The sequence below is a fragment of the Pinus tabuliformis genome, chromosome 2_1 (assembly GCF_031772625.1).
Source record: "Pinus tabuliformis cultivar Carrire ecotype Pingquan chromosome 2_1, CPIR1, whole genome shotgun sequence".
NCBI classification, from domain to species: Eukaryota; Viridiplantae; Streptophyta; class Pinopsida; order Pinales; family Pinaceae; genus Pinus; species Pinus tabuliformis.
This window is the reverse complement of record NC_142299.1, coordinates 89,958,766-90,030,854: the sequence shown is the minus strand read 5'-3', so window position 1 is coordinate 90,030,854 and position 72,089 is coordinate 89,958,766. Positions and strand designations below refer to the sequence as shown.

General features: G+C 40.3%; 1 pseudogene; it reads right to left on the bottom strand.

The window, feature by feature from the left end:
• Window positions 1-18,533: 18,533 nt before the first annotated feature.
• LOC149198915 (signal peptide peptidase-like 3 pseudogene) lies at window positions 18,534-61,141 on the bottom strand (annotated as a pseudogene).
• Between the last annotated feature and the right edge of the window lie 10,948 nt (window positions 61,142-72,089).

Sequence of the window (72,089 nt, the reverse complement as noted above, 5' to 3'; positions counted from 1 at the left end):
ATCACCATAAGTTATATACCATAGCCAAGGATAATTCAAATTTCTCCACCATCAAAGGAAGCATCATAGGAAAATCCTTCATGGAAGCTTTGGATTTCGACTTGCTTATCAAACAACAGATAAATTATTTATTCATTGTCAAACCTACTTTTCAAAAGTACACCGAGGTGGATGAAACCTATAGGAAGCTAGTTAAATTCTCCACTCTAAATGAAGTCATATAGGACAAATTGTGACAATTACTTGGGTAAAACAATTTTTCACCTTCAACAGCAAAGAAACACTTTTTCAGGCCGAGTTATCACTAGCAATCCTCGAAGATAGTGCCAGAGGACTACAACAGTTTTAGTTGCCTACATTTATGTACTATTTTTGTATACTGTTTTTAAATATTTTGTAAAAAATAATGATATTACAAATCAAGATATTTTGATAATTTTGTATAAGTACTTCATAAATCGAAGTAAAAATGTTGGGACTTGTATCAAGAAAGAATACTTTGATGTGAATTTGTTCACTAAGCTAAAAGTGATCATTTCATTAATACAAAAGATCATTCCAAGATTCATGTGTCAAGCAAATCAATGATGTTTTTCTCTTGTAAACTTGTTATATCTCTGTTTTTCATATGTCTTTTTTATCTGTATTGTTTAAAAGAAGATGAAGGGTTGAACTTGTTTAATTACACTTTGTCCTGGCTTATAAGAAATATATATGTTTTCAAATTGAGATTAAATATAGAATTCATGTTAAAATTATCTATGTTTAATTGAATCTAAATCTTTTCCTCCCTTTCACTCCACAAAGCTTCAAATTTGCAATAGCCTGCTTACCTTTCCTTGTTTAAATCTATTCTAATATTTATGTATGTTAATCAAGGTTTTCATTAATGTCAATATGGCAGTGTTTGTGATGGAAAATTCTTGTGATCATAATGTTGCCCATGAAGGACCCAAGGACTGAATACAAAATATGGAATGAATATATATATACATACATAATAGAAGAAATAGACCCAAGGAGGAAAGCCAAGGAGAAGTAGATCCAAGAGATCTGTTTTGTTGGACCTTTGGCTTTCTTCTGTCTTGCTGGACCTTCGGCTTCCTTCTATCCTACTAGACCTTCGACTTCCTTCTGTCCTGCTAGACCTTCGTCTTTTTTTTTCTCACTCAATCTTTGGCTTCTTTTGTACCTTCATCATCTATAAGACCTTTGGTTTCTCGACCTTTCAAATTCTCGATCTTCGGCTTCCTCTATCTCTTCAAGTTCACGAGTTGTGAACTTCTTTATGCTCTATTTTTATGTCCAAGATAGATGCTCAAAACTAAAGCATTTTAACTTGTTTTTATACGAGTTTCACCAATGACCAAAGGACACGTTTATTAGAGGGAGGCCAACTTGTATATTAAAAATATATATCAGAGATTCTTTTATCCATAGACTTGATTATTCATGGAAACCATATAAGAGAGGCTATACCTACAGGGAGGTCCCACATGCCACGTCACTACCTCAATCCCAATCGCAACTTTTGAAGGTCTTTTACAAGTTGTGCCCATAACATAGCCGATGGCCAATTGCCCCTACTAGATGCGATATTATATTAAAATGTTTTGATAAACCCATTGGGTCCACCACTTTATCGCAATCATAATTTCATAAGACTCCTGCAATTGCAACTTTATGAAAATCCACATTAATAGAGGTCCCCACATGTCATGGCTTTAATCTCGCAATCACAACTTCATGAGAATCCCGCAATCGCAACATTCAATATCACTGATATTCACATATCACCCCGTAGTGGATGCGATATTTAATAAACCATTTTTAATAAGTCTGTCGGGTCCACACCTCTATCGCAATCAACAATTTGACATCCCTTTGAAACTTGCGATTATTGCGGATGCGATATTTTATTAAGTCATGCTATAATGGTGTAGCGGGTCTGCAATGCTATCCCAGTTGGTGGTTCGGGGGTTTATCACAATCGTAGTTTTAGTGTGACATTCCTTTAAGACTTAAGATGTGAATTTTTCAATACACGCAGATGCAATATTACAATAGGGCGTGTTCTATTGGAGTAGTCGGGTCCGCAGCTCAAATTGCAATCAGGGAATTTGAGTGGTAACAGATAATAAAGTCGCTGATATAATTCCTCTGATAACACTGTTAACTCCTCCGTTATGTTAGCTCCTCTGATATTTCATGCGATATCTTTGATATGGCTCTTACTCTTGGCTTGGCTTTCCTGTGGCTTCTCTATGATTTCCAATGGCTACTCTTTGATGGCTCTTGTTCTTGTCTTCCAATGGCTTCCCTGATGGCTTTCCTCCTTGGCTTCTTGCTCCTGTTACTTCATGGATCTACTTCTCCTTGGCTTTCCTCCTTGGGTCTATTTCTTCTATTATGTATTTATATATATATTCATTCCATATTTTGTATTCAGTCCTTGGGTCCTTCATGGGCAACATTATGATCACAAGAATTTTCCATCACAAACACTGCCATATTGACATCAATGAAAACCTTGATTAACATACATAAATATTAGAATAGATTTAAACAAGGAAAGGTAAGCAGGCTATTGCAAATTTGAAGCTTTGTGCAGTGAAAGGGAGGAAAAGATTTAGATTCAATTAAACATAGAGAATTTTAACATGAATTCTATATTTAATCTCAATTTGAAAACATATATATTTCTTATCAGCCATGACAAAGTGTAATTAAACATGTTCAACCCTTCATCTTCTTTTAAACAATACAGATAAAAAAGACATATGAAAAACAGAGATATAACAAGTTTACAAGAGAAAAACATCATCGATTTGCTTGACACATGAATCCTGGAATGATCTTTTGTATTAATGAAATGATCACTTTTAGCTCAGTGAAAAAATTTACATCAAAGTATTCTTTCTTGATACAAGTCCCAACATTTTTACTTCGATTTATGAAGTACTTATACAAAAATTATCAAAATATCTTGATTTGAAATATCAATATTTTTTACAAAATATTTAAAAACAGTTTACAAAAATAGTACATAAATGTAGGCAACTAAAACTGTTGTAGTCCTCTGGCACTATCTTCGAGGATTGCTAGTGATGACTCGGCCTGAAAAAGTGTTTCTTTGTTGTTGAAGGTGAAAAATTGTTTTACCCAAGTAATTGGCACAATTTGTCCCATATGTCTTCATTTAGAGTGGAGAATTTAACTAGCTTCCTATAGGTTTCATCCACCTCGGTGTACTTTTGAAAAGTAGGTTTGACAATGAATAAATAATTTATCTCATGTTTGATAAGCAAGTCGAAATCCAAAGCTTCCATGAAGGATTTTCCTGTGATGCTTCCTTTGATGGTGGAGAAATTTGAATTATCCTTGGCTATGGTATATAACTTATGGTGATAATATTCTATCTTGATCAACTTATCTCCAATTCCTATCAAACCCGGCAGCCCCTTCTGATTTAGTACATTGAATTTCCTGTGAAACTTATGAATGTAGGCCTCTAAATTGTGAAAATTTCTCTCCAACTGTAGCATCAGGCTTCTTTTTGTAAGGACCCTCCTTACCTCCGAAATTTTCTTTGTCCTGTCTGTAAACTCAACTCCTCCAATTCTTCTTTGGTCTTCAATTTCAAAATCCGGATTAAAGTAGTGACTTCACCTAGATTCGGTCCTAAATCTTATTTCACCTCTTCAATGAATTATTTAGATCTTTGTAATAATTCCTCTTGCTCAAAAAATAATCTCAATAGAGGGCCATTTTTAGTCATGGCCTCATTTATTTCTATCCAAATACTTTCTTTTTCTTTTTCTAGTGTGTATTCCATTGCAAACTCATTTTCCAAATTTTCAATTTTCTAGGTTAATCTATGAGTCTTTAGGAGCTCTGTTAGGTACACGTTGTCAATTTTCAACTTTTTCTCCTTGAGTTTATTTACTTGAGCTTTCAGCTTCTCAATTTCTTGTCCTCTGATGGAAAGGTCCTACATTGCAATGAATAGTTCTCCTGATGACTTTGTAGACTGTCCTTCTACTGTGATGGTTGCTGAAGTGGATGCCCCTACTGTAGATGTACATGAAATAGGAGCTTCTATGAGTGGAATGGTTGCTGATTGTGTTGATTGTTATCTCTCCTTCAACAATCTCTCCATCTCAATCTCCATTTCTTTGATCTCTCCACTTTGTTCAATAATAATTATGAACATATCTTCCTTCTCTTTCTCTAACTATCCAACTTCTTTTGTCTATGGGTCTACAGTGGATGGAAGATTAAGCTTCTTCGTGAGTGTTGCAATTTTATCATTCTTCCTTATAATGATTTCTTCTACAAAATTCACATTGTTGGGATCATATCCCAGTTTAATTACTAGATATTCTAAAGACTTGCTTTTTGTGTCTTTAGCTAGAGAAGATATATTTTTTAATTTGATTTGGGACTGAATGTCGTTGACTGAAGGTTGCAGCCTAGAATCTTCCATTGCTAAAGTTGTCAAGGTCAAATACAACATTTACCTTGTTTGTTTATGAAATTCTATCTGATCAATTGGATGAATTTGGTCAACATTAAAGGAAAATATGGATTTCTTGTAATATTTTGGAGTTTTAGGAAAAGGAACTTTAGCCTGGAGGAAGGATATCTGTATTTTTCCTTTATCTGTGTCAAAGGTAGAGAGTAGACTATGTTGTGAGGATGTTGTCTGCTTCCAAAACTATGTATAAGTTGTAGCTTTTAACATGTCATTTTTCTTATTAATCTCTTTATACTTGGAAAATATATTTGGTTCAACTTGGTCATGAACCAATTCCCCTGACTGAGAGGTATCCAATGGCTCTTGGGAGTCCGAAGAGGATGGAGATCCTATAAAAATATCTTCACTTCTGGTATAAGTATGGGGGCATGTCAAAACAATGGTGGATTGTACATTTTCCTCCTATAAAAATTCTCCATCTAGATTGACTTTCTATCTCTTCTTGTAAATTTTGAATTCCTTTCCCTAGATTTTTGTGACTGAAGGGGAAAGATCTCCGCTTGGCCTCTTGTCTTCCTTCTCCTGTGGTGTTGGAGTCTGTGATGTATTTGCTGAGAGTACATGTTATTCTGCCACTTGTAAAGTATTCTCCTGCCATTGATCCTGATTCATATACTTTTCTATTTTTTGCCTCAAAGTATGAGTGTAGGGAGTAGTCTTCTGTTCAAAATCTCAGCGTTGAAATTATTCACAAGGGCTCAGATGACCAGGTAATGCTAAGTTTAAAATTCATCTTCTTAAGGAGAACGTCTTCTTCTTTGGTTGCTACCCTAGTATTGCATATAAAAGGGAAAACCTATGTTTTTATTTTAAATTGAGATTTCTTCTTGGCTACCACAAAGTGCCTCTCATCCATGTTAATCACCTGTCTGATATACTCTAGTGAGAAAATTCTCATTGGGACAAACTTGGGAAACCTGTATGGTGGAAATTCACACCCATACACTCTGATTTCTGTATAATTTTGGTACAGGTACCAGTCACCTGTTTTGGTTTGCTCACTGAGATGAAGAAATCTTTTTATCTCAGGTCCTATCCTTGGCTCAACATTACTATTCAATAGGCAAGAGACTGTATATAAGAATTGGTCAAGATACTCATTGAAGGTAAATTCATTGGAATGCTTCCTTACCAAGGAAGTCAAATGAATTATAGATTGGACATTTCCTTTCTCATTCAATTTCTGCAATGGAAACTGAAACTTGTCTACCTGATGGTATAAAAATAAATAGACTAGAATTGAAGCATATTTGAAGGTTCCCTCTGTAGAAAACTTTAAGAACTTCTCATGGATGGCATCTGCTAGAAACTCAATGTAGTTGAATATGATTGAGGGCTTCTCACCTATTAAGAAGACTGAAAAAAAAAAACCTATGATGGCCTTATCAACCCAGTATTCAGATTGATAGCCCAATAAACAAGAAACAATGGGGATAATCTGTTTTTTAATCTCAAGAAACATGGAGGATGAATATGGGGGATTTTTCTTAGGCAATTGAGCATCCTGAGCAAGAAATGTTTCAAAAGGTCTTTATTTTGTGTGGGAAACTGAGGTTCTTGTAGAGTTCCATGAGGGAATCTACGGAAAATGGTTTCAGAGGGGTAGATTTTTGAATTTGGAGCATTTGGTAAATGGAATCAGAGGTAACAGTGAGAAGGATATCATTGTTTTGGGCCACAATTTCCCTCTGACTCGGAATGTACCATAAGTGAAACCATGAAGTGAATTCAAGGAAATGGTAGGTTTGAGGGAAATGAATTGGGGTAGGGAGGAGTCCCACAAACCCAATTCATCACTAAGATCAATAAATTTCTTTTTTAACCAATTGTGGAGTTCATAGAGGTCGAACTCACAACTGGTTTCAAGGATTTTATACTCTTGGTATACTAGGGGTTGGTGATCTAAAACAATTATAGGGGGTAGAAGGGGGTTTTCTTCTATAGATTTATATTTTCCTTTAGGATTCATGCTGGAAAGAAAAGAACAGGGAAGTTTGGAATTACCCAGGAATAGGCTAGATGAAAACTGGTGTTTGGGTACAGTGGTAATTTGCCTGCTAATTGGTCCCTGTGACATGTTTTGGTCCTCTGACTGGGCCCTGTAACAGTTCTGCTCTCTTGGTGTCTTGGAACAGTAAAAGAAAAGGCCAATAGAACGAGTTTTTTCTTAATTTATAAGTGAACTTGCTTACCTTTATGATTAGGTCATTTAACTGGAGCGGTCAGTTGATCTGGGAATGGTTACATCACGGTTCAATGGAGGTGCCACTTGGTGGGGATGAGTTGATGTGGAGTGGGAGGGGATACAACTGTGATGGGAGAGGAGCAAATGGGGAGTGCCATGTGGCAGAATTGTATTGGAGTGTGGTGGGGATGGGAGGTGCCATTTGGCAGAAGAGGAGTGGAGCAAGAAGGGATGAGTCAACGGTCATAATGTAGGTAGTTTTAGGTTTGGGGGCGGGGTGGGGGGTGCGGGGGGGGGGGACCAAAATGGGCCTGGGGGCAACACGTTACAAAAGTGGTAGGCATAGAAACTACTTTTCGAACCCCCCACCCCTTGGTTAACTGTCGGAGGGGCGCGGGGGGTAGTCCAAAGTCATCAACTATCATTGATCTGGGCGGGTGAGATCATGACCCTTCATTGTTGCACAAACTTTATTATAAAATGACAAGATTTTCGTGTCACCAAAACTTTATTTAAACTATTTAAAATTGTGATTATACAATGCGATTTGACTAATTAAAAATAACTTAATTAAAACTAATTTGACCATGATTAGACTGTATGCTCAAATAATTAAACTTAACTTAACTCACTTTACTCAGTGAGTCTAATCACGCTTAAATGGTGTGATTAAACAATTAATCCTACTTATTTATTTAACTCTAATGTGGCATTTAGACTAGCTGCACATTATTTTAACTTTCTAAATGTATTTCTCATGCATATTTTTTTATTTTTTGAATGAATTGGCATTTGAACTTCCTCACTTATTGGGGGTATTTTCATTTTTTTATATTTTTATTTCTTTGAGTTTTTCACATATATATATTTTTCTTTTGTATCCCCTTTCTTTTCTTTTTCTTTTTCTTTTTTCTATTTTTCTTTTTCTTGGAAATAATTTGCAAAATGAAACATTATTTACAATATCTCGCATAAAAAGTCAACAAATAATCATCAATTGATCCTATATATTATAGGACCCTAACAGTGGCTCCAATGGGGATGGCATCCTCCTTGGGAGGTGACAACAACATTGTAGATCAGTAGCCTTTATCCATTGGGAAACCTGTCCTTATTCTATACTTGAACTAATTTATTTGTTGTTATTCTTAAATATGGGAAGAAAATCACCAGAAGCTTGGGGCCTTCTCTCCAGGCTTCAATTCCTGATGTTATCCACCCTCTCTCTTAGAGTAGAATAGTAAAATGACATTTACTATGATTCTAAATGAAAACTGATCTATTCTTGAGGAAAGTAGTATTTGTTAAGTTTGTCATTGACAGGTCCACCTGGCAGTCCTTCTCCAGTCAAGTCTTTCAACAAGAATGCATTGTTACCTCTGAAAGTCTCAATTTTGTAGGGCCCTTTCCATAGAATATCGAATTTACCATGCCTACCCTTGTATTCATTCCTTGAGTCCCATTTTAACATGAGATCATCTATGTGGAAGTCATCAGATTTTATCCTTCTGTCATGGATATTATTAATTTTATCCTGAATGACTTGAGTTTTTTTATAGACCTCCTTTCTGGACTGCTGCAACTATATGGTCTGATTGATCCTTGTCTGTAAATAATTTGTTTCCACTTGTGATTCTTGCAGTAATTTTAGCACAGGTATTCCCAGGGAAGTTTACTGGAAGGATCATTTCACATGACTTTATATATATCTTCAGTAGGTGGGAAATTATCATAATGATTTGAAGCCCAAAGTGAAGGCCCTAAGATCTCGATGGTCTGTTTCCATATGTAAGTCAAGTTAGTTTTTGTTTTTCTTAGTTTAGTTAGTCTGTCATTCGAGTGTCAAGTCTTTTGTATATGACTCCATTGCCCAATGGATAAGGCTACCTATTCTATAGCGTTCTTGACACCTCCTAGGGATCTATAATCCACATTGGAGCCAATGCCAGAGTCTTATAGTCACAGTGATCAAAATTACTCTTTTCACTACTGGTTATAGTCTTAGGTCAAATTATAATATTTTCAAATTAAATTTGAATTCTCTCTTGGTTGGAAAAGGGTCTTGAGTCAATTTCTAAATGTATAATGTTTATGCTACTCTCATAAAAATTGTAAGGTCATGGTCATCATCAAAAGTAATATAAAAAAATCTCATGGGTTTTTTGAGATCATTTGCTGCACACAAGGGTAGTTTTACTTCAAAATTAGTTTCTGAAGTAATGAACATGAATTTTACAAAATTGGAAGAGGTTTTTTCAATCACAGAACAAATAACAAAAACATCCTTTATTTTACGCACAAGTGTTATTATTTGGGAGATATACAGCGAGATTTGAGTTTTATGTTTAAAAAATCAAATTTTGAATTTGTTTTATTTTTTTAGTCATTTTTTTTGCGCGATTTTCTAACAGATGGAAAGGAATTTTAAGAAACCCAAGTTTTTTTTGTCAAGCACGATCCAAATATCAAAAACCTCTTTCAGTTTCTTCACAGGTGTCATGGATTGGAATATTTGACTAGATCTTTACAGCCTAGTTTTACAGATTTAAACATTTAATGATTTCCTGTCTTAGTCATGATGTTGCGTCACATATTTCGACGATATGGAGGAAATCCAAGGAGAAGTAGATCCATGAAGTAACAGGAGAAAGAAGCCAAAGGTCCAGCAAAACAGATCCTTTGGTCATTGGTGAAATTCGTATAAAAACAATTTAAAATGCTTCAGTTCTGAGCGTCTATCTCGGACATAAAAATAGAGCATAAAGAAGTTCACAACTCGTGAACTTGAAGAGATAGAGGAAGCCGAAGATCGAGAAGTCGAAAGGTCAAGAAGCCAAAGGTCTTGCAGATGATGAAGGTACAAAAGAAGCCAAAGATTGAGTGAGAAAAAAAAAAGACGAAGGTCTAGCAGGACAGAAGGAAGTCGAAGGTCCAGCAGGATAGAAGGAAGCCGAAGGTCCAGCAAGACAGAAGAAAGCCAAAGGTCCAGAAAAACAGAAGAAATCCAAAGGTCTAGCAAAACAGGACTGCAAATGACTTTTAAGACTTGATTTTGATGAACAGATTTGAGCCAGCAGTGTAAAGCATGAGGGGGATGAATGACAAAAGCCCTTCCAACAGATTTATGGCATGCTCCTAACGGAATGCAACTGATCGAGCAAGATGGGACACCTAAACATGAAATGCAAAAAGCGTTTTGATCTCTGATGGAGGGATGACCAGACCGACTCTAACATTGGCTCCAATGGGGATGGTAGCTGCTTGGAGGTGCCAAGAACGACAGATCTCTGGAAGAGCTAGACAGTGCCTTCGTCCATTGGGCTATGGAGTCATTATTTCGACAAACAATACAAGACTTCGGACTCGATTTATTTGACTGAAAATCTGACTAAATTTTGAAACTGAAATGACTGAAAGACTTGACTCAATAGACCAAACATAAATGACTTATGACTGACTTAAAACAAAAGCTTTTGAAAAAGGCAGCAGTCCATCAAGATTTGAAATCATGATGACAACCACCTGTGTTTCTTACAAAACAATATACCATCAAACTATATCAAAATGCCAATGCAACCAATCAAGCAGATGCCTTCTTGACTAATTCTCTTGATCAGATCTTCTGGTCAACAGTAGATACTTGTAACTGGGCATCCAAAAACATAGTTGACCATGGTCTCCTTCATCACTGAACACTGCAATAATCACCTTCACTGCTGACTGCAACAGATCTGCTATTGGATCATGAAAAACATAAGGTCTTTCCTCTGCTGAAAGAGCAAGGTGTCTTTTTCTCTTGCTTCTGATCTTTCTTCAAAATGTACTTCAATAAAAGTATGTTCCTGGTCCTCAAATAATTCTGAACAAGTAGATGAGCAGATTTCTTCTTCAAAGAACGCTTCAAAACATGAGACATATGAAGAAGAATCTGAAAGGTAGTGCTAAATGTTCTGATCTTCTGTAGTCTAAATATATTGTAGGTCATCTTCATATGCTATGACAGCCAAATTCTCATTACATTCATCAATCATGAGAAAAGAAATTTCAGATGTTTCGTGAAACCCAACACTATCACTTCTATCATCTACCAACGATTCATCCAAGGAAACTTTTTCACTTACTTGAACAAAATTCTCATCTTGTTGTTCATGAACCGACTGGATTACCTCTTTATGAAGACTTTGTTCTGATGACATGAGAACATTTGGATTCATAACTCTGTCTTCTTTATTCCAGATGTTTTCAGCAGCAGAGTTCTCCTTCGTGAGATTCAGCACAAGGTATTCTTGGTCATCACAATATGAATCTAGATCTGAAATGGCTGACTTAACGTTATCACTTTCTGAAATTGAAGCTCGACTTCCCTGCATGCTGTCTTCTTTTATGGATAGATCTGAAACAACACTTTCTCTTTCATCACTTTCAGCCATATGGACATCTTCAACCTGCTGATCTATAAAGCTGCTTACAGGACTGTCATCCTTTTCAGAAGAGGAAGAAGTTCCACCATCACCTTCTTGACCATGTACACATTTTAGATCTGCATTAACTTGAGCTGGAACATGACCATTCAAGAGCTGATCTATCTCATTTTCAGACAAAGGAGATAATACTTTTTGTTTTCTTTTGCTCAAATAGTGATTATCTTCATTAATTTCAAGTGAAGGAGTATACAAATTTTCCTCATACTGCTGATCCATTTCATGTAATTCCTGTTGACTGTCAAGATGCAAAATTCCTTCATCTTCCACCGTACTAAAATCTTGATCCTGCTGCAAAGTTTCCTCTAAGAGTTTTGTGTGCTGCTGAAACGAATTTTCATACAAGGCTTCCATGATCTCTTCATCCATGAAATTATCATCTTCATAATATTTCTCAAGGCTTTCAATAAAACCATAAGCATGCTTGCAACAGTCTTGAACTAAATTTAATGATGGATAAGATTCTTTATACCTTTCAAAGAACATGGTATGAAAATCTTTCAAACAGTAAATACAAGCAGGCGGCAAACTTTCATACCAAGATTGGGCTTCACCTTCCAGAGTGGCTAGGAATATTTTCATCAAGCAATCTTCGGGAAAATCAACTTTCAATTTGTGAATATGCATGTGAAATCTAACCAGATGTAAAGCAGCATCCTTCCTACCATCATCTTTAAATGTAGGCAAATTCCTTGACCAATCTACCTTCAGAATCTTATTTGGAAAGCCTGGAATGTGATCTCGGCTCATGGGAGCGTATCTTCTTGCAACTCGATCCTTATTGAAAAGCTCAAAGCTACTAATCTTCCTATAGTGGAGCCACCATGAAGCATTGATCTCAAGATTTTGCAGTGAATGAAGTCGCCAAGTGAATGATTTCAGCCTTCTTATGCCTGATCGTTGTCCACCATCAACAATCAGATCTGAACTTGATACATGTACTGGGGCAATTTACAAGTCAAGTGTCACGATTACAAGCTAGACCGAAGATTGACTGAAGCAGCGTTTATCTACTTCCGCTAATGCAAAGCAAAAGCGTTTTGAAGGCTACCTGGCATAACTTCAGGCTCCGTCTGTAGCTTATAAAAAAAATGACATCGACAAGCAAACCATTTTCTTCCCCAGTATGGCGCCACTATGTTAGAGCCTAGATTTGCCTCAGGCTGAAAAGACAAGGTTCTAGGTCCACATCAAACCACTTTCAGCCTCGTAGCTAGCCCTACGAGGACAGGAGAGGGCTCTCTCCAGGTCAATCTCGGCAAAAGACAAGCGATGGGGCTCAAGATGACTGAAATAAAAGCTAATTTTAGGCTAGGTATAAAGTGCAAGGGTTTTTTTTGAGTTTTTGGGGGTTTGTGTTGAAAAGATGGGAAAGGCAAATTGGGCTTGGGGATGAGGCACAGTTTCTGCAGAGTTCCGATTGGGGCAAGGAAGGCAATCGTTTTGATGCTTTAAAGTGAGTGAGATGGATAGATCAGACCGGTGAGGAGCTAAGGAGAGCAAGAGAGTCTCAAGAATTCTCCTTAAACAGATGAAAACATGAAAATTTAAACAAATTCAAAGGCAGAGCATAGCAGTTATGGATTCTACCTTAATCACTCATTTGTTCAAATTCAGAAGAAGAAGCATGAAAATGATACACATAACACTAGATAAACTTACAATTACTCAGAGAAACACACCATCAAAACATAAAGCCACATGGATCCCAAATAGTGCTACAAAACCCTCGTCATTCCTTAGCCAAAAATGCAGAAGTGAATGTACAATAGAGTGCCAAACTTTTCCCAAGAGTCCAACCCTGAAAATGACTTAGAAATTACATAATATAGGCAAGCAAACCTATTCCCTTGCCTCTAGGGGTCGAGCTAATCATTCTAGGAGCTGTTTCAACCAATTCTAAACCAAGCACTAAAATCTAGGCAGTCAAAACAACTTGCCTCTATAAGGTAGGAAACTGATTCATTCATTAAATTTTCACTTTTTGGTGAATGAATCCTCTAGAACAAGTAAATAAGTACAAAAATTACATCATGTTCACCCAATTACATCAATATAGGTCAAAAATAACATCACAAAGCAAAACTAGTCAAACTGGCCGAATTTCTGAGCTGGAAGGTGAAAAATTGGGCAAAAAACCTTTGTGCGTCGCGCCAATTTCTCTATGCATCGCGCCACTTTGGTGCTGATTTTGAGGAACTTTCTGAAGTCCAAATTGAGCCCAAGTGTGCTTGTTGGAAATCCCTTCTTGTCTACTTTCCAACCCAAGTGGAATTTCTGAATTTGGTGCCCATTTGCCCCTCCAAAACTTCAATTTCCCAAGACTACTTCCTGTGTGTGAAAATAGGGGCAGAGAGGTCATTTTTAGGGTCTTTTTGACCTCCTGAGGACTCAAAACTTGCCCAAAATTCTTGGCCATGCACCAAAAGTCATGATTTTTCATGAAAAATCCAAAAATATAAACTTTCTTTCATTTGGAGCCTCCTATCATTAGCGCGTGCCACGTGGCGCAGCGCACAGGGAGAAAAACCCTGTTTTTTGTACAAAAATACCAAAATTGCCCCAAATTTCTTGAAATTTGGGTTGGAGCTTCTTCATCAAGTGTTATGCTGGGCTAAAGAGGCTTCGACCAATATCTGAAGACGATCAAGCTCCCTTTGCCTCTTTTGCTTCTTGATTGCCTTCCTCAATTTTGCCTTCAAATTCTTGATTTGGGCCTTGCACACCTTGTTTCGCACCATGTAGTGGAAAGCCATGTGTCTCAGCAATGCATGGTCTTTGTCAGCCTTGTCCAAAAGCCTCTCTAAGTGCATGTTAACTCTCTCGAGATTGGCCTCCCGATCCTCATTAATCTCTTGCTCCAATGACGTGAGCTCAACTCTTCTCCTTTGTGCAGCTTGGCGATGCTCATGAATGTTTTGTAGCTCCATGATTGCCTGCTAATCTTCAAGCTGTTTGTTCCTCTACTCCAAGTATTTCATGGTCCACTTAGCCCTCTCCAAGTCAAGGGATAAGGCTTCGATCTCTATTTGCTACTCCTGGATGATCTCTCTAAGTTTGGCGCTTTGTGGACCCGTATCAATATCATCATCATGAATGAGAATGAAGTCAGTCTCTCGTTCACCTAATGGCTCACCTGAAGGCCCCTCATCCTGCATTGGCCTCTTGCCTTTGTCCTGTACCTGTGATGCTGATGGAGGAAGCGAGGCCCCTTCCACCCCGGGTGGAGATAACACTCGCTTTGCTGTTGCAAACAAATGTCTGGTGCCTCTCTGATATGTGATGAATACCGGCACACTAGCAGTCTCATGGCGCTCATACTGATGAGAAGGTTCACCTTCATGCTTAACCTCTGATAATCCCCGTGAAGCTCTGAAGAAGTCACGAGAGATGAAATCATCCCAAGTGATGCCCTACAATCCAAGCTGATGAACCACCAAAATCTTAATAAGAGCAAAATGATAGACACTATTAAGTTGTTGCTGAGGGGTTTTATGCTGTATAAAGGTGGTCATCCTCTCTATGTTCCGGCAAATGAAATACGAAATGTTCATCATCCGTACCCTGGTGAAATGCATGAGCAACCTAATATGATAAGCATAAAGACGAGAGAACTGTCCCTCACAGCTGAAATATTTCATGATCAATCTCATTAGTGGAGCATATTCATCTTTCAGATATCGGAACGGGAACACTCTCTTGAGCTGCCTCAAGAAACTGGTTTTGATGTATGGCTCATAATGCTGCCGATCAATCTTTTGTTTCTTGTGCCATGGTTCACCAATGTTCGGTATACCGGTTGCTAATGAGACAGATTCTAGTGTAAGTGTGAAGGTGACACCAGCCAAGATAGATTGATCTCCGTGCAAGTGCAGCACAAAAAGACGAGCTAACTCATGATGAAATTGGACACTAGCCACCTTTTGACAAAACTCGTAGCATGACTGATGCTGAAAACACTGCATAGCAAGAGGGCAGGCCTGCAATTATGTAAGGGTGGTCGGTTCTTCCTTAACATGTCTGCCACTTTTATGAGGCCTCCGAGGTGCCTATTCTTCCAAGGGAGAGTCACTTTGGGTTTCCACCTCATAGTCCGATGAATGCTCAGATGCCATGACTGTTGTACAATATACCTTGAAGAAAAGATGTTGTTGTATATGAACTGTGCTTGGACTGCTCTTTAATGATGTATGAAACTGTTGTGTTGTAATGCAATATAGTTGGATTCTGCCACCAAGGGGAAAAAACAAATGCAACCAGGGAATGTTAGGAAGGGGAAAACAGTAGGGGATTAGGGAATGTTGAAATAAATTTTATTAGGGAGAGGAGGGGAATTTTATGTATGGGAATAGGGTTTAGGGTTTGGGATTGTTGTATAGGGTTGGGAGATTTTTATAAGGGCTAGGGTTTGGGGTTTTTACATTTGGAAATGTGTGGTAGGGAATTGGGAATAGGAGTTTAGTAATTTTTTAGGATAGGGAAGAATGAGATTAAGGAAAAATGGTTAGGATAGGGAAGAATGAGATTAAGGAAAAATGGAATAAGGGAGAAGGGAATGATGGAAAGAAGGGAAAAATGGAATGGAGGGGGAACCTTGGTACCAAAACAATGGATTTGCAACCCTAACAGTAATTGGCTTGAGGACTTTTAGAGGTATGGTTTGAGATTTTTTGTTGCAACCATTAGCAGCCCTAAACCACCATCATGTATCACAAAATTTGATGCAACATCAAGAAGAAGGCCCTACTAGGAAAATCCACGCAAGGAATGAGCAACTTGAAGAGATTTGAAACAATTTCGGGCTTTGGACTATATGCGTCGTGCCAAGAGCCCATTGTGCCGCGCACTTCCAGTCCACTGCGCCCGTTCAGAATAACACTAGACGAAAATTCCCAGTGCGCCGCGCGCTTCCAGTGCGCCGTGCCACCTGTTATGTGCGCCGCACCAGCTAGCTGCAAGTTATTTCTCCCCAAAACACGCACTAGCTCACCCAATTCAGTTTGAAATGTTTCTCTCCGACCTTGGCATACAGAATGACATTGATCTTCATGGCAAAAGCTTATAAAGACATTGATTTGATTTTTGGTTCCTCAAAACCCATTTTTGTAATGTTTTGAAATTGGCACTTTTTCATAATTAATACAACTCTGACTTTTTGTTTCCTCCTTGATTTTTTGGTTGAAATGATGAATTTCTTGGCAAATTTTTGCAGGAATAGCTGACATGGAATTTGGCAAAGGAGACCAGGGCTGCGCCTGAAGAATTCAAGAACTAAAAATTTTGGAAAATTATTACAAAAAACGAAATGTCGACTTGTCTTCAAAACAGAGTTTTGAAGAAAAGTCATAATCCATCCATATGACGATAAAAATCTTTGAAATAAAAACTTATCAAGAGCCTCCCTCTGGCATGCTGGCTTTATTATACTTTGTTGAAGACCAAATTGACTAACCCTAGAACTAATGACTAAAATGACTGTTATGACCTAGAAACTGAAACATGACTGCAAATGACTTTTAAGACTTGATTTTGATGAACAAACCTGAGCCAACAGTGTAAAGCATGAGGGGGATGAATGACAAAAGCCCTTCCGACAGATTTATGGCATGCTCCTAATGAAATGCAACTGATCGAGCGAGATGGGACACCTAAACATGAAAAGCAAAAAGAGTTTTGATCTCTGATGGAGGGATGACCAGACCGACTCTAACACACTACAACAGGCACAAGGTTTGTTTATGCAAAGACCCTTGTTTTGCTTGGGTTGTCTACCCTATTGCTGGGTTGCGGGGTTAGGTTGGTTTCCCTCAGGTTCATTAGGTGGTGGACCCTGGCTACCTTGATTACCTTGAGATTGTTGGTTTCGGTTACATTTCCCCTTCTAAATTTTCTTGGGGTTGGGGGGATTGGTTGCGCTCTATTAAGCATACACTTGACCTTGTGCAGGAGGTTGTTGTTGTGGTAGAGGTGGAAGCATGGATGGTTGGGGTGTTGGTACCTACGGGGTTGGAGTGCTAGGCAATGCATACTGATAATAAGGAGAGGGGCACCATTAGGATAAACAGGTGGAGCCACAGCTAGCCCTGACATCTCTTGATTCAAATGGGGTTATGCATATGACGTGTTGAGGCCTGGATAAGAGTTTCCATGTGGAAAATTGGGGGAGTGATAGGTGTAAGAGGAATTGATCCCTCCCTAATTTTGACCATAACTCATCAGAGGAGAATATGGTTGAATTTGAGGGTGTGAAATGGTTCCAACGATACCATCAGTGGTATGATATCCCCCCTATTAGCACTCAGAATGAACCTCAAGGCTGAGAAAAGGCAATTCCGAGGTAACCACAAACCAAGCTTTCGATCTGGCATCTAGCCCTGCCAGACCAGAGAGGGCTCTCTCTTTTCCAACAAAATGTGGCTACAATAAATGAATTTTAGGCTAGCTATGGAGTGCGGGGATCTGTTTAAAAGGTTTTTGGGTTGAAAACAGCAAGAGAATGGACGATTGGGCTATGGAGTCAATGCCAGTTTCTGCCGGCAAATTTGGGGCAAAGTAAGTGCAATGTTTATCCAGATAAAATATTGCAAATGTGAGAAGAATAGGAGAGAAAGCCCGCTGCCCTGCAGACATCAAACAGGGGATGGATCTACAATAGCAGTGTTAGATGAAAGAGAAACACAGGGTTACTCAGCAAAGCATCTAACAGAGGATGGATTTTGCAAAGACAACCACTACATTTAACAACAAAATCATCATGAAAGGAGCATCATGTACAGATGAATTCCTAACACATCTCTTAGATAATGTTGTAACAAGGTAGAAAAACAAAATATGTAAGTGAATTACAGGAAAAACATACTAGACATTAACACCGTGATGGATCCCAGGTCCAAAGGGCAGAAACTACTTTATTAAAATAATATTCAAGAGAAACTTTACACAGTCCCAAGCAGCCTCTCTCTGCTGCAAAAATTGAACCCCCTACATCTTCAAAAATCACCCTATATATACTCTATTACATATTAATTTTTATTTCCTAAACATAGAAATCAAAATAATTAAAATTATAAAAAAAAAAAAAAAAAAACCAAATATATGTTGCGGTCGAATTACATAAATTAAAATCATAACTAAATAATTTAATTAGATCTCATCAAAATAGATTTTCTGCAATCTTTTGAACTGGAACTGCTGAAGGTGTCATCGCTGGAAACTTGGAATGTTTTAACAGTTGTTGATTTCAAGCCCACAAACTTTGCCACCTGTCCATTGGAAAATTTGAACGCTGCCATCTATCCCCTTCAAAAACTCAGCGTTGTTGATTTCATGGCTAAAACATTTGCCATCGGTTCCTAGAAAAATTTGAATAATGCCACATGTCTTTGAATTCCTGTCGCAGAAATGCCAAAATTAGGATCAAACCCAGTGTACATGGAACAAGATAAAGCAGTGTTGGTTGGCCATGCCCATCCATCAGGTATAAGGCAACATAAGTCAGTAAGATACCAACTCTGTATCCAATTGTTGACCAGAGAAAATACCCATTGCAAAGGCCCTTTTTTGTTGACCGGTCATATCTAGCTGCAAAAGCAACAAGTAACCCAGGTAAGAGGATGCCACCAAAGCCAATCAAATCATAGCCACCCCAAGGATCATGAAAATGAGGGATTTTTAAGAGCATGGGAATGCTTTCACCACCTGACTTATCACCACGTGCAACCACAATCATGACGCTCTCATGGAAAATAAGAGGTGATATGAAGACCCATAAAATATCATACACAAATGCACAGCTTAATAGAATGGTTGCAACCTTGATATTTGGTAATCGAGCTATTTGCAAAACTATAATCATCAATGATATGCCTAGAACATCTTGACCAATCCAGGCATAGGAAACATGCTGATTTGCAACCCAAGTAACAACAAAAGCTATACAGAAGGGAAAAACTATCACAGACAGGAGTGAGGCCTCCCCCACAATTGGAACTTTTATTGTCACATCAACATAGTGATGAGCCTCATAAATGGGTAATTATATGGGCTCATTTTACATCCTAACCTAATCAAATCAACCATAATCTTAGCTTATTGTATGATTTTCTGATTATTTATGCTTATGGAGTGAGTTGAGTTAGTTAAGATGCCATGTGGTCTAACATGTGTTTAATGCAGATTATTGATGAATTTTGAGGTCAAAGTCAAGGATCCAGTGGACAAATGGCAGCAATAACTCGAAGTGGACAAATGAGAGGACTTATAGGAGGGAATCCCCCTCATTTATTACTCCTCACTTTGAATTCCCCTTCATTCAGTCCGGAGTACAAGCAGCCAAATCATGCACTAGAAGGCAGCCTAGCAAGTGGAGGATGACTGATGATTATCTTGCATTTTGGGAGCCAAGACTCCCTGATTTTAAGGAAGTTGTTGGCAGATTCATTTGTATAAGTAGAGAGGCATAGGGCCTCACTAGGGTGGGATTTTCGTCGGATTTTTGTCGGATTTTTGTTGGATTTTTTGTTATGAAAACTCTACTCCAACTTCGAGCTTATTATTTTGTGACAATTTCATGTAATCTTGTTATTGTTTTCATAATAAAGATGGAATCCTTTTTGATCTAGCATTGAGTTACCTCAAAGGGCTGAAGCTCTTGGTTTAGGGCCCAATCTAAGCAGTCAAGCTCCTCTTTACTTGTATTTGTATGTTTTATTTCAGTTTGTAGATTAGGTTGTTGTTAGATGTATTTCTTTTATGGTTAAGAATAAGTTGTTGTTGATGATTCAGTAGTTTGCTTCCATTTTTTCTTTCTATAGCAGGTTAAGCAGTGATAAAGAGAAGATTCAAAAGGCTAGAAATAGTGCCTTGGCCTCTCTTCCTCCCTTTGGGACCATGATTTGAGGCAAAGACCCTCTTGTTGCCCCAAAAACACAGATTTTCCTCATTCATAGGACTTCTAGTGTTTGCAGCTTTTTAGTAGGTTAGTAGTCCAGTTTTACTTTACTTCATATCTTCTTCATCATGCTCACTTCTTTATTTGCAATAGTCTTCTTTCATGCTTTCCTTTCCTACTGCATTTCTCAGCATTTCCTTTCATAGATCATAGTTTAGACCATTTTTATGCAAAACTCTGTTTTTCCTAAATGCATTCATTTCACTTGTTGCTTGATTTCCTTGGTTGACTATCTCTTTCTATGCAGCAGATATATTCTAGTAGTAGGCTAGATTATCAGCCATTACATCCTCCATCTTATCCATTCCCTACAGGTCGCCCAAATCTCACTTCAATTCTACCCTAGTTTCCTGCATTTTTCCATAGAACTTCTTCCTCTCTCCCTGAGCAAACCCAATCATCTTTTTCTCTCTTGGTGATTCTTGGTAGACCCTAGGTGCCCTAACACCTCATTCCAACATTCATCCACCTTTTCCTCCAACTCTCACACCCTCAAAATAGTGAAAACTGCTCTCGGCCTCCTCCTGTAGTGGCCCTGTTTTCCTCCTGTAGATTTCATGTGTCCTCATGTCAATTTTCCTATAGTCTTTCTTTTGAAGGCCGAGTGTGGGAAAAGACTCCAGAAGGCCACCTAAGACCTCCTAGGACCCACCCACACCATCCTACATCCTCTCAAGTCCCAAATCCGCCCTCCAACGCCACCTATTCGCTACCACATTCACACACAATAAATTACATGCATGTCAAATTCACATAAAAATCCAAAAATATGTTTTTTGCTTATTTACTTCCAGAAATAGCTTAGTTAGATGTTGTTTACTTCCTTGAGTAGGTAATGGCATTCCTTTCATGGTTTTCATAATGCTTTCTGCAAAAGTAGGATTAGTTGGTTAATTAGGATTTACTAGGTTTGCTTTACATTTCAGTCTTTCTCCTTTCTGTAGTTAGAGTAGCATCTGTAGAGTAATATTTCTCTCCTTTCATCACATATAGAGCTTCTTCTAGAATCCATAGAAGTTGGCTTGAGCTCCTAGTGATCTTGCGCCGGCTGACCAAGTGACAACTTGCAGTAAGAACTAGTACTTGTGCATACAGCACCGACGCTTCCAAGTTTGTTACGAACTACCGGGTTGATAAGAGTAAAGTAGGCAGCCCAGGAGTTGCAGCATTATTGTTGCAATACTAGTGCTCACCACTTTTTTGTTGGCATTATGATTTCTGGTTTGGCTCTATGGTTCATGTGTTGTACTTGATGGCAACTCATACAGGTGGCAAAACTCTGATCATGCTCTCAAAATGATAAAAATTAAGAGGTCCGCATGTGCTCAGTGAAAAGCGTGCGTACCCGCAGGTACACCGTGTAGGAAATGCGGTCATACCCGCAGGTTACCCGTTCAGAAGGTGCGGTCCCCCAGTTCACTCACTTCAAGGCAGAGAAGCACGCTCACGTGGAGTTTCTTATGTTTGGCCTGTGGTATTTAGCCCGCCGTTCTTGATTCTATGGTTTTGGCCCGTGGTATAGGATCTAATTTAGCCCCGGTTTGGATCCCTTGTATTGGTTATTGATGGTTTTGTCCCATGGTGTGAATAAGGGCTTGACTATAAATAGGGAAGGAGATCACTTGGCTAAGGTATCTTTTGAAAATTGAATATCTTAAGATCTGAAATATTGGGTTATCGGTTTAAAAGCTTGATCTATATAAAAGTGAAGTTGAAAGTGAATCTATGAAGTGTGATCTCTCGGGCGCATGATCAGATCTGGGCATCTGACTATCTGTGGCACACTAGTGGACTGCCAATTTGGCCCTAATCAGAGGTTCGCAGGTGATTAACGGTGCAAGTGCGGGGGTACGCATAACAGAAGAAGGCGCAGTGCGTGGGTACGCAGCGCGACAGAAGTCCAGGTGCGGTGGTTCACAGTGAAGAGAAAGCAGAAGCGCAGAGGTACGCTGTGCGACAGAAGCCGCAGATGCAGAGGCACAGTGAAAGTACGCGGCGTGATAGAAGCAGTGACTGCGGAGGCACAGTGAAAGTACGCGGCGCGATAGAAGCAGTAGGTGCGGGGGCACAGTATAGGTACGCGGCGCATTTAAAGGCACAGTGCGTGGATACGCAGTGCAGTTCAAGGCTCTATGCGGGGATACGCAGAGGTGCATGAGGTGAAGTGCGTAGCAACGCATGCCAGATAAAGAAAAACTGCGGATCTGTATTAAGGCATTTATTTGACTGACCTTTCTCTGTTGATAAGGTGTTCTGGATTTTGTTTACTGTTACTATTGATCTTGTTACTGCAGTTGACTGGGTGATTTACTTGTACTTGATGATCACTTGATGTTTATGGATCCAGTTTGAAAATTTATGAAAAGTGATCCTTGAAAGAAAAGAAGTAGGGGGTTGTAGCTCCCTTCCAGGAGAGACTGGAAAACGAGAGAGAGTTGTAGCTCTCTGCAGGTTGCAGCCTGCGTACTGGTAAAGGACTGCACCAGTACAAAATCATTGTAAAAGGAGTTTCTAATTTGAAAGAAGATAGAGACATATTGCAGCAGGTGGTTTTCACCCACATTGGGTTTCCACCTTATATCTGGTGTTCTTTGGTGTGGCTATCTGTTTTTCTTGTTCATGCTCATTATTTTATGGTACTGACATACAAAAATAATTCAAAGTATAAATAAGGAAGAACTTGATAATACTGATTCACCCCCCCTCTCAGTATTATTTCCAACATTTTTGGCGCCGTTTTCGAGGAAGCATCATAGTATTCTGTGATTGTTTCTTTCTTCTATTTTCTATTACAACATTCTGCTAATAGTTTATTTCAGCAAAAGTAGACTAGTCCTTTCTTTTCCTTCAGTTCTGCATTTCCTTGCTTTCCTTTTCTATTCTGCAAATTTCGTTTCAACAAAAGTAGACTAGTCCTTTCTTTTCCTTCAGTTCTGCATTTCCTTGCGTTCCTCTTCAATTCTGCAAATTTCATTTCAGCTAGTTTCAATTTATTTTGTTCAATCAATTTCAGTTTCTGCAGGTACTATCAGTGTGGGGAAAAAGAAACAAAAACCAACCAAAAATATTTCCTTTCATGCCTCGTAGGAATAGAGATAACTCAGGAAATTTTTTGCCCAACACCCCCACTGCTTCACACAACCAGCCTTCTCTCTTCTTCAGCGGTTGCGATCAAGAAGAACCCTTATGTGAACAGCAAGACATATTTGAAGAACCTATAGGGGAAGAAGAAGAAGAAAACATTCGTTTGGAGCCAATGGCTGAACACAGAAATGCTAGGGGGAATGGAGAGAGAATAGAGGGTACCCTTCCCATTTGGGAGAACAATGGGGACACCAAAATGAAGAATATAAGCCCTTCCGCCCTACCTCATTTCCATGGTCTGACTATAGAAGATTCTAACACCTTTTTGTTCGAGTTTGTTGTTATCTGTCGAACCTATGACTATGCAGAAGATGAGAAAAAGTTGAAACTATTCCCTTCTACTCTCAAGGATGCAGCACTACACTGGTTCATGGGATTACCTGGAAATAGCATCACAACTTGGGCTCAGATGCAGCAAGCCTTTAACAACAAGTATCGAGACTATTGTAGGTCAAAAGATACTAAAGAAGAAATTTTCCGAATGACTATAGGAAGTGATGAGTCCCTGGAAGACTATGAAGAGAGGTTCCAACTCAGTTACAAAAGGGTCGGGTGTACACTTGACCCTGAGTCTCTGAAACTAGGCTTGCTCAGGGTAATTCGGGAAGATCTTTTAGACACCCTCCATCTACTGGTCAGGGGGAGACATCTACCAACTGTCCTATGAGGACATAAGAATGTTTTTAGAAACCATTCTAGAGCAGCCAGAAAAAAAGGTAGGGGGAGTCAACCCATAGCCAGTACCTCCTCCTCTAACTCATGCATTAAAGGAGAAATTGGAACATGTTGAAAGACTTCAAGAGTGAGATGTTGCAGACTCTTGCCATGCAAATGGATACGTTGCATATCAAAAGGAAACAAGAGGAAACAGAGAGGGCTTTGGCCATTTTTTCCCTAGATGCACCAGGAGGCATCCTAAGAATGAATGCCCATTGAACTCTATAAAGGTTTGTTCAGTCTGTGAAGAAAATCATTCTACAGATAAGTGCCCTTCCTTACCCGGACTTAAAGTTGTATATCAAGGGGCTGAGGGAGTCACTGAACAGCTCTATTACATAAACCAAAGGAGGCCTCATGGACCTAGACCATACTAGTAGGGGATGCAAGGGACATCTGAGGCTTACTACAACCCCAACCAAGTCACTTCCATACCTTATTGTGGCCCTCCTGCTCATCCTTCCTGGTCCACGCCCCCTCCTTGGTCCTTCACATCTCAATATCATGCCCAACTAGCCACCCATTCATTTTAATCCTATGCTCAGCCGCAGCCTCAATGGAATGCATCTCATCAGGGGTGGAGGCCCCAATACAACTCTCCTCCCACTCTTTTGCCTCCACCACCTACCCAACCACAACCGTTACCTCCTACTCCACCAAAGCAACCCCAAATGCTTGCCCAGCCAAATCCGAACCCGAACAATAGATAGGCTCAGCAAGTATATAGTGGGGAACCATCATGCCCAACCTATGCTATGGAGATTCAGGAAATTAACCTGCAATCTCAAAAAGTTATCCCAGATAGACAGCCTCCACCCAGGGAGGTTGAAGAAGATAAAGAGGAAAGTGAACCTAAAGCAAATCCACCTGTTATATACATTTTTGTGCCTTACAGCTATAAGCATGAAATGTCCATAATTCAAGGGATCCAAAGTCCCTAAAGATGTTGTTACAGCTCCTAAAGGAACAAGGTCAACCAATGACAGCTTCTCCTAGAAGTTCTCCACCAAAAACCACTCAGAAACAGTCAATTCAGGATCAATTCAGAGGCTCCACTAGCTACCTGCGTTGAAATGCAGAGGCTACACTGGCTAGGTGCACTGCAACGCAGGTAGAAGCACTACTAGGGTGCGCTGAGCGGGAAATGACAAATGGCAAGCTCATTCAACGAGGTGGAAAGACCATGGAAGCTTCCAGAATCTTCTCCAATGACACTTGCCTCAATGAATTCGACTAGTGATGAGTAAGAGGCTCTCAACCTCCAAGTGGAAGCAAGAACTGACAAAGAGAAGCCACAAGTAAAAACATAAGCTGACTCATCCTCTCTGCTTACATCTATATATGGATCTCTCACCCAGAGGTTCTGGAGGCTGGAATTTTGTACTTTGTAGAGAATTGTTGTTGGTTTGAGATTGAGATTAGTACATTGGGTGATTTATGCTTTGTTGGAGGGGATGAAGGGATTCCTTTGCTGGGAGGTAGATGCTGGATCGGAACTCACTTGGTTGTATCTCCTCTTGGACTTTATTATCATATCAATAAACTATTTGAGTTTCTCCTACATGCTGTATACCAATGATGTTTTGTTATGCTTACATGTTTAGCTTAATCTGATCTTGAGCTTTTTATGAATGTATATCTGTATCTTTGTGTAGTTTCTCTCTCTTGTGATCTTGCAGGAATTCGGTGAAGCTAGGCCGGTGAAGGAGCAGGAAGCTGGAAGCTACTGAAGAGAGGAGTGATTTGGATCGACAAACTAGTGGAAGACACAGGTTAGTTAGATCCTTCTTCCTCATTTACATTTCATAAAGAAGAATACTCAATTAGTTTACCTCGTTTGTTGCTAAGGCACTATCACACCTTAGAGTGGGATAGGGGCATTCCGAATTGGATACTTTTCCCAACAACAAATTGGCGACTCCGCTGGGGAGAGTATCTAGTTAGTTTATTTGTGTTTCTATTGTTGTTCTTCTCATAAACTCAGGAGTGCTGAATCGAAATGCATTTGCCATTTTCAAGTGCAAAGTAGAGATCTGCCACTGTAGTCCACTCACTGGGCCTGTTTTTATGATCTGAACAAACTGATCCACAAGTACTCTAACAGCCCTTTGTGATAGATCTTAGTCCTCCTTTAAATCATCCTCCTAATTGTACCTAATTGATAGCTTTGATCCGGCCAAAAACTGTAGATTAAACTGCAAACCGTAACCCAAAACCCAGAAACAACTCTCGTTTCTGCTTCAGCGCAGACTCTGTGAAGAGGTTCTGCATTTCAACGCAGGTCCTGTGAAGAATACCTGCGCTGAAGTTCAGTTTCTCTGTGCTGAGGGTGCGCTGATCAGCCTTTGCCTTGTGCAGCTATGGTTCCCTGCTTCCTTTTGCTCAGTTTTATCTCTGTTTTTGCAGCCTATTATCAGTCAGTGTACCTATCTGAAACCCCTTTTCTCTGCCTCAATTTCACCTCAGTTGTATAAAGAAACTGTATTTGTTCTTTGTGTATTTGTTACATCATTTGCAGTTTCCCATTACAAAAGTAAACTAGTCATACTGTCGCCCTTAAATCTAGACCTGCTGTAAGTGTCGTTTTGATCTTAGGAGTGAATTTGTTTGCTGTTCACAGTTGATTATGCTTTTACTTTTGTCGTTTGGTTTGAATTTATGCATTTCTAGTGTCGAAACAAGTAAATCATAAAGTGTCGTAATTGTCTTTTTTATTTCGAAAAAGGAACTTGTTTATGTTTTCACTTGAAATCGAGTTCAAATTTGTACAACAGCTTTCTTTTTAGGCATCAATATTAAGAAAGCGAAAACAAATACATGCATATGTGCATTTGCATTTTGATAGTTTGCATGCTTTGATTTAGGAAAAGTGCATTTACAGTGTGCTCTATGCTCTTTGAGAAAAGATTGTGTCTTTCTTTTCCCCTTGTAGCTAGGATTTTCATTGTTGAAAAGATATAAAAGCTTGCTTATCATCTTTAGACTGCATTTAGGAATTGTATCATACATCTCGTGGTGATCCAAAAAGGCAAACTTCTAAAAAGATCAACCTAAAATAAATTAAATGAACTTAACAACGCTTTGTAACTTAATGCACAACATAGAGGTCTAGGCTAGAGACGTGTTCCGGCGTCGTAAAACCTGGTGACTGTCGATCTCGCTGATGGTTGGGTGATTCCTCCTGAGAGACGATAGCGCCAGTACGGATTGTGCTCCCACGTGCCGTCGAGTATATATTGGGAGACCCCTATAGGCATAAAACCTTTATCCTTAGGAAGCCGTGTCGGCCGCCCTACTGATCGCAATGCACTGAACACAGCATTCGGGAAGATTGACCGCCCGTACCTTAAAAAGTATTCTGCGGTTTTGCGAAAAGTTTGGCACACCCTCTACCTAGAACTCCAGAGCAGTTCCTTTTGGCCTTTTTCAGACTCTATAATGGAAAAAGTCCATCTAAGCACTTGTCACTTCAGGCTCATTAAAAATCGAAGGAGACTAGAGTCATCTTTTGCTTTTTCTCGACTCTTTAAAATTGAAAAAGCAAGTTGTGTCCAAGCGTCGTTAAAATTTATTTTAAACGAAATAATCATCACCTTTCCCTCGTTGATCATCGAAGTTAGTCTCACTTCATCGCGAGTTCTTGTAGAATCGCAAGAAAATCTTTTGGATAGACTAGATATGTCTGAACGACCGTCGACATCTAGGACTGTGTCATCCAACATAGCAGCCGCAGAACCTCCTGCTGCTACTCCAACGATGTTCTCCGGTATACCATCTGTCCCGGCAAGTTATCAACAACAAGCCGGAGTCCAATCAGGGACTGCTTCGACGACATGGTTAGTTCCTATTTCTTCATCCGGATTATCATCTGGTATTTCTTATGTTGAAACTCAACAAATTGATCCAATGTGTCTTCAAAGGCTAATCTACCCTTTAAGTACTGGATTGTCACCATATGGAGGGCAGTATGCCTTTTCATTGTTCCCTCCCAGAGAACAACCATATGGGAGTTTACAACAAAGTTCAGGTCAAACTGGAATTACATCCCGTGGTTGGGTACCAATACTGCCTCAGCAACCAAGGGTTGTATATTCAATGCAACCAGTCCACCCTGTGTCGGATATTCCCACTACACCTGTTAAGGTGACTGCATCGCAAGTACAAGCGTTACCTGTTGTATGTCAACCCCAAGTTTCTCAGGTTGCAATACAACAGCCTCTTGTCTCAACGACTCAACCACAACCTCAGGTTAGTGACTCCTTATCTGGAGCGACTCAGGCTCAAACAAGTACTATGACTCCTCATCTTGGTCAATCATCCAGTATTGGACAACAGCAAATGGTCCAACAACCAGGGCTGGTTCAATCTCAACAACCACAATTCCAGCAATCATATTAAGGACCTGAGCAACAAGTCTTTGTAAGTGATGGGCAACTGCATTTCCAAAGTGGTTATCAACAACCATACTATAATGGTTATGCCCATCAACCTTGTCAAAGTTGCCAGCATCAAATACATTATGCTGGTATGCAAAGACCCACTGCTCAGGCGATTCCATCTTATCCTGGGTATGCTTCGCCTAACCTGAATCAACAGTTGCCCTTTGTAGCAACTTTAGAATTACCAGATCTAAACCGGCTGACGAATGATCCAATTGCTTATGCCCCTTGGTGGCCAGCGATTCCACATAAACTTCCGTCAGATATTCCTAAATTTAATGGAAATCCGGGTGAAGATCCGTCGAATCATGTGATGACATTTCATCTGTGGTGTTCATCAAACACCCTGAATGATGATTCGATAAGGCTTCGCCTCTTTCAGAGGACGTTAATGGGTCTAGCGGCAAAATGGTATATTGAATTGCCTAGAGCTTCGTTCGAAAACTTCAGTACCTTAGCCACAACCTTTTTAACCCATTTTCAATTACCGATAAGGTATGAAACGGGAACAGAACTCCTTACCAACTTCAAACAGACAATGGCCACTCACATATCTGATCATATACATGAGTGGCGACGTCGTCGTAGGATGGTAAAAACGTACATTCCCAATCAGCTATTAGCTGAATGGTTTATCAAGTCCTTACTTCCTACAATCACGGAAGATGTGGCAAAGGGGGGAGTCGTAACGGAAGAGCAAGTCATCGCTCGTGCGCAATATCTGGACTTGGTCTATACTCAGTCTGGCACGCTCTACGACAAAATACCCGACGCCCCTAGACCGGAATTCTCAATTCCTCCTCCTCCTAAATCAAACAATGACTCTCACGCCGGCGATGACGTGATTGGCACGACAAACGCGAAATCGACAAAAGCTACGTCCAAGAAAGCCCGTAAGACTTTAGATCAAAATGCAAAAGACGAACTTCTTGCCTCGGAAGTAAATGTCGTGTCGACTGACAAGGGCAAACAACTGAAGCAACCAGGGGGCAAGAAGAAAAAGAAAGGGAGAAAAAGGAAGCAGGATGAGTCATCTCTTGGAAAACCTTCTGCAAACCCTTCTGGGCAAAGGAAACCCCCTACGGGGTGTCATATATGCGATGAGGATCATCAGACGAGAGATTGTCCACATAAAGCTGAAGTTAAGAAACTCTTTAAGAGTTCAAAACCCTCAGCAGTATTGACTGATCCGTTTCCAAACCCGGGAACCAAACAGGTTGCTAATCAAAATACTTCTCGATCCCAAGTGCTTATGTTGTCTGTCTCAAAGCAGAAAAATGATGCTTTGACAAGGAATAAAGATTACGGGAATCCATAACTGTCGAATAACAAGGCTAATGAACAACCTGGTAGTTCGACAACAACTTTGACTGAAGTTGTGCCACCCATCATTCCTGAACCAATGATAAAGTCGCCAAAGGGAGTAGTACACAAATCGTCATTTAATCCTAGTGCAAAAGTAGCACAGAATTATAATATAGTAGAGGACTTGGCCCAATCGCCATCCGCTATGTCGACACTTGAGGTACCACAAAATTTCCCCTCCCAAAAGCAAGATTTATTATCAGCAATAGGTGGGATTGGCCCAATGGATTCCAATCTTGTGGCCTTTGATCATAAAGGATATGACCCTCAATTACCAGCTCAACTAGCTTTCCTTATTCAAGTGAAAGCCCTCAACAAAACTGTTCATCGAACAATTATTGATGAGGGGGCATCCACATGTATTATGTCGATGAGTTGCTGGAAAAATTTAGGCTCACCACCCTTGTCGCGATCTTCAACAATGATAAAAGCATTTGATGGACGATCATACACTCCATACGGGATTTTAAGTAACTTGGAAGTTGAACTAGGGGGCAAAACAATAGAAGTTGATGTTGAAGTAATCGACGGAAACCTCGATTACAACATCCTACTAGGAAGGCCCTGGATATATGCCATGGCCGCAGTTGTGTCGACCTACTTCAGGAAGATTGCATTTCCTTTTCAAGGAAGAATTACAATCATCGACCAACAAACATTTCTCCCCAACAGTTCACAAATTACGGGAAGCATTCCATTGATCCATGGAAGCGATCATCCGCTTCAAAATATTGGAATAGGCCTCCTAAAAGACCCTGCCTTAATGGGTACTTTTGCCCTACCGCCTCCAAGTAATCTAGCGAAAGTGGCCACAGTGGAAACCTACAATATGAAATCTTCTATATCTAATGGATTCGGAAGATTCCTAAACATTTTGTCAGCATGGATCATCGCCCTAATAGAAATATTGTAGCAATCAATTTTCTTGGCCTGGGGGGAAAACCAAAATCAACACTCATCGAGTGTTTGGATAGATAGGTCTAAGGAAATTGGCACCTCTTCAAATCCTTCGTCACTTGTACATTCTACAAACGGAGGAATCATTCAATCAATGGTAATTGACGGGGCGCCATGGAATGATTCCCACCATCGTTCCCTTCTCCCGGATTGTGGAGAAGATACTAAATATGACCTTTATCATCCTTCAGTTTTCGATTTTCTATCAAATACTGTAAATACAGTGGGCTCCGAGGATGGTTCTTATCTCATGTCGACCTCGTTAAAAAATGAAACAAGAAGTCTGGAGGATGGTTCTTTTACTGTGTCAACCTCATTAAAAAATGAAAGGTAAACCTTCATTCCAATCACCGAGTTGAATGCAATGAAGTTTGGGGGGAATGCACCTCGATTTGCGTTATTATGCTGGGGGCATACAAACTTATCACGAGCAGTGTTACTGCAGGGTTCAAGCTCGTTAAAAAATAAACCCGCATCGAGCAGTTTTAGCACATAGTTCATGCTCGTTAAAAAATAAACATAAGATCGAGCAAGTGTTTCAACCCGCGTTTAAGCTCGTTAAAAAATGAACTATCCTCCGGTAAATAACCACCGTGAATGTAACATTATCAGCCATTAAAGCCTTGGTCGTGTTTGCACCGTCACCTCCACTTTTCCATTGGCTGATCATTCACCTCCATTTGATTGTTTACCCATTTTTAGGAACAGCTGCGAAGAGTGATTTCACTAGCCATCCTTGTGACACTGTCGTGCTTTGAAAATTCCAACCCTTACCTGGAATCAGCTGCTACCCATTTTATCACTCGTTCCTCAAAAGACGAGTCTTCTTTAAACTCTTTTCATTTGACTCGTAAAATATGAAAAGATTGCCGAGTTTTGGCCTTCCAGCTCATTAAAGCGACCAGAAGAGCTATCCCTCCTCTAGATTTTAATATTTTTGGACCTGAGGGATTATTGCACAAAAAGATCGAGTGCTTGTTTTGTTCGGCTCGTTAAAACTATTGAAAACTCATCCCTTCTGTATTGTTTTATTATTTTTCGGACTTAAGGGATTAGATGACGAAAAAGGAACTTTGGAGTTACCTTTACGTACCTTTTCAGACTCTCTAAAAATGAAAAGGACCGAGTTATCTTTGTCGTTAGACTCGTTAAAAAACATTAATAGCGACAAACTTGTCTTTAGACGAGAACGAGTTTCACTATCGCTAGGCTCGTTAAAACTAGCGATGGCTTTGCCTGAAGGGCAAATTATAGAACAAGCATATGTTATCCTCCTCAAGCTTGACAAAAATAAAGAGGTACTGGTCAGCAATGACTGGGGAAAAATTGGGAAGAAACTCAAAGAACTTTATTGGTAGCGAGTCGCTCTTGAACATGACACTTCCGCTCCGTGCCTGAGTCGGGTTGGGTTGTTTCATTCACCGGTCACATCGCCATGGTCTCGCCATACCATCCATCTTTGGGGTAAATTCTACCAATCCATCACATAAGTGTCGCCGATATGTTCAAGAGAAGTCATCCAGAGAAGTCAACCGTGTCCCATCCACTACCATACATTATCCTTCATTCTTTTCATGACCGCCACCCTGAACCATATATCATCAAATCGTTTTCACCTCCATCAAAATCATTTGCTCCGTTCCGTGTCACTGATGTGGGATACATCAATGCCCTCCTTTGACAGATCGCTTCTTGTCGACATCAACTCATTATCCAAGAAGTTGATCTAAGAACACCCCCTTCAGTACTTTGAAGCTTGCATGCCTCAATGGCAAGTTTCTCACTTCTCGCGACAGGTATACATCAATGACCTTCGACCGAAAGATTTTGCATGGTGTTCGACGCCAAGTCCTTTATTCACACCACGTGAATTGTACTGCAGTACCTTGAGGGTCATTATCATTATCGGTGATTCCTCTCGCGCTTGTTAACGGTTTACATCATTGACCGGTAATCAAGCAATGTCTTTCCATGTTCGACTTCAGAACATTTCTCACATGGATCGACTTGTACTTAGAGTGAATATCGGATGAGATTGAAGACCCCGGATCTAGTTTCATCCATCCGGGTTGCGATATATATTCAGGAAAAATAAAGACATTGACATGTACAGCATTGCAGCAGATAATCATCCTACCAAAAGGATGATGATTTCATCAAAATCATCAATCTACCATCAGACGATTGTCTGTTCTATGTACAGGAAAATGAATTTATAAAGCTGAGCATGGGAATGCCCGCCTCAGCTAGATCATGAAAACAGTATGAAAAATAATGTATTGTATTGTATCTTATTACAGGTCTCCTCCCAGCATCGAATGAACTTCGGATCCTCCTAATAAAGCATTTCACCCGATAAACGGCCTCACACTTTAGGGGGCAACTGTTATAGACATTTTTGTGCCTTACAGCTATAAGCATGAAATCTCCATAATTCAAGGGATCTAAAGTCCCTAAATATGTTGTTACAGCTCCTAAAGGAACAAGGTCAACCAATGACAACTTCTCCCAGAAGTTCTCCACCAAAAACCACTCAGAAACAGTCAATTCAGGATCAATTCAGAGGCTTCACTAGCTACCTGTGTTGAAATGCAGAGGCTACACTGGCTAGGTGCACTGCAACGCAGGTAGAAGCACTACCAGGGTGCGCTGAGCGGGAAATGAAAAATGGAAAGCTCATTCAACGAGGTGGAAAGACCATGGAAGCTTCCAGAATCTTCTCCGATGACACTTGCCTCAATGAATTCGACTAGTGATGAGTAAGAGGCTCTCAACCTCCAAGTGGAAGCAAGAACTGACAGAGAGAAGCCACAAGTCAAAACATAAGCTGACTCATCCTCTCTGCTTACACCTATATGTGGATCTCTCACCCAGAGGTTCTGGAGGCTGGAATTTTGTACTTTGCAGAGAATTGCTGTTGGTTTGAGATTGAGATTAGTACATTGGGTGATTTATGCTTTGTTGGAGGAGAGGAAGGGATTCCTTTGCTGGGAGGTAGATGCTGGATCGGAACTCACTTGGTTGTATCTCCTCTTGGACTTTATTATCATATCAATAAACTATTTGAGTTTCTCCTACATGCTGTATACCAATGATGTTTTGTTATGCTTACATGTTTAGCTTAATCTGATCTTGAGCTTTTTATGAATGTATATCTGTATCTTTGTGTAGTTTCTCTCTCTTGTGATCTTGCAGGAATTCGGTGAAGCTAGGCCGGTGAAGGAGCAGGAAGCTGGAAGCTACTGAAGAGAGGAGTGATTTGGATCGACAAACTAGCGGAAGACACAGGTTAGTTATATCCTTCTTCCTCATTTACATTTCATAAAGAATAATACTCAATTAGTTTACCTCGTTTGTTGCTAAGGCACTATCACACCTTAGAGTGGGATAGGGGCATTCCGAATTGGATACTTTTCCCAACAACACCACCCTTTCCTGAGAGACTATCCGTGACAGTCTAGCCTACCCCAGAAGAAACTGAACTCCTGGGAGAATTGAAACATTTATGTGTGAAGATACCACTTCTCCAAGCCATAAAAGATGTGCCTATCTACAATAGGTTGATCAAAGAGAAGTGCTTTAGGCATCCAGGAAGGCACAAGAGAGATGCCCCGACCATCAATGTCATAGGACAACTGTCTGACCTAATTTTAGGGTAGGTAATCTGTCCAAAATATCTGGACCCTGGAAGCCTAGTAGTTGATTTCCACATCAATGGCACCATGATCCAACATACCTTGATTGATCTGGGAGCTGCCATTAATGTGATGAAAAAGGACACAATGCTCAAACTTATCCTCCAGGGCTCCCTGAGGAAGACCACGACCGTTCTACAGCTAGCAAACCGCTCCACCGTGACCCCTGAGGGGATTGTGGAAGATGTGATGGTCTCCATTAATTCTTGGGAGTACCCTACTGATTTCTTAGTTCTCCAGCCAAAGGCAAAGCTCACTGGGTATCCTCTCATTCTGGGAAGACCCTGGTTGGCTACCGCCGATGCCTACATCAGCTATCGAGCTGGGAACATGACCATAAAGAATGGGCACATGTCCAAACAGTTAATCCTATATCCTCCTGCCCAACCCTTGCTAGAACATGATCTACCTCTCTGGTTGGAGGAGGAATATGAGGATGAAGTCTATTCTGCACCGCTTTGTGCAGTAGAAATCACCATGGGGGAAAACCGCAAGATGAGGATGATATGATTGAATATCTGATCTAGAATCCACCTCCCAGTGTATCACCATTAGAGGACATAGTAAGAGAAACACAAAACAAGCCCTCAAATGATCTCTGTGCGGTCGAACCCACTCCTCTCCGTGTTGATAATATAGAGTTCAGCCCAGAAAGAACCTTGAAAATCAATCCATCCCTATCCACTTCCCAGGAGAAGGAACTGTGTAGCCTGCTGAGAAAACACCTAGATGCCTTCGCCTGGAGTTATAAGGAGATGAAGGGACTGCACCCTTCAGTATGTACTCATCATATATACATCAAAGAGGATTGTAAGCCAATCAGGCAGCCTCAAAGGAGGATGAATCCAGCACTTAAAGATATTGTTAAGGAATAATTGTATAAATTGCTTAATGCAGGATTCATCTATCCCATCTCTGACAGTGAATGGGTCTCTCCTTTGGTGCTAGTGCCAAAGAAAAATGGTAAGTGGAGAATCTGTGTCAACTATAGGGAATTGAACAAAGCCACTAAAAAGGACCATTTTCTTTTAGCTTTCATAGATCAAGTGTTAGACGGTCTAGCAGGGAAAATGTTTTTCTCTTTCTTAGATGGGTTTAGCGGGTACAATCAAAGTTAAATCGGCCCGGAAGACCAAGATAAGACCACTTTCACTTGTCCTTGGGGTACCTTTGCATATTGGTTCCTTCCTTTTGGTTTGTGTAATGCTCCAGCCACTTTCCAAAGAGTGGTATTGAGTATATTTTCTGAATTAGTTCATGATGCAGTAGAGATATACATGGATGACTTTACTCCTTATGGTTCTGACTTTCAAGAAGCTTTATCTAACCTAGGAAAATTTCTAGACAAGTGTATTGAGATGAACCTATCCCTCAGTGCGAGAAATGTGAACTTTTGATGACTGAAGGGACCGTGTTAGGTCATGCAATATCTCAGAAAGGACTGCAGGTAGACCCCAACAAAATTACCATCATCCAAAGGGTCCCACCTCCTCAAAAGGTGAGAAATGTCAGAATTTTCCTAGGCGTAGCTGGGTATTACAGGAGATTCATTAAAGATTTCAGCAAGCTAGCCTCTTCTTTGTTTGGCCTCTTAGGCAAAGATGTCGAGTTCATATGGTCAGAAAACTGTCAAGAAGCCCTAGATACCTTGAAGAGCAAGCTCGTGACTTCCCCAATTCTGAGAGGCCCAAACTGGGCCCTACCTTTCCACATTCACACAGATGCCTCAAACAAAGTGATAGGAGCAGCCTTAGGACAAATTGATGAAAATTTACCTTATGTCATATACTTTATAAGAAAAACCTTGTCAAAGGCAGAGTTAAACTATACAGTGACCAAGAAGGAATTCATAGTTGTCATGCATTCCTTAAAAAAATTCAGACATTATATCATAGGCTATCAAAACTTTGTGCACACTGATCATGCTGCAATTAGATATTTAATGAACAAACCAGATGTAAATACTCGCATTATTAGATGGTTACTTTTACTACAACAATTTGATTTGACCATTATTGATAAGCCTGGTAAAGAAAATGTTGTTGCTGACTTTTTGTCTAGAGTAAATTTGCCTGCAGGTGAAGAAGGAATGGTGGATGACCAAATGCCAAATGAACATCTGTTTTCTATCTCAGTACTCTCTCCATGGTTTGCTGATATAGTAAACTACTTGGTTTCAACACAGTTCCCACCACACTTGTCCTCAAAAGAGAAGAGCAAGATAGTAAGGAAAAGCACCCCTTTCACCTGGATTGGGGGCAATCTCTTCAAACTTGGCCCAGATCAGATCTTGAGAAGATGTGTTAGGGAGAAGGAAGTCTTTGACATCCTCCTGACTTGTCATGACGGGCCTTGTGGAGGTCATTTTTCAGCAGAACTGCCTTCAAGATATTGCAAGCAGGCTACTACTGGCCCACTCTTCATCAGGATGTGAGGAGATATATCAGCCAGTGTGATCAGTGTCAGAGGATGGGGAAACCTATTCTAAAGGATGAGATGCCCATGCAACCTCAAGTGGCCTTTGAGCCATTTGAGAAGTGGGGCATGGACTTTGTGGGTCCTATCAGCCCTCCTTCAAAGAAGAAACAATACATCATTGTGTGCACCGATTAGCTGACAAAGTGGGAAGAGACAAAAGCAATCAAAGCAGCGACAGAGGAAAAAGTAGTTGAGTTTTTGAGAGAAAACATGTTCTATAAGTTCGGGTATCCAAGAGAGTTGGTCACAGATCAAGGCAGTCAGTTCACTTCCAATTTGATTGAAGACCTGCTCACACATCATAGAATCAAGCACAAGACTTCCACCCCTTACCATCCACAAGCCAATGGGCAGGTGGAGGTCACCAACAGAACATTGGAAGGGAACCTGAACAAGGTAGTGAGCAGCAGCTGAAAATATTGGGTGGACAAATTAGTTGAGACCACTTGGACCTATAACACAACATCGAAGACCACCACAGGGTTCACACCCTATGAGCTAATCTATGGGAAGAAGGCTTTGTTGTCAATAGAATTTGAATTCAATACCCTAAGGATGGTAGCTCAGTTGGACCTAGACCTCAGCCATGCACAGAAAGAAAGATTACTTCAGATCAATGGACAAGATGAACACATATTGCAGGCCCTTCTCCATACAGAGGTAGTTCAGCTTCAGAGGAAAATATGGCATGATAAAAATATCAACGAGAAGCAATTCCAAGAGGAAGATTGGGCACTACTCTATGATTCAAGATACAAAGATTTCAAAGGCAAGCTGAGGACAAGATGGATGGGACCCTACACTGTGGAGAAATGCAATGACAATGGTTCAGTTCTGCTCAGAACCATTGATGATGAAGCCATCCCCATGCTTGTCAATGGACATCAGTTGAAAGTATACAAGAAACCCCTCTCCAAGCGAGAGTTCATTAAAGATTTGAATAAGATAGTGATGGTAGTGGAGCATGTCTTAGCCTCCACTTCACCCACTCACTGAAGAAAAATAAAAAGAGAAATAAAAAATAAGGACTCTGTTGAGATTGCAACAAGATGATGGAGCTTAGTGAAAAGAGTCGCCTTCACTAAGTGGGCCCGCAGGCAAATTATGGTGCAAGTTCTATTTTTTATCACAGTGTGGATGATCATAGTGTGGATGATCACAGTTTGAGTGATAACAGTGTGAGTGATCACAATGTGGGTGACCAAAGTGTGGGTGACCACAGTGTGGGTGATCAAAGTCTATTTTTAAGACTGGCTGTCAAAAATAGAAAAGTCAAATATTATTGTCTCATAATAATATTTGGACTATAAACTTGATCTTATTCTCTTGGAGCACTTCAGTTTGAGCTACAGATGTGGCCCATGCAGCTGTCAGAAGGAAGTACACTTTTCTTATGAGTCATTTGAGTTGTTGCATGCATGACTTCAGTTAGAACTCAATCAGTTGAGTTTGGTGGAGTTTATTGTGGAGTTGATGGAGTTGTGTTCAGTTTGACTTGGTTAAACTAGTTGTAGTTAGTCTAACTACAGATAGACTAATGATGAGTTGTTAAACTAATTATTAACTCATAATGCAACTATAGATACATCAGTTAACTCAGTTGCATGTCAGTGCATGTTCAGTTCAGCAGTGACGGGTGTTAGAGAATCAGATTGCTATCAGTTGTGACTATAGTTGTGCATCAAATCTTGCACAATCAAAGGATTGAGTATGCCAATGAGTTTGCTCATGTATTTGCCCAGTTTGTAGCTTCTTCTCACGTCTTACACATTGTGAGTGATTCTTTGGAGGTGATTTACGAGTTTGGTAGACCATTCTCATTCATTCTTGAGCAGGTATTGAGCAGTGGAGGCAGGCAAGCAGTGGAATAGATTTGGAGATCAGATCTGCGTTGTATTGTGTGTAACAGGTGGAGCTGGTACTGGATTGCTTGTGATAAGCATTGTACTTTGTAATGTTACATGGTCTCAATCATTAATATACAGATAGTGTGGGGTTTTTAGCGAGATGCTTTCCCCGGGTTACATACTGTGTTAATGTGTGAATGCTCTTGATGTTTTATTGTTATTGATGTTGCTATATTGATGATCAACGTAGAGGAGCGTATGTATTGTGTATGTATTCCGCAATAGTACATGATCAGGATAATCTCTGTTGAATATGTGTTAAATTATTCAAAATTTCTACAGACTCAAGTGAAAACCTCCATGAGGTGCTTGAGTCCAATCATTGGGTTGAAAACCTCTTCTGAGGCGGCCCAGTGATGTCAAAAAAGGGAGAAAAATAATAATAGACCTGGGTGAAAACCTCCCTTGGAGGCCCCTAGGGCAGGAAATTAGGGTGAAAACCTCCCTGAGGCACCCTAGTTGTTTTCAAAAAAAAAAGGAAAAAGAAAAATGAATTTTCATTTGCATTGCTGGTTTGCGGGAGGACTACAGGAAGCAGAAGAAGGTGCTAAAGGATGCCTGACATCCACACCAGCACCTATCCTATCTTCTCCACACTTTTCTCCATCATTTTTGGCATTTCTTTCACCCAACTGTGCTTCTTTTTCAAAAATCGTGTTTTCTATAGGAGGCTCTGTGTTTTCTATAGGAGGCTCCTGTAGGAATTACAGAGAGCCAGAAATGAATATAAAAGGCAGTTTGAGGGACAGGGAAGCTTCATGAATAACCTATAAACCCTCCTATAGTCTTCAAACCTCCTTGCCATCATTTCCAAGCCTGCATCACAACCCCAAGAATCATTCTTCTTCCTGTCCAAGAAAAACACAGAAAAAACAGTGTTTCAAAAAAAACAAAAAAATAAGAGAGGAAGCAGCACCATCCACCTCACCTGAATCCTACCTACTACCTCTCCATCTCTATCTACACTTCTAGCATCATCCTCAAAGCTCTAAGCACAAAAAGAAGCTAAAGTTTCAAGGGGAGAACCAGCTACAAGAGCTCCTATAGGAATTCCTGTAGCAACTGATCCCATTAAAATCTAGCACCAGAAGCAAGAGAGTGCAAACATGAAGGTTGAGAAGACAACTGAAGCTCAGACCCAGCCAGAGAAGAACCTTCACAAGACACAGCCACACATCAGCAAGCAGACAGCATGCATCAAAATAAATCAAGGCATGCAGAAGAGAGAGAGCCACAGCACCTCACAGCAAATACATTCAGATCACAGGTAAGTAACTAACCCGCTCCTCTGTTTGCATTTGTGTAATTAGAGATCATGCAAAAGCAATGAGATGGTTGAGGTTGAACGAGGGAAAGGTGGCCAGTTAAATTGGCCACCTTCATCTAGTTAACTCCACTCATCCGAGATGTCACCCACACATGCGCACAGTCAACTGAAGAAAGACGTCAAGGACAGGTAGTGGAGGATGTGTGAACTCTGATGCAATCATGAGGGATGATTACGAGGAGGGGCCATGATGACAAGGCAGGTGGGGACCAATGGTCTAAATATGGCCAACGTATACTTTGCCAGCTCACCCCCCATCACTAGAAATATCCATAAAGGGTAATAAGTACTCCTCCCCGAGCACTCTCACCACCTTTTCCTTCATTCTCTCCTCGTAACTCAACTACAATAGTCTCCTTGTGCCCCCACAACCTCGTAACCATCATCCTCCATCGATCTCTCCCATATTCCTACTCTCGGTGTTTTCTACAGGAGAACCTACAAGAATTCTACAGGAGGGACAGTAGGCTTGTATAGGAGGGGCAGCGAGTTGTTTTGAAGGGAGAAAACACGGGTTTTAGCACGATTTTCGATTTGAGACGGTAGGTTCCATGCATGCCCCCATTGAATATCAATATATGCAAGTAGTGGTTTCAATTTGAGGAGGAAATAAAGCCTTTAGGAGGAGGAAATACATTAAAAAAATTATGCTTATTTAAAAAAAAAAAAAAACACAGTCTCCTCTGTTTCTCTGTTTTTCTCAAAAATTGTTGTCTCCATCTCCACATTTGGTTTCCCAAAAGAGTATAAACAAAATGACAGGAGGATTTATGAGAAAGGAGCCCACCAAATCCACTAGGCTCCATGCACATCCACAAGTGGTGGACATCTTCACAAGGGCAAATTGGATGAATTTCTTTGAGAAATTTCGAGGGTTTGATGAGGAGATTGCCCAAGAGTTTGCTCTCTCTCTGGTACCCCACACAAGAACTCATGCCACTATCACCTTTAGAGGTCTTTCCATGGAGATAACCCCTGAATTTATCAGTAGGGTCACTACCCTTCCTCTTGGGCTGCCTTGGAGTAAGGATGAGAAACCAATTGGCCAGGCTGCCAAGAAAAACTTTTTCCAAAACAATGAAACCCCTATAGAGGATAAAATTGGAATTATAAGGGCTACCATACCATACCTTGGGATGAGGTTAGCTACCAAATAATCAAATACATTTCCTATGAGGGGAGGTACAGCATTGTCTATGGTTATCACTTTAGAATCCTTCATGAATTAAGGTATGGCATGGACACTCCAACCCCTCAGAAGCTCAGCATCCCCTACTTCCTCCTACAGTCCCTCATTGACTCTAGCACTAAAGTTCAAGTAGGGAATTCAGAGCAGCTAGCTCACCATGGGTTAATCAAAATCCTAGTGAAAGAAGCCCTCCATACATATACACTCCCTATAGCATGGGAATTCTTCAAAACATGACAGTTGAGGATGACATAAAGGCCCTAACCTATGATATCAATCCTACTGGCAGTGAGGAGGAAGAGTAGCAAGGGGGAGAAGGTGAAGCCACTGGTGACTTAACAGAACAAGGAAGGAAGGAGGAAGAAACTAAGATAGAGGAGGAGGAAGCTGAAGAAACAGAGAAGGAAGAAACAGAGCAAAAATAGATATAAAAAGAGACAAAAGAAGGAGGAGAAAAGGCAGAAAAGGCAGAACAAGGAGAAGGGTCCCTTGAGACTCTGGAAAGGGAGGCAGCAGCTACCCTCACTGCCCTCATTACATCAATCAAGCCAAATCAAAAGAGGAAAAGGCAGGCCTCCATGTATTTTAGGGCTAGGAAGAGCACAAGAATCAAAATAGACAAACCTCGGTCCTCTTCAAAAGTGCCAATTATAATTGAAGATTCACCCTCTGCCCAAGGAAAATAATACCCTTCCAAGGCACCTATCACATATGAAAGGGGGACTCCTAGATCTCCCACATGGAAAGAAAAGGTAGAACTACAGGACCCAAAAACAGTCCTACAGGAGGCTCAGACAGTTCTACAGGAGACACTGTCAAAACTACAAGAGACCCAAAAGCTTGAGGAAAGGATGGAAGGATAGCCACAAGTAAAGGAGGAAGAAACAAAGCTACAAGAACCTGATCCCCAGCCTAGTCTTGCCTCCTACTACAATCTACTTGAGGGAGGAAGGATAATTCCACAAAAATTTGCAATTCCACTATTCTTTGAATTAGAGAAAGAGAGAATAAGAACACATAGGTGGATGCAAATAGCCAAATCCAAAGGAGTTGAGGATATTGGCCATATGGAAAACAAACTCAGAGAAATGGGCAGAGAATTGAGTGCTCTCAAAGATAGGGAAGCAATTAGAATAAGCCACCTTGAAACTGAAAATGAATTGTTAAGGAGGCAACTGCAAGAGAAATAGACGAAGCTGGCATGCACGACCAGCTTATCCATGGAGGCATTGCAATGTAGAACACCAACAAAATCCTATGGCCTATATCTCAAGGACCAATGGTCACAATTCCAAATAAACACTTTGGAACAAAGATACACAAGGCATTTCCAAGATTACAGGCAGTTTATGGATCTGTGTGACCAAAGCACATCAGAGGATAAGGCAAAGATGGCAGAATTCTACCTACATAACATGGCCCTCACAGACATGAATGTGTGGGACCCCAATGCCAGGCTAGGGGACCTGCAACTAATGGCCATGGCCTCATGGATGAACCATGAAGAGTTGAGGGCAGCAGAAATAAGAAGATTGATGATAAAAGAGCAGAATGAGCCATTAATGATAAGAGTTGAGCCATCAAATCCCATGGCACTCATCAGCACACACAACCTGCTTGCCAATAATCCTCATATTGCCCCTAGATATATAAGTGATCAGGCACAAGCCATTGCACACTTTGAGGATATGCAAAGGCTACTTGGGGATGATTGTGTGCATGCATGCATGAGGAGATGGAACACCTTACCACATAGTCTGCAAATCAGGGAATATCATTCCCCCATGAGGATAAAGGAGGCATTAAGAAAAGTGCCAATGTACAAGCGCTCCATGCAGAGGTTGTAGGTCAACTGGATTGGCCTCAAACTGAGCCCCCCACTACAGTTAGGCATGCTGGAAGGCAGAAGAGAAGAAAAAGAGGAGGAGAAGTGGGAAGAGATAGAAAGGAAGGCAGGAATCTATGACAAGGAAGAGGAGACCACATTAGAAGCTTGGGATGCTAGGGAGGCCACCATGGCCATAAAAGATGAGGAGATGAACTAAGTTGCTCAGAGGATGAGCAACACCTTCAGTAGGGGGGTGATGATGAGCCTCATAAATGGGTAATTATATGGGCTCATTTTACCTCCTAACCTAGTCAAATCAACCATTCTCTTAGCTTATTGTATGATTTTCTGATTATATTTATGCTTATGGAGTGAGTTGAGTTAGTTATGATGCCATGTGGTCTAACATGTGTTTAATGCAGATTGTTGATGAATTTTGAGGTCAAAGTCAAGGATCCAATGGACAAATTGCAGCAATAACTCGAAGTGGAAAAAGGAGAGGACTTATAGGAGGGAATCCCCCTCATTTATCACTCCTCACTTCAAATTCCCCTTCATTCAGCCCGGAGTACAAGCAGCCAAATCATGCACTAGAAGGCAACCGAGAAAGTGGAGGATGATTGATGATTATCTCCCGTTTTGGGAGCCAAGACTCCCTGATTTTAAGGAAGTTGTTGGTAGCTTAATTTGTATAAGTAAAGAGGCCTAGGGCCTCACTAGGGTGGGATTTTCATTGGATTTTTGTCGGATTTTTGTTGGATTTTTGCTTATGTAAACTATGCTCCAACTTCGAGCTTATTATTTTGTGACAGTTTCATGTAATCTTGTTATTGTTTTCATAATAAAGATGGAATACTTTTTGAGCTAGCACTGAGTTACCTTAGAGGGTTGAAGCTCTTGGGTTAGGGCCCAATCCAAGTAACCAAGCTCCTCTTTACTTGTATTTGTATGTTTTATTTCATTTTGTAGATTAGGTTGCTGTTAGATGTATTTCTTTTATGGTTAAGAATAGGTTGTTTTTGATGATTCAGTAGTTTGCTTCCATTTGTGCTTTCTATAGCAGGTTAAGCAGTGATAAAGAGAAGATTCAAAAGGCTAGAAATAGTGCCTTGGCCTCTCTTCCTCCCTTTGGGACCATGATTTGAGGCAAAGACCCTCTTGTTGCCCCAAAAACACAGATTTTCCTCATTCATAGGACTTCTAGTGTTTGTAGCTTTTTAGTAGGTTAATAGTCCAGTTTTTCTTTGCTTCAGATCTTCTTCATCATGCTCACTTCTTTATTTGCAATAGTCTAATTTCATGCTTTCCTTTCCTACAGCATTTCCTTTCATAGATCATAGTTTAGACCGTTTTTATGCAAAACTTTGTTTTCCTAAATGCATTCATTTCACTTGTTGCTTGATTTCCTTGGTTGACTATATGTTTCTACGCAGCAGATCTCTTCTAGCAGTAGACCAGCTTATCAGCCATCACATCCTCCATCTGATCCATTCCCTACACGTCACCCAAATCTCACTGTTACAGGGAAAAGTGTCTATTTAGAACTGCTCTATCCCACTAAGGTGTGACAGCTGCCTTAGAAACAAACAGAGAAAAACTACTTTTGTATTTCCTTTATGAACTATAGATAGAGAGGAATAGAAAGAACCGACCTGTGTCTTGCGCTAATCCTTTGATCCAATCCCTCTCTTCTTTGACAGTCTCCAGCTACCTGCTCCCTTACTTGCCCAGCTTCACAAAGTACCTGTAAGATCACAGAAGAAGAACACTATACAAAGACATGGATCTATATTCATAAACAACTTAGGATCATATTTAAGTTAACCATACAAATGTAACAAGCATCAATGATACAAAAGCATGGAGGAAAAACTCAAATAGTTTTTATTGATAAACAAGAAAAGATCCAGGAGGAGTTACAACTGGTGGTTCCTGACCCAGCATCAACCTCCCAGCAAAGAAGCCCCTCTTCACCTCAAACAAAGCATAGATCACCCAATACTCTGATGTTTGTCTTAAAAAACCAACAGCAATTCCTTACAATATGCAAAATTCCAGCCCCTTGGATCTCTGGGATGAGGGATCCATATATAGATATCTGTAAGGAGGATGAGTCAGCTTGTGATTTGATTAGTGTCTTCTCTCTGTCAGTTCTTGCTTCCACTTGGAGACTGAAGACCTCTTACTCATCCTTGGTCGAATTCAGTGAGGCAAGTGTCACAGGAGAAGATTCTGGAAGCTTCCATTGTCTCTCCACCTCGCGGAATGACACTACCATTTGTCATTTCTCGCCCATCGCACCCCACAGAAGGGACTTTTGTTGAGATTGCAACAAGATGATGGAGCTTAGTGAAAAGAGTCGCCTTCACTAAGTGGGCCCGCAAGCTATTTTTGGCGCAAGTCTATTTTTAGACTATGTCTATTTTTAGACATATGGATCATGTCTATGTTTATGGATGATTGATCAAGTTGGGAAAAATAGATGGAGTTCTATTTTTGATGAAAGTGTGAGTGATCACAGTGTGAGTGATCAAGTCTATTTTTAGACTGGCTGTCAAAAATAGAAAAGTCAAATATTATTATCTCACAATAATATTTGGACTATAAACTTAATCTTATTCTCTTGGAGCACTTCAGTTTGAGCTACGGAAGTGGCACATGCAGCTGTCAGAAGGAAATTTGTTTTTCTTATGAGTCAGTTGAGTTGTTGCATGCATGACTTCAGTTAGAACTCAAGTGAGTTGAGTTTAGTGGACTGGAGGTACAGTTGATGGAGTTGTGTTCAGTTTAACTTAGTTAAACTAGTTGTAGTTAGTCTAACTACAGATAGACTAATGATGAGTTGATAAACTAATTATTAACTCATAATACAACTAAGAATACATCAGTTAACTCAGTTGCATGTCAGTGCATGTTCAGTTCAACAGGGACAGGTGGTAGAGAATCAGATTGCTATCAGTTGTGACTATAGTTGTGCACCAGATCTTGCACAATCAAGGGATTGAGTATGCGAATGAGTTTGCTCACGTATTTGGCCCGCATTTTAGCCTTTGCTCACGTCCAAAAAGAGTGAGTGACTATTTTGCAGGTGAAAATCGAGTTTGGGAAGCTATTCTCATCAGTTCTTGAGCAGGTATTGAGCAGTGGAGGCAGGCAAGCAGTGGAAGAGATTTGGAGATCAGATCTGAGCTGTATTGTGTGTAACAGAGGTGGAGATACTTGTGAGAAGTATTATGTTGTGTAATGTTACATGACTCAATCATTAATATACAGATAGTGTGGGGTTTTTAGCGAGATGCTTTCCTCGTGATACATACTGTGTTAATGTGTGAATGCTCTTGATGTTTTATTGTAATTGATGCTGCTATATTCTTGATCAACGTAGAGGAGATTATGTATTATACATGTTCCGCTTAAATTGTATGATCAAGATAATCTCTGTTGAATATGTGTTAAATTATTCAAAATTTCTACATGGTATCAGAGCTAGATAATTGTAGAAAAAGTTTCTACATGGTATCGGAGCAGCTTGATTTGTAGAAGAGATTTTTACAGGATATCAAGCGAGGGTTGATCGGAAGCAGTTGAGTTGGTTGCTGGTGGAATTCGAATTTGCAGCAGTGTTTTCTTGGTGACAACGCAGCAATGTCTTTCAACGGATTGCGATTGGAGTATGCTCTTGAGGGCAGCTCAAACTATATTGCATGGAAGGACAGGATGGAGGCAGTATTGGATGATAACGGGCTGAAGGAATTCATAGATACGGATATCCCAAAGCCTACTGATGCTACTCAAGCTGATGCTTGGCAAAAGAAGATTGCAAAATGTCGAAGAATTCTGTTGGAGGGCGTGAAGGATCACATTGTGTCCAGCCTCCATGGAAAGGCTACTCCATATTTAATGTGGAAATCATTAACAGAATTATTCCAAAGCAAGAGCGATCAGAGGAAGCTGGCGCTCAAAGATAAACTCAGAAACATCAAATGCGAGAAGGGAGACAGTATTCCCAAGTATCTCACGAAGTTCACTCAGTGTCGAGATGAGCTGGGAAGTGTGGGGGTTACTGTCGATGATGAGGACTTGGTGAGCTTGGCTCTCCTTGGTCTTCCGAAGAGTTGGCATTCCTATCAGGACTCTGTCAATGGTCGGGAGAAGTTGCCAGGATGGGAAAGACTATGGTCAGATCTTGTGCAGGAGGAGATCAGGCGAGTACCAGGGATGGATCTTCGTCAAAGAGAGCTGATGAAGAGAATTGTGCTTTGGCTACCAAAGCAAAGAAAGGGAAGAGCAAGAAAGCTTCTCAGTCTGGTGCGAAAGGCAAGAAGCAGGATATGTCCAAAGTGAAGTGTTTTCACTGTCACCAGCATGGACACTATGCCACAAATTGTCCGCAGAAGAAGAAGAACAAGCAAGTTGTTGGATCTGCAGGGGGAGAGGCTTTAGCTTCTCAGTTTGAGCTTGATTTTTCATTGATCGCATGCTTGGTTTCAAGTGTGATGGGATCAGTGTGGTTCCTGGACAGTGCTGCGTCTTTTCACATGACGGGAGATAGAGATTTGTTCTCTGATCTGGAGGACAAAGATCTTGGAGTGCACATCGAGATGGGCGATGATGGTAGATACAGTGCGACCGGTATCGGTACCATTTCCTTTGAGAGGGAGTCTGGTAAACCCTTTGTATTGAATAAAGTCATGCATGTTCCAGGATTGAAGAAGAATCTCATCTCAGTGGCGATGTTAGAAGACAAGGGGTATGATGTTGTTTTCAGCAACGGAAAGGCCTTCCTGCGCAGCAAGACAACTGGTGAGACCCGGAAGATAGGGGTTCGAGTGAGGAACCTTTATCAGTTGCATGTAGATGGATGCGCAGCAATGGCAGGCAAGGCAGAAGGATTGGTGAGCCGGGATGATGGCGAGTTGTGGCACAGGAGATTGGGTCACCTTCACCATGGAGCCTTGAAGATACTGCAGCAGATCACTACAGGGCTTCCTAAAGGCACACTTGCGCAGTCAGATCAGTGCAAGGGGTGTACTTTGGGGAAGTTTGTGAAAGCCACCTTTCACGAGAAGGATAGTCGCGCCACGACGATCCTTGAGAGAATTCACACAGACGTGTGTGGACCTTTCTCAGTTGCTTCGACAGCAAAACACAGGTATTATGTGATTTTTGTTGATGATTTCTCTCGTAAGTGCTGGATTTTCTTCATGCAGAAGAAGAGCGAGACATATTCAAAGTTCTGTGAATTCAAAGCACTGGTCGAGAAGGAGTCGGGGAAGAAGGTGAAGGCTCTTAGGAGCGATAATGGTGGTGAATACATCTCGGACGAGTTCAAGGATTTCTGCAAGGAAGAAGGGATTCGTAGAGAGCTCATAGCTCCCCATAACCCATAGCAGAACGGGGTAGCTGAGCGGAAGAACAGAACGATTGTGGGTGTTGCACGGGCAATGTTGCATGATCAGGGCCTACCCCTTCACTTGTGGGTGGAAGCATGCAATACAGCAGTTTATGTGCAGAACCGTTGTCCTCATAGGATACTTGGCATGAGTACACCCGAGGAGGCTTATTCTGGTAAGAAGCCTGATCTTTCTCATTTGAGGATTTTTGGTGCTAACGTTTACATGCATGTGACGAAGGATGCCAGAAAGAAGTTGGAGCCGACTGCAGAGGTTGGGATATTTGTGGGGTACACTGATACGCCCCACAACTATCGTGTGTATTTGCCAGACAGTGGTAAAACTGTTGTGCGACGGGATATAAAATTTCAGGAGGAGAAAGCCATGAAGTGTTCGCTTGAGAGGGAGCTACACTTGCATGCAGATGAGGAGCTATTAGTTCCTAAGGATGAGCTTCAGGACGTGGATCAGCCACAGGACGAGGTTCATGGAGTGGAAGAGACCACTCATGCAGCACCAACCATCAGAGGGCGAAAGCGCTTGACAGAAGCTGAGCGACTGGCTCAAGATGCAGAGAAAGTTGTAGGACCACCTACAGCCCAATGCAGGCAGAGACAGTCACCTGATCGGTACACTGGATACATGGCTCTTATGAGCAAGTGTGTTGTGACTGAGCCATCCTCTTTCGAGGAAGCTGTGGAGGATCCCGCATGGGTAGACGCCATGGTGGAAGAGTATGATTCTATTGTCAGAAACAGTGCATGGGAGATTGTTCCTAGACCGGAAGGGAAATCAGTGGTGGGTTCGAGATGGATCTACAAAGTTAAGCAGGCAGCTGACGGGAGTGTGGAGAAGTACAAGGAAAGATTTGTTGCCCGAGGCTTTTCACAGATTGAGGGGATTGATTATGAGGAGACCTTTGCACCTGTCGCAAGGTATTCTTCCATACGGACGATTCTTGCTCTCTCAGCACAGATGGGATGGCACATTCATCAGATGGATGTGAAGACTGCGTTCCTCAACGGAGTCATTGAGGAGGAGGTGTACATTGAGCAACCCGAAGGCTTTGAAGTCTTCAGCAGCGAGTCGCATGTGTGCAGGCTCAAGAGAGCGTTGTATGGGTTGAAGCAAGCACCACGTGCTTGGTACACACGGATAGACAACTATTTCACAGGACTTGGATTCTCCAAGAGCGAGGCGGATCCAAACCTATACCAGATTGTGGTGGAGGGTAAGTTGCTTATCATTGTACTGTATGTTGATGATTTGATTCTAACGGGTGATGAGCTGTTGATACTGTCATGCAAGAAGGATCTTGCTACAGAGTTTGAGATGAAGGACTTGGGCCTCCTTCACTATTTCCTAGGATTGGAAATATGGCAGCGCAGTGGTGGACTGTTTGTTTCTCAGGGCAAGTATGCTCGGGAGATACTGGAGAAGTTCAACATGCATGGCTGCAAGCCTGTTGATACTCCTCTTCCTGGAGGTTGGAGGAAGGAGGATGCCACTTCGGGAGAAGAAGTGGATGCCACTGTTTATCGACAGTTGGTGGGGTCGCTGATGTATTTGGTCAATACACGACCTGATATATGCTATGCAGTTAACCAACTTTCACAAGCTATGGTTAAGCCTACCAAACGCTTCTGGAAGGCGGGCAAGCATGTATTGAGCTACTTGAGAGGCACATCGGGATATGGATCTTGGTACAGGCAGGAGGATGCAGAGTGGGTAGGGAGCCCAACGGACAGAAAGAGCACATCAGGAGGGGTCTTCAGTATCGGATCGACAATAGTTTCTTGGTACAGCAGGAAGCAGAGATCTGTGTGGATGAGGATGATCTTGGTCGGGTTTTTCGGGTCCAAGCACATCAGGTACCATCATATCAGAGATTGTGTGCACCGGAGGATCATGTTACTTTCGTACATTCCAACGAAGGATCAGGATGCTGATATTCTGACGAAGGCTCTCACCAGGAGAAAATTCGAGTACCACCGAGGCAGGATAGGGGTTGCTGATAATCCATATCTTGTCGAGAGGGAGTGTTGAGATTGCAACAAGATGATGGAGCTTAGTGAAAAGAGTCGCCTTCACTAAGTGGGCCCGCAGGCTATTTTTGGCGCAAGTCTATTTTTAGAATATGTTTATTTTTAGACATATGGATCATGTCTATGTTTATGGATGATTGATCAAGTTGGGAAAAATAGATGGACTTCTATTTTTGATGAAAGTGTGAGTGATCACAGTGTGAGTGATCAAGTCTATTTTTAGACTGGCTGTCAAAAATAGAAAAGTCAAATATTATTATCTCACAATAATATTTGGACTATAAACTTAATCTTATTCTCTTGGAGCACTTCAGTTTGAGCTACGGAAGTGGCACATGCAGCTGTCAGAAGGAAATTTGTTTTTCTTATGAGTCAGTTGAGTTGTTGCATGCATGACTTCAGTTAGAACTCAAGTGAGTTGAGTTTAGTGGACTGGAGGTACAGTTGATGGAGTTGTGTTCAGTTTAACTTAGTTAAACTGGTTGTAGTTAGTCTAACTGCAGATAGACTAATGATGAGTTGATAAACTAATTATTAACTCATAATACAACTAAAGAATACATCAGTTAACTCAGTTGCATGTCAGTGCATGTTCAGTTCAACAGGGACAGGTGGTAGAGAATCAGATTGCTATCAGTTGTGACTATAGTTGTGCACCAGATCTTGCACAATCAAGGGATTGAGTATGCGAATGAGTTTGCTCACGTATTTGGCCCGCATTTTAGCCTTTGCTCACGTCCAAAAAGAGTGAGTGACTATTTTGCAGGTGAAAATCGAGTTTGGGAAGCTATTCTCATCAGTTCTTGAGCAGGTAGAGCAGTGGAGGCAGGCAAGCAGTGGAAGAGATTTGGAGATCAGATCTGAGCTGTATTGTGTGTAACAGAGGTGGAGATACTTGTGAGAAGTATTATGTTGTGTAATGTTACATGACTCAATCATTAATATACAGATAGTGTGGGGTTTTTAGCGAGATGCTTTCCCCGTGATACATACTGTGTTAATGTGTGAATGCTCTTGATGTTTTATTGTTATTGATGCTGCTATATTCTTGATCAACGTAGAGGAGATTATGTATTATACATGTTCCGCTTAAATTGTATGATCAGGATAATCTCTGTTGAATATGTGTTAAATTATTCAAAATTTCTACAACTTTTGAAATGCAACGCACCCTCACAGTGTATTTAGGTGCAATGCAACGCACCTAGCCAGTGGAGCAGCTGAAATGATCCTGTTTTGACTTATTCTGAGCAGTTTCTAGTGGAGAACTTCTGGGAGAAGCTGTAATCTGTTGACCTTGTTCCTTTAGGGGTTAGAACAACACTTTTGGGGACTTAGGAGCCCTTGGTTTATGGACATTTCATGCTTGGAGTTGTAAGGCACAAAAATGTCTATAACAGTTGCCCCCTAAAGTATGAGGTCGTTAACCTTTTGGTGTCGGGTGAAATGCTTTATTATGAGGATCTGAAGTTCTTTCAATGCTAGGAGGAGACCTGTAATAAGATACAATACAATACATTATCTTCATACTATTTTCATGATCTAGCTGAGGCGGGCATTCCCATGCTCAGCTTTATAAATTCATTTTCATGTACATAGGACAGACAATCGTTTGAGTGTAGACTGATGATTCTGATAGAGCCATCATCCTTTTGGTAGGATGATTATCTGTGCTGCATTGTTGTACACTTGATGTCTTTATTTCCCTGAATATATATCGCAGCCCGGATGGATGAAACTAGATCCGAGGTCTTCAATCTCATCTGATCTTTACTCGAAGTACAAGTCGATCCATGTGAGAAATGTTTTGAAGTCGAACATGGAAAGACATCGCTTGATTACCAGTCAATGATGTAAACCATTAACAAGCGCGAGAGGAATCGCCGATAATGATAATGATCCTCAAGGTACTGCAGTACAATCCACGTGGTGTGAATAAAGGACTTGGCGTCGAACACCACGCAAATTCTTTCGGTCGAAGGTCATTGATCTAAACCTGTCGCCGGAAGTGAGAAACTTGCCATTGAGGCATGCAAGCTTCAAAGTACTGAATGGGGTGTTCCTAGATCAACTTCTTGGATAATGAGCTGATGTCGACAAGAAGTGATCCGTCACAGGAGGGCCTTAATGAATCCCACATCAATGACACGGAACAGATCAAATGTTTTTGATGGAGGTGAAAACGATCTGATGATATAATGTTCAGGGTGGCGGTCATGAAGGAATGGAGTATAATGTATGGTAGTGGGTGGGACACAGGTGACTTCTCTGGATGACTTCTCTTGAACATATCGGCGACATTGATGTGATGGATTGGTAGCATTAACCCCAAATGTGGATGGTATGGCATGACCATGGCGATGTGACCGGTGAATGAAACAACCCAACCCGACTCGGACACGGAGTGGAAGTGTCATGTTCAAGGGTGACTTGCTACCAACAAAGATTCTTTGAGTTTTCTTCCCAATTTTTCCCCAGTCATTGCTGACCAGTACCTCTTTATTTTTGTCAAGCTTGAGGAGGATAACATATGCTTGTTCTATAATTTTCCCTTCAGGCAAACCCATCGCTATGTTTTAACGAGCCTAGCAATAGTGAAACTCGTTCTCGTCTAAAGACAAGTTTGTCGCTATTAATCTTTTTAATGAGTTTAACGACAAAGATAACTTGGTCCTTTTCAATTTTAGAGAGTCTGAAAAGGAACGTAAAGGTAACTCCAAAATTCCTTTTTCGTCATCTAATCCCTTAAGTCCGAAAAAGTATAAAACAATACAGAAGGGATGAATTTTCGATAGTTTTAACAAGCCGAACAAAACAAGCGCTCGATCTTTTTGTGCAATAATCCCTCAGGTCCAAAAAGATTAAAATCTAGAGGAGGGATAGCACTTCCTGTCCCTTTAACGAGCTAGAAGGCCAAGGAATTGGCAATCTTTTCATATTTTACGAGTCAGTTGAAAAGAGCTTAAAGGAGACTCGTCTTTTGAGGAACGAGTGATAAAATGGGTAGCAGATGATTCCAGGTAAGGTTTGGAATTTTCCAATCACGGCAGTGTCACAAGGATGGCTAGTGAAATCACTCTTTGCATCTGTTCCTCAAAATGGGTAAAAAATCAAATGGAGGTGAATGATCGGCCAAAGAAAAAGTGGAGGTGACGGTGCAAACATGACCAAGGCTTTAATGGTTGAAGTACTACATTCACGGTGGTTATTTACCGGGGAATAGTTCATTTTTTAATGAGCTTAAACGCGGGTGGAAACATTTGCTCATGTCTTATGTTTATTTTTTAACGAGCTTGAACTATGTGCTAAAACTGCTCGATTAATCCAGTCGTATGATAAGAATGTCTCACATAAAAACGGCAATTTTTAGAGTTTTTCCCCACATCCTTTCTTTATGTAAGTTAGGAAACGACCAATCCAAAAAATAGATAAATGATCGCTCTTTGCTTGCATTCCAAAAGGTTTGCATGCCCCCAGGTATAAAACAGAGTTTCAAGGTCACCCTCTATTCGAGCTGACAAAACATTTGTTTTATCAGGAAGGTTATACCTCTTTCAGGCTACCCAAAGATTGCTCTATTCACAACGCAAACAAAACACTTCTCTGGCGATGTCTACCGAGATAAACAAAGGTGAGCGACGGTGCTCGCCACCTCACATAACTTTGACAAGAGAATCTTGTTCCAGTCCAACTCCCCCTTCCAATCACGGACGGGAGTACGGAGGTCATATTCTCTCGCGGAAACCTACCCCATACCCGAAGTTTTCCTACCGAAGCAGACCAGGGTGCATGCCCCCTGGGTTTCAGTCTTATCCCTCCGAATTACTCGCGCTCATCGGGAGGACGGACTGGAGATTGAGACATTTCTTGCGTGAAAATACCATTCAGGGATGGTGTGTGACTATTTGCTCTGTATGATCCGGGGAATGAAAGCTGGTCCACGAGCTTGACCACTCTTCCTTCGTGCGGAAAACACATTACTCTAAAGAGTGAGGAGACAATCGCTCCCATGCAATAAATATAGTCTCGTCCAAGGAGTAGATTGTAATCCAGGGGTCCTTGAACTACCATCACGTTCATGTGAACGGTTTTCCCTCTCAATGTTATGGGCACATTAGGAAGGATCCCTAACGGTCGACTAGTTCCTTTATGAAAGCCTGTCAGATTTCTCATCTCAGGCAAAAGCGATGGCGAACCAAGCGCTTTCCAAGCAGTTGAGGAAAGGATACTCACAGAAGCCCCTTCATCTATGATGGTACCAGCCATAACCATTCTATATATTTAAACAATAATTCGGAACGGTACACTAGCTGGTAAACGGGGTCTGCCTAGTTGATTCCAGTCGAAGGAGACAACTAGGTTGCTTGGAGGTGGGACCGAATAGACGGTCGGGTACGACTCTGACGAACTTCCTTCCTATGGTAAAGGAACGGGTAAATTGCCCCCATGTTCGTTGGAGTCTGTTCTTATGAAAAGAATTTGGACGGTGTCATCCTTGTTCTCTTCAGTGATTGTATCATCTGAAGATGGAACCTCTGAAGGCAAGACCGGGTCAACTGCCGCCTCGACCTTTTGACTTTCGTCTGGTATGGATTCATATGGTTCATCTTCAATGACAGATGCTTCGGCCGACCACCTGAGCAGGTCAGCCAGATTTTTGACTAGTGACGGACTCGGCAAGAGTTTTTTATGTCCAGGAGGAAGTCGTAACGGTGAAACCGGACGATCATCCAAAACTCTTTTAGCTTCGTCTAAGAAGGGACAACGGTGAACGGCATGATCGCCTTCACCCAGTTTACAAGGAAATCTATATTTTCCTTTTTGTCCTGGGGCTTCACTTTCACTAGTCGACGGTGTGTTTTCAACATGATCATCAGAGGTTGATGACACCGGGTTGTGCAAACGAGGAGACCAATCCCTTAAGATCCGAGGGATGCAAGGACAATCTCTGTGAAAGTGGTCTCCTTTTCAAATGACACATGGCGATTTAGGCTTGGTCGATGCAGTGTGTGGATTTTCGTTAGATGACACTCGTTTGCACCCATTCGCTTTTGACTCCTTCTTCTTCTTCTCTTTCTTCTTCTTCTCTTTCTTCTCCTTAGGAACTTGACTTTTGGCTTTACCAGCCCCATCAAGCGAAGAGGAAGGAGGAGAGGAAGAATTAGAGGAAGTAGAAGGTTGGTAGGCTACTCTGGATTCGTCTAATTGCTGATTCGATTGTTTAGGAATAGTGGTGTTCTGAACGACAGAGGTCAAGAAGAGCCATACAGGCAAACCAATTGTCAGTCCTGGAAGCGACAATGTGGCCATATGGGGTGCGCCAACATCTCCCCAAGAGGAGAAGGGACTAGGATTTCCTCCAAGGGGAATTCCTTGGTTGGTAGACTCCATTTTCTCAACCCAAGATCAACGTAGGAAAGGGTAATGAATATTCCATTTAAAATAAATTTTAGACGCTTTGACACAACTTGTTTTTTCAGTTTTTAAGAGTCGAGAAAAAACAAAAGATGACTCTAGTCGCCTTCGATTTTTAAGGAGCCTGAAGTGACAAGTGCTCAGATGGACCTTTTCCGTTAAGGAGTCTGAAAAGGAACGAAAGGGACTGCTCTGGAGATCTAGGTAGAGGGTGTACCAAACCAATCGCAAAACTGCAGAATACTTTTTACGATACAGCAGTCAATCTTCCCGAATGCTGTGTTCAGTGCATTGCGATCGATAGGGCGGCAGACACGGCTTCCTATGGATAAAGGATTTAAGCCTATAGGGGTGTCCCAAAATATACTCGACGGTACATGGGAGCACAAGTCCGTACTGGAACTTATCGTCTCAAAGTGGAGGAATCACCCAACCATCAGTGAGGACAACAGTTACCAGGCTTTACGACGCCGGAATACGTCTCTAGCCTAGACCTCTAAATGTTGTGCGTTAAGTTCCAAAGCGTTGTTAGATTCATTGAATTTATTTTAAGTTGATCTTGCTTATGAAGTTTGCCTTTTGGGTTCACCACGAGATGTAGATGTAATTCCTAAAATGCAATCTAAAGATGATAAACAAACTTTTATCTCTTTTGTGCAATGAAAATCCTAGCTACTAGAGGAAAAGAAAGACACAATCTTTTCACAAAGAGCAAAGAGCACACTGTAAATGCACTTTCCTAAATCAAGCCAAATAGATTGTCTATATGCAAATGCACATGCATGTATTTTTTTTCGACTTTCTTAGTATTGATGCTAAAAAGAAAGTTGATGTACAAATCTGAATTTCTTTTCAAGTGACAAATATAAACAAGCTCTTTTTCGAAATCAAAAACAGAGATGATTATGACACCTTGCGATTTTGAAATGAACACTTGTTCTTGACACTAGAAAATCACAAATTCAGACTAAAGCAATAGTAACAGTATAATCGACCATCAACAGCAATCAAACTTTCTCCTATGATCGAAATCGACACTTGCGACAGATCCAAATCAAAGGACGACAGTACGACTATTCTACTTTTGCAATGGAAAACTGTAAACGACTCAACAAACACACAAAAACATCTACAGTTCTTTTGTACAAAGGAGGCGGAATAACAGCAAGGAAAAGGGGTTTTAAACAGACATATACTGATCACAGGCAGCAAAATTCAGAGATAGAACTGGAAAGAATGAAGCACAAGAACCACAGCTGCACAGGGCTAGTCTGATCAGCACACCTGTAACACAGAGAAACTGAAATGCAGTGCAGGTTGCCCTTTCGAGAAGTGCGCTGAAATTCAGGATCTCTTAACAGTACCTGCGCTGGGCCAGAAACGAGAATTTGTCCGGGTTCCGGGTCACAGTTTGCAGTTCAGTCTTTGGTTTTTGGCCGAGTAAAAGCAATCAGTAATGCACAATCAGGGGTAGATCTAAGGAGGATCTAAGAGCTATCACAAGGGCAATCAGATAGTTTGTGAATTAGCTGCTCAAATCATAAACAGATCCAGTGAATGGATTGAAGCAGCAGATGTCTACTTTGCATTTGTTATGGAAAATGCAGTTCGAATGCTACTTATAAGTTTATGAAACAAACAACAAAGAATGATACACAAACAAACTAATTAGCTCCCCAGTGGAGTCGCCATTCTGTTACAGGGAAAAGTGTCTATTTAGAACTTCTCTATCCCACTAAGGTGTGACAACTGCCTTAGAAACAAACAGAGAAAAACTACTTTTGTATTTCCTTTATGAACTATAGATAGAGAGGAATAGAAAGAACCAACCTGTGTCTTGCGCTAATCCTTTGATCCAATCCCTCTCTTCTTTAACAGTCTCCAGCTACCTGCTCCCTTACTTGCCCAGCTTCACAAAGTACCTGTAAGATCACAGAAGAAGAACACTATACAAAGACATGGATCTATATTCATAAACAACTTAGGATCAGATTTAAGTTAACCATACAAATGTAACAAGCATCAATGATACAAAAGCATGGAGGAAAAACTCAAATAGTTTTTATTGATAAACAAGAAAAGATCCAGGAGGAGTTACAACCAGTGGTTCCTGACCCAGCATCAACCTCCCAGCAAAGAATCCCCTCTTCACCTCAAACAAAGCATAGATCACCCAATACTCTGATGTTTGTCTTAAAAAACCAACAGCAATTCCTTACAATATGCAAAATTCCATCCCCCTGGATCTCTGGGATGAGGGATCCATATATAGATATCTGTAAGGAGGATGAGTCAGCTTGTGATTTGATTAGTGTCTTCTCTCTGTCAGTTCTTGCTTCCACTTGGAGACTGAAGGCCTCTTACTCATCCTTGGTCGAATTCAGTGAGGAAAGTGTCACAGGAGAAGATTCTGGAAGCTTCCATTGTCTCTCCACCTCGCGGAATGACACTGCCATTTTTCATTTATCGCCCATCGCACCCCACAGAAGGGACTTTTGAAATGCAACGCACCCTCACAGTGTATTTAGGTGCAATGCAACGCACCTAGCCAGTGGAGCAGCTGAAATGATCCTGTTTTGACTTATTTTGAGCAGTTTCTGGTGGAGAACTTCTGGGAGAAGCTGTAATCTGTTGACCTTGTTCCTTTAGGGGTTAGAAAAACACTTTTGGGGACTTAGGAGCCCTTGGTTTATGGACATTTCATGCTTGGAGTTGTAAGGCACAAAAATGTCTATAACACTCACCTCAATTCTGCCCTAGTTTCCTGCATGTTTCCATAGAACTTCTTCCTCTCTCCTTGAGCAAACCCAATCATCTTTTGCTCTCTTGGTGATTCTTGGTAGACCCTAGGCACCCTAACACCTCATTCCAACCTTCATCCACTTTTTCCTCCCACTCTCACACCCTCAAAACAGTGAAAACTGCTATCGGCCTCCTCCTGTAGGTATCCTCTAGTGACCCTGTTTTCCTCCTGTAGGTTTCCTGTGTCCTCCTGTAGATTTTCCTGTAGGATTTCTTTTGAAGGCCGAGGGTGGAAAAAGCCTCTACAAGGCCACCTGAGACCTCCTAGGACCCATCCACACCATCCTACATCCTCTCAAGTCCTAAAGCCACCCTCCAACGCCACCTATTCGATGCCACATTCACACACAATAAATTACATGCATGTCAAATTCACATAAAAATACATAAAAATCCAAAAAAATATTTTTTGCTTATTTACTTCCAGAAATAGCTTAGTTAGATGTTGTTTACTTCCTTGAGTAGGTAATGGCATTCCTTTCATGGTTTTCATAGTGCTTTCTGCAAAAGTAGGATTAGTTGGTTAATTAGGATTTACTAGGTTTTCTTTACATTTCAGTGTTTCTCCTTTCTGCAGTTAGAGTATCATCTGTAGAGTAATATTTCTCTCCTTTCATCACATATAGAGCTTCTTCTGGAATCCATAGAAGTTGGCTTGAGCTCCTAGTGATCTTGTGCCAGCTGACCAAGTGACAACCTATAGTAAGAACTAGTACTTGTGCACACAGCACCGACGCTTCCAAGTTTGTTACAAACTACCGAGTTGATAAGAGTAAAGTACGCAGCCCAGGAGTTGCAACATTATTGGTGTTGTTATGCTCCTATACCAATAGGTGTCGTATTTCATGATTGACTTGATGAACTCAGTGATATGTTCATACCTTTCTTGTTGCAAGGTTTTCCATATTTCCAAAAAATCAAAAAATTTAAAAAATGTAAAGAGGGTATACCCTAAAAGAAAAATCAAAGGGTAAAAAGAATAAAATGGTCAAAAAATGAGTAGAAATGAACCCCAAACAAAAATAGACCAGGAAAGTGTGCAATTCCAAATGCCACTACTTTTTCATTTTCTGTAATAAGCAATTGTGTGCAGCTTATGAATCTTATGCCACAATTGATGAAGAGTCAAATTGTTTAAAATTGGCTCATTCATATTTGAATTTCATGTTTTAGAGATAGAGAATAAATGTATGGCCAAACAGTTTAATCTTGCCAGAAAAGTAGATAGGTAGAGTGAATAAAAGGAGCTCAACAGTTTAATATGAGCCCTTGGATGTAATAAGGTTAGATTTAGATAGACTTCTATATGTAAAAGAAAAAGTGTGATAAGGGTTTGCCAGTCTAAGTGCACCCTAATAAAGAAGAAAAAATGTCAGGCTAAAGTAGGTAGGGTAGGTAGATGGTGTTGCAGAATGATACTTGTGATGAAACATGTCTCTGAAATGTGTCAATTTTCACTTTTATCACAAGTACAAGACAAACATTTTACTTGATGCAGTACAAGCAAAACAAGGTTAAATTATTAACTCCCCTTCACATTTTTCCCTGAAGATTTCACTAATTCCCCCTAAAGTATTAAGGACTTTGAAAATCAAAGGGGCTCAGAGCATTTCTCTGACTTCTGGAGGGACCGGACCCTCGGCCCAATGATCTAAAAGCCTAAGTACTCGAAAAATCATCAATCCATCATTCATTTCATTTCATAAAGTTTTTCTAAGTAAAATCCTATTTTACGTAGAAATAATGCACAATATCACTAAATAGACCCCTTTTTCCACTTTAGCCTAAGTTTGAATATATACTTCAATGTTTTTCTTGGCACTTTCCATTACATTTTTCATATTAATTCCTAACTAGTATTATATAGCTCCCGCACCATAAAACCCTTCCTGTATTATTATTTTATACATAAAACCCCAAATTTTTAATATAATTCCCGCCTCGATGGTATATAACCATTATATAGTTAATAGGGATTAATAAACTTATCCAAAGTTTATTAATAACCTTCCCTGCCGCACAATACGGGATTAATTAACCATTTGGGTTAATTAATAACCACCCCCCGACCAATCAAAATAGCCCCAAAATTATTAAAACACATTTTATCGGGTTGGGCCCACCGCAGTTAAAAACTCACCATATTCCCTTCCCGTCCGCCGTCCGATCTCTGCATTCCCATCTGACGGTCGACGACGATATCACGACCACCCTTCCCACCTTGCTTTAACTTGCGATTGCCCAGCGGTTTTCCACCCGTACCAAAGCCACGCGTCGCCCGTTCCATATGCTCGCTCGCCCTCTGTCTCAAACCACCCGACTCCAAAAGCGATGCAAGCAAACTGCTTACCACCCTTCACATAACGACAAAGCGTCACATCACGCTTACGTCATCCGCCCAATAAAGCCAAAAAGTCCCACCAACCTGAATTTCGTTAAATAAATAATAAAACGTCAGTTTCACCATTATTCTCTGCAAACTATGCTCCATGCAAACTAACGTTCAGTTGACTGTCCGAGCATTCAGCCCACCACCCGGACAAGAGACTACAGCAACAAGCTTCGCAGCCTGTAAACCAACCTGCCATTGTACGGTTTTCCTCTTTAACACAGGTATTTATTCATTTTGCCCTGCAACCCTGCAATTTCAGTTTTCTACTAAGAATTCTACCAGAGAAAGCCGAATTCAAGGTAAAAACAGTCTGTAACTGCCATAAACAGTCCCTAAACTTGTTTTTTGGTCAATTTTTCCCTAGAAAGCCCGAATTCTAGTTTGAATACACAAGAACCAAATATGGAAACCCCTGTAGCTCTGAATGCCACGCCCCTCAACGCTCCCCACAAAGACTTAGCTTATCTATCTATGGCCGATAAATATTTTCAGATAAAAGACTTATCTAATGATATAAATCATCTTCAAGCCTTCTGCCAAGCTAGAGACAGTTATCTAAATAAATCTGACATTTTTGGACTGTGGGAGTCTAACCTTCCCATGTATTTTCTCCCCTCAGTTCACGTTTTCCCAGAGATAATTCATCATTGTTGTGCTAATTATGATCCCATCCATAGAGCTATTATGTCCCCATCCCAAACTGTCCTTTTTCCCATAACCGCTAAATCCATCAATGAAATGATACAGTTCCACTCCACTCAGCCCCTTGCTCCTCTTTCCATGGGATATTTACTTGAAAAAGCATCTCAATTGTCCAAATCAGAAGTGACTCGTATTGTTCAAACCTTCATGGATCCTCAACATCAGCCTAAAGGTCCACCTCCCTATCTGAAGGCTTTCTTCACTAAGACTGGAAAACTTATTCTTGATATGATATCCCTAATCATGGGATTTAACTCAAGTGAATTCGTTGATGATATCACCCTAGTTTTATTATCAATCTTTACTCCAGGACAGCCTCCAGTTGTCAGATATGACTATGCCACTTATATTGCCAACAAAATCCATGAACAATTCCTGAATTTGGATAGGGAAGGAGTTTTCAAATACACCTCTTTCATATACCATCTTTTGTTATATCATCAGCCAGACAGCTTTCCTTTCCCCATCAGGAAATTGGACTCAAAAGGAAATCGAAAGTCTTTGATTTTTTGGAGTTCAATCTTTCATGATACCTTTGAGTCTCCTTACAATTATAATGAGTTCATTGACTTATTTGTGCATCCAGCAACCAATTTGTTGATAGGATTTTCCCCTCCTAGGATCTCTGGTGACATGAAAAAGATTCTTCAGCTTTCTAAATAGTACAGGATAGGTGACTGGTACCTATACCAAAATCACACAGAAATCAAAATGTATGGGTGTGAACTTTGCCCTTTCAAGATACCTAAATATGTGCCCATGAGATTATTTGCACCAGAATATTTCAGACAGATCATAAATGTAGACTTAGTCCATTTTTGTAGCACAAAGAAAAAGGCTCGGCTAAGAATCAAGAACCAATTAGGCCCTTTTGTCATCAATTCTAGGGATGCATGGCAAGAAGCTGAAAAGATTTTAGAAGACCACCTTAGATTGAAGAAAAGTTTTTGGTGGGTGCCATATGACCCAAATAGTTTCATATGTGACAGAAGGACAAAAACAGGCTATCAGTTTATATACATCATAGGATCCCAGAAATTGAACAGTTTGCAAATCAAGATGAATGGGTAGAAGGGACCCTAATAGAAGAGATTAGTGAGCAGGAAAAAATGGAAAATGCAATGAAAGATCTTGAGAAAACTCTTGACCTGGATTCTTTTGGGCAGGTATTTTTCAAGCTATCTCAAGGGCCAGAAAAGGGGCATCAATTGCTGGAACTTCTCAGCAACCTCCACAAGAAATTAACATACCAGCCACAGAAAACTCCAAAGGTAAGGAAGTAGAGACTACAGAATAGCCCACAATGACAGATCAGCCTGGAAAGTCCAAAGAACAGGGTCAAGTACCAACTCCTCCACCTCAAACTAAAGCAGCAGAAACTCCAGTTTTGCAAACTCCTCTAAATGAGGAAAGAGACAAAAAGAGGGACAGGGAAACCACTACTCATGCCAGTGAACCCATGGAACAGCCTGGTGCTAAAAGACAAAGATTGAATCCTCTGTTAGAAGAGGAAATGATGAAAGAGACTATAGACAGCCATAGAGAAGAAAGAGCAGTGAGCCAGCAAACTTCTCCATTGGGAGAAACATCTCTTAGCTCACAGAGGAAAGAACTAGAAAAGAAACATAGTGCAGAAATATCCTCCATCAGGCCGCAGAGGAAAGAAACTTCCGATATCAAGAAAACATTCATAGAAATAAAAGCCAAAAATGATCCAGTAAGACTGCAAATTTACAATCAGTATTTGAAAATGGCCCCTACAAACCAGCAGAGATTGATGTCAGCTTATGACATTCAAGAGGGCAAGATGATAATGAGCTATTTCAAGCCAAAGGTGCAACAACCTCAGTCAGCAGTAGACTATATCAGGACAAATCTAGAAGTCTTGGCAAAGGATATTAATCCTTTGGATCAGATTGAACTTCACAAGCAAACTGGAGAAATGGTTTATTCCACTTTAACTAGTAAAGCATTGATGGCTCACAGACTACAAAATTCCTTAGATAATACTACTGCCCAACTAGACTTGGAGAAAGCCTCCTCTTTGGCCAAGGATAACAGAATAAAATCATTGGAAGAGATCATCATTGGATTGGGACATGATCCCAAAGATGTAAAAGGTGTAGAAGCATTAATTAAGAAAAAAGAAGAAGATATCACCGCCTTGAGGAAGCAGCTAAAGCTGCCTCCCTCAAGGCATCCACAGACTGCTGAGGTTATCAAGCAGAAATCTGAAGAAGATATGATGGACCTCCTCTTGAAACTCAATGAAAGATTGAATGACACAGAGCAGGCCTTAGAAAAAGCACAGAAGGACAGGCAGGGAGAGTCGACCTCTCAGCCTCCTAATGTAATTCCCACAGTCTCAACAGCAGTCCCTTCTACACTTGGAACAGCATTAGCTCCAAACATCCCAGCAGCCACAGCAGAGGTGATTACAGGTACATCAAAAGCAGCAACAGTAACAGTCAGCAGTACTAATATGAGCACTGAAGAATTGATAAAGGTCATGGAAGAAATGAGATTACAAGTTACAGAATTGAAACAAGTAAAGGAAAAATTGGCTAAGGTAGAAATAAATTATGATAAATCCAAAATAAGTGTTGCAGAGAAAATAAGGGAGATTAAAGCTTTAGAGAATAAAGTTAAAACATTAGAACAAGAGCTCACTTTTGACAAGCCCCTGGAAGAGATCAAGAAAATCCTTTGGGCCAACATCATTCAATCTATAAATGATGCGTGGCCATCTATCCAAGTGATTTATGAACAGATTGATTTAGCGAAAGCAGCACATGTAGAAATTCAAAGGACAAGAGCTTTGTTAGGACAAATGCCTGAACAAGCCAACAGGCTTATACATCTTTTGAATAACAGAACTAAGGAACAATTGGAAAAACTTGGCATCCCAGACAGAACAGACACCATTCTGGAAATCAAAAGAGTGCTAACCAAGAGGACTTTAATGTAGAACCTAGAAAGAAGATGCCAAGATATGTAGGTGGAAATTAATTCTTTTATGGAAAAGTTCACAGTTTTGCAGGATAAAGGGCTACCAAGTCGTTTGGTCATCAATGACAGGTTAATGAAGCACATAGATTATGTAGACAAATTGAATAAGTATGTTGGCAGTTAAGCAAGTTCATCAACAAGTGCATCAAGAATAAAAGCACTCCCCACAGGCCGAGTTCTCTATGACAGCTTGGAGAACTTTTTCTATATTGAGCATGAGGTAAAACACTTGTTCCAAATCTAGCCCAATTTTTTCAGATATACAGAGACTGATGAAACTTTGAGAAAACTTCAAAAACACAAATTGCAAGAGCAAAAATGGTGGGAAGGCGTGTTAGAAATTTTGTAAATTTAGTCTTGGTAAAATGTAAATTTTGGGCTTTTACCATAGCAAGTTGAACAAAGATGAAAAGGGTCAAACAGGTCGAAGTGTATCAGAACAGGTGAAAAGTATTGGTCAAAACAGGGCAGCCAGCACAGAGTTACTAAAGAGGATAGCAGCAAGCCAAATAAAAGGGCCTGCCTCCAGCACATTTAGCGAGAATAGGAATAGCACAACAACAGTTCACTTCCCTCCTATCTTCGAGACTAGTTGCCTCTATTTTTCTGTAAAAATAATTAGTCATCACTAGAACTAATCTCACTCTGTTATGAGATATTTTTGTAAATATTTTTTGTATAAATACCCCCTCAAGTGGAGTATTGAGGGTGGATTTTTAGACATTGCTGTAATATTAACTATTTTTGAATAAAGTGCTAATTGGACCAACTTTGTGGCTTGCTGGATGAAGAATTGAAGCTACGGACTTTTCTCAGAATTCTCGAATCAAACACAGGCTCAATAAGTCATCTATACCTTGTGTTTAAAGTTTTCCTTGTTTAAAATATCATCTATGTTTCACATCTGAATGATAAACGAAAAAGAATAACCCCGAATATGCTTAATTTCACTCTATTTTCAATCGTTATTATTCTCAATGTTTTCTTCTGAACTAGTATAAACAGTGAATTCTTAATTGCTCCTCTTTCCTAGTTTGTTCATTTTAATCATTTAGTAAAGAATTCTTAATTGCTCTTTATTGATGGTTAGTCATGTTCTGCTCTTTTATAATATGTTAAAGGATTCTTAGTTTCCCTTTAACCCTTTAAGCCCATCCCATCTTTAAGTCTCTAATTCTCCCCTGTTTGACTACCTTGTTCTGTTAAACCATCCTTTGTGAAAAAACCAAGTCCAGTTAAGCCATTTTCTTTGACTCCATCAACCCAATGGACTAAGCTACTCAGTCTTACCCCTTTGTTATTGAATCTCACCACCCAAACTCAAACAAAACTCCTAAACTTCATAACTAGCTTAATATCATTAAAAAAACAAAGTTAAATTTGAAAGGGAGAGCCATCTCTGGATACATATTGGCTAGATTCTGTATCTAAAAGATTGTTTTGTGGTTACCTCGGACCCTTTTCCTCTTCCCAACAACTTCTAGGAAAATCTAAGTGATAACATAGTGGCGACTCCGCTGGGGATCTGAATAATTTGTTTGTTACTATTGTTTACTTTATAAGCTACAGACTGAGCCTGAAGTTAGCCACGTAGCCGTTGAAATGCTCTTGCTTTGCAATTGCAGAAGTAAATGAATGTTGCTTCAGTCTATCTCCGGTCTAGCTTATGGATTGAACATCTGGTTTCAAATGTTTGATCAGTTCCTCTTGTTAAATAAGTCTTTGAGAAAGTTCAAATATCATACCTAAAACCTCTTAAAGAAACTATAAGAAGTTGTTTTGCTCAACCCCTTTTAGAGAAAAAACCAAAAACATTCCTAGAAACCTGGCTTCAGAAAGGACTCGTTACACAAGAGCTAACCCTGATCCCAATCCACCAGAAGTGTTCGAAAATCCAAATCTGATCCCTAGGATTCTTAGGAGACAAGAAAGCCAGGAGAGTTATGCTAGTTCTCGGCCTTTACACAGATCAAATTCCTGTCCTGTGAAGTGGATTTACCTTGAGGAAGAACCCTTTGATGAATTTTTTGAGACCTCTTTATTTGTAACCTTTTCTGACTCTGGCTTACCCCGTACAGTTCAGGATCCAGTATTTATTGAAGATTTGCAACTTGAAGTTGTCACTTCACATCTTGACAGACATTTGCAGAATTCCATTCAATCAGAACTTACCTATGTAGGAACACCAAACCTTTCTGTGATCACCACAGCCTCTCCAAGTTCATCAACCACACCTCAGACATCTCAACCTCAAGCCACCCCTTCCATCCCTCCACCCACCACTCCAAGACAAACCCCAGCTGTTATTTCAACCCAATCTACTGCAATGGAAAACAAGTATGCCCCACTGCATTTACCTACCAACCCAGGGGCTATTCCCCAAGACTATCAAAGTAAAATCACTCCTTTCGATGGCTTTGGTACTTACACTGCACAAAAACATACTAAAAAGATGACCGACTACTTTGAGATATATGAAGTTGATGTCGATGATGTTAGAATGAGGATATTTGTTCAAAGTTTAACTAGAGATGTCAGAACATGGTTTAGAGCCCTTCCTGCAAACAGTATCAATGATCTACAAGCTCTTTGTCAGACATTCTTGAACAGATGGGAAAAGAAGAAAGATCCTCTTCATATTTTGTCAGATTATGAAAACTTGAAGAGGGGAACACAAGAAACTGTACAAGATTACTGTACTAGGTTCAATAATTTTTACAATGCTATCCCTCAAAACCTTAGACCTCCTCCAGATTTGGCATTAATCAAATTCCCTGATGGATTTGATTCTGATGTGGCCTACCAACTTAGGGAAAGAGCTCCTCTAACCTTAGAAGAGATGCAAAGTATAGATGTCAGCGTTGAAGCCAACCTAATATCCAAACGAGCTAGAGCCAGAGTTGAAAGAAGGATATCTTTGAAAGAAGAACCCTCAGCCTTTGAACAAAAATTGGATGCTATTATTAAAGGAATGGATAGGCTTGGAGATAGAGTAGAAACAATCAAAAGGAAATCCCCTTGGGATAGTCAACCTAACAATACTGGGAGAAATCCAAATTTCAGGAAGAATCAAAATCAGAATACTGGAAAGACTGGCCCTGATCAAAACCTTAGGCCCCCATTCCAGGAAAATTATGTTGAAGCCTCAATTTCTGATGAACCAACAAAAGATACCCAAATCAATTTGATGGGACTCAACAATGAGCAACAAGTTTTCTTAACTCAAGAGGACCAAGAAGCTCTCATTCTTAAACAATTCCAAACTCAGCCAAGTGAATCATTTGACTTTAGGGAGGGATATGACACAGCGATTTATGAAGTCCACAAACAATATAATTTGAGGAGTAGAAGAATAGATGTCCCTGAAACTAATAAACAGAAAGCCACCAAGTATCCTAACAAAGGTAAGACTAATAATATCCCTGTACATATTCTTTCCAGAACAGATCCTAATCCAAATAACCCAATTATTGAAGATGTATCTGATAGTCAACCCAATAATAAACAACTTTCCACTTCTATTCCCTCTAAAGGAAACGTGGAAGAACCTCCAGAAGTTGATTTGGAAACAACTTCAGCTCATAACCCCACTCCTGAAAAGGAGAAAAACACAGAAAATACCGAAGAAAAAGAGAATCCAACTGTCTGAAATGCAAGAACTCAGACTGAAAAACCTTTTAATCTAGAGGTTGAAATAGGCAAATTAAAAATAGTTGTTCCATTGTCTGAATTGGCTAAACATGATGTCTACAGAAGCCAAATTAACAAGTCACTCAAAATCTCGGTTAATGAAGATTCAGTAAATGTTTTTGATGACCATCCTGAATTAATTTTTGGCCCTGAAGTGAATGGGAAATCAGTAGATGGAGGAATCCCTTCTTTCTATGTAAGTTTGAACATACATGATAAAATACTTCATAATGCCATGTTTGATTCTGGTGCCTCTCATAACTTAATGCCTAAATCTGTAATAGAGAAACTGAACCTAGACATCACCAGGCCGTATAAGGACCTTTTTTCGTTCGATTCAAGTCAGGTCAGATGTTTAGGATTAATCAAAGACTTGTGTGTATCTCTAGTTCAATATCCTACCAAAAGAATCTTAATGGACATGGTAGTAGCTGATATTCCACCAAAGTATGGCATGTTATTGTCCAGGTCTTGGGGTGCAAAACTCCAAGGATCTCTACAACTAGACATGTCTTATGCTACTATTTCAGTATTCGGTCAACCAAAGAAACTATACAGAGAAACCTTAATGAAATACGTTGTAAGTAGCCAGGAGAAACCCCAAAATTTCTCTATCTACTCAGTACACTCTGATATGGATTCTTTCATTCTGTACAATACTGAAAGTGATTCCTTAAATGAATTAGAAGTTTTAGCAGCAGAACCAAAAGAAATTATAAATGAAAAATCTAGTGTTCAAATACAAGAAATTTCTGAGAAAAATGAAACATCAGACACTCAAGAGAAAACAGAAGAAAGCAAAAAGCCAGATCTCCCTATTACACAGATTCCTGAGACTCCTGACACCAATTATGAACATGAAATTCTGTGGCACTTAGAATTTGATGGGTCAGTTAACAAATTAGGAGCAGGAGCAGGAGTTTGGGTGCACAATCTTGAAAACGATCATGCTAAAGGCCATGCCTACAGACTAAACTTTAGATGCACCAATAATATGGCAGAATATGAGGCTCTGTTGCTAGGTCTTAAATTGATCAAAAGATTAGGAGCAATCAGGGTGTCTGTTTTAGGAGATTCTAAGTTAATAGTTCAACAGATTAAAGGAAAGTATTCAACTAATGATCCTAGACTAAAGTATTACAGAGATACTGTAATAAAGATTCTCAATACATTTTTGGAAGCTAAGCTTGCCAAAATCCCAAGAAAACATAACTTGCAAGCTCATAGTCTGGCAATGTTTTCCAGCACCTACAAATTACCATTTGAACCTAATCATCAGTTCACAGCTGAGATTAGACATAGGCCAGCTATGTCTGACAATTTGAAGAACTGGAAAGTGTTTGAAAGTGATAAGCAGATTAACAATTTCTTGACTTTAGATGAGGAATTTTGTAACACTAACATAGATGTAGATACAGTAAATGAGTTTCATCAAACAAACAAGATAGAAACAGGCATTTCAGCAGAAAGTGCAACTCAAATGCTCCATCCAACAAAATTTACCAAAAAGGAAATGAAAGAACTTCAAGAGATGGATATTGATGAAATTATTGAAGGAGAATCTGAAGTAATCAATTTAAAAGACAATCATTTGCCTCACGGATTAACTCCTTTGGAAGATCTTTTTTATTTCAATGATATTCCAAAGAAACCTAAAATGGAACCCTTAAGAGTAGATATTGAGGACTATAATTTGGGAACTGAGGATGATCCTAAAATGGTAAAGTTATCTAAATCTTTTCTCTCCTGACCAAAAACTCAAATATGTTGAACTAATGAGAGAGTTCCAGGATGTCTTTGCCTAGATTTATGAAGAGCTGAAATCTTATGACACCTCCATAATTCAACATACAATACCTCTGAAGGAAAACCAGAAACCATTCAAGCAAAAACTTAGAAGAATTAACCATGTACTGCTGCCCTTAATTGAAAAAGAAATCAAATGAATGTATGAAGCAGGGATAATCACTCCTATCAGGTTTTCAGAGTGGGTGTCTAATTTAGTACCTACTAGGAAGAAAACTGGAGAAATCAGATTATGTGTTGATTTGAGGAATGTTAATAAGGTTTCTCTGAAGGACAACTACCCTTTACCCAAGATGGATCACATTTTACAGAGAGTAGTAGGTGCTTCTAGGATTTCACTCTTGGATGGGTTCTCAGGCTATAACCAAATTCTGGTTCATCCTGATGACCAGGAAAAGACTTGTTAGATTTTAAGCTTCTGTGGAAGTTTTTTGCAGTTTCATGATCCGGATTATCCACAGTTTCTTGTTCATTATGCCGACGTTTCAAACCCCAAAGGGGGTCCATCATCAGGACTAAATTAGAATATGAATGAAAGTTTATTGAGAGAAGAGAGCCTTCTGACCTGTGTATAAATAAACCATGAACCATAATTTTATAAAGAAACCGACATATGATTTCTTATTTTAAATAAATAAAATAAAATAATAATTAATAAAAATAAGAAATCATATGTCGGTTTATTTATAAAATTAGGGTTCTTGGTTTATTTATACACAGGTCAGAAGGCTCTCTTCTCTCAATAAACTTTCATTCATATTCTAATTTAGTCCTGATGATGGACCCCCTTTGGGGTTTGAAACGTCGGCAGAATGAACAAGAAACTGTGGATAATCTGGATCATAACACTGCAGGAAAAGACTGCTTTTACAACACCATGGGGTACATTCAAATATGTTAAAATGCCATTTGGACTCAAAAATGCAGGGGCGACCTTTCAGAGAGCAATGGACATAGCATTTGCAAAAGAAATTCATGACTTTCTGGTTATATATCTAGATGACCTGACTGTTTTTTCTAAATCAGATCAGCAACACTTGGATCATTTGAGACAAGTATTCTTGAAATGTAGAAAATATGGTATTTCCTTAAATCCTAAGAAGTCATTGTTTGGTCTAGAGGAAGGCAAACTTTTAGGCCATATCATCTCCAAAGAGGGCATCAGAATTGATCCTGCTAGAATAGAAGCTATTCTGCAAATACCCCACCCCAGAAATGTCAAAGAACTTCAAGCTTTCCTAGGAAAGATCAATTTTTTGAGAAGATTCATATCTAATTTAGCTGAATTAATTAGATTGCTTAATAATATGTTGAAAAATGATTCTAGTATTAGATGGAAAGTTGAAGCCAAACAGGCCTTTGAAGAAATTAAAATGGCTTTAACTAGAACACCGGTCCTTACAAGTCCCAAGTTTGATAGAGACTTCATAATATTTTCATTTGCATCAGAACACACCATAGCTGTTATTTTATTACAAAAGGATGATCAAGGATGTGAAAAAACAATATCCTTTTTCATTAAAGCAGTTAGGGATGCACCTCTAAAATACAAAATCATGGAAAAACAAGCTTTTGCACTGGTAAAAGCTATTAAAGACTTTAGAGTCTACATATTGTATTCCCATGTAATAGCCTA